The sequence below is a fragment of the Ochlerotatus camptorhynchus genome, unplaced genomic scaffold, assembly GCF_037179485.1.
Source record: "Ochlerotatus camptorhynchus isolate MF236.1 unplaced genomic scaffold, CSIRO-AGI_Acam_v1.1 ptg000395l, whole genome shotgun sequence".
NCBI lineage: Eukaryota > Metazoa > Arthropoda > Insecta > Diptera > Culicidae > Ochlerotatus > Ochlerotatus camptorhynchus.
The window spans coordinates 178,405-250,255 of NW_027040882.1; the positions used below are offsets into that span (position 1 = coordinate 178,405).

The following is a 71,851-nucleotide window of genomic DNA, read 5'->3' on the forward strand; positions in this document are numbered from 1 at the left end:
CAAAATTTCATCTCCTCCGAGGGGGCAGCACAGCCCAGTGGCAGGTGCGTAGGCAACATGTTATACTGTGACACCGGGCCCAAAACAGCAAAATAAACGATTTGAGCCCGGGACATGCTGCCTACTGTCAAACGCTGCTGATGGTATAGGCCTTGTCACTGGCCTGGGGCAGCACAACCACAAAATTACCTTGAATACGGTGGGTTCTCATGGGATGAAAGGGACCGTGAAAGAATTCACTAAAATAGAAAGTTTTTCTTCCGACACTTTCATCTTAGTATTCATCTTTGGTATAAGGCTGATGTTTTGGCAAAAATGTATAAGTGAAACACATGAATAAGATAATTCACGATTCGCGTGTAAAGGCCCTTTGTTTACAAAAGCTTTTGTGCCGTTATCAAATCTTATGCCTGATATGATATATTTGACCTCGTATTTGACTTTAGATAGCCGTGCAACCAGATTTACTTTTATTCTTTCTGCGCGTCTCTTCTAAAACATTGTCTCTGGTATAAGCTAGTCTACAGCTGAAAATAAATACGAGGGGTGCGACACATCCAAATCTCAATTTTAGATTGTAGAAAAATCTCACGCTAGCAAATCAATCTACGAAAAATCTTTTTTTCATCTCTTGCATCTAAATCCATCTCCTCACATCGCTCTCCACTTTTTTGCAGGAAATCTTCAAAATCGTCATCAATCTTCGCTTTATCTATTAGGCAAGCGCGCATTTTACAGCAAAGCAAAAAAATTCCAGCATCTTATACCCCGTACAGACTATTGCCTTGTTCAGACTACAGAGTTATAACATGTTGATGGTGGTTTCTGTGTTGCAATTAGTTGACAACCGTTATAACATGTTATAACTCTCCAGTCTGGACAGCGTTTATGGCTTATAATATTATATTGTTATTATGACAGCGGGCCCAGCACAGCAAAACAAACGATTTGAGCCCGGGAAATGCTGCCTACTGTCAAACGCTGCTTATTGGTATAGGCCTTGTCACTGGCTTGTGTAATATAGACTGTCTTGCAATGAGCACTCATACATCTAGTTTTCACTGGAAATCCTATGTATGAGTGCTCATTGCAAGACAGCCTATATCAAGAACAATATGTGAAAAGGGCATACAAGCTTTTTGTAAACAAACATTCTTATGCCGTTTTCTCGCCACCCATATGACACCAACGCAAACCATCAACATCGCCGGATAGGGGAAGGTTTCCCCTTCCCGATGATGTTGATAGTTTGTGTGGGCGACCCTTGGTTGGCGAGAAGAGGGCCTACAAAGGTTTGTTTACAAAAAGCTTGTATGCCCTTTTCACATGTGGCTCTTGATATTACCCTTTGTTTACAAAAGCTTTTGTGCCGTTATCAAATCTTATGCCTGATATGATATATTTGACCTCGTATTTGACTTTAGATAGCCGTGCAACCAGATTTACTTTTATTCTTTCTGCGCGTCTCTTCTAAAACATTGTCTCTGGTATAAGCTAGTCTACAGCTGAAAATAAATACGAGGGGTGCGACACATCCAAATCTCAATTTTAGATTGTAGAAAAATCTCACGCTAGCAAATCAATCTACGAAAAATCTTTTTTTCATCTCTTGCATCTAAATCCATCTCCTCACATCGCTCTCCACTTTTTTGCAGGAAATCTTCAAAATCGTCATCAATCTTCGCTTTATCTATTAGGCAAGCGCGCATTTTACAGCAAAGCAAAAAAATTCCAGCATCTTATACCCCGTACAGACTATTGCCTTGTTCAGACTACAGAGTTATAACATGTTGATGGTGGTTTCTGTGTTGCAATTAGTTGACAACCGTTATAACATGTTATAACTCTCCAGTCTGGACAGCGTTTATGGCTTATAATATTATATTGTTATTATGACAGCGGGCCCAGCACAGCAAAACAAACGATTTGAGCCCGGGAAATGCTGCCTACTGTCAAACGCTGCTTATTGGTATAGGCCTTGTCACTGGCTTGTGTAATATAGACTGTCTTGCAATGAGCACTCATACATCTAGTTTTCACTGGAAATCCTATGTATGAGTGCTCATTGCAAGACAGCCTATATCAAGAACAATATGTGAAAAGGGCATACAAGCTTTTTGTAAACAAACATTCTTATGCCGTTTTCTCGCCACCCATATGACACCAACGCAAACCATCAACATCGCCGGATAGGGGAAGGTTTCCCCTTCCCGATGATGTTGATAGTTTGTGTGGGCGACCCTTGGTTGGCGAGAAGAGGGCCTACAAAGGTTTGTTTACAAAAAGCTTGTATGCCCTTTTCACATGTGGCTCTTGATATTACATGATATAAGCCATAGTCTGTCCGGGTCGCCCCCCTCGAATTAGGTTTTGCACCGTCGGGGTTAACCTCAATCTGATGGCAGTTCAGTGGTACTGTTTACGTGGACTTAGTCGATTTTTTCTTGGGTGGATTTTCTGAATAATTTTTCAGATTGCAGTGAGATGTAAACCACCTTTTTGTAATGTCCACGAGCAACATCCTTTCATCACGCATTTCCTCGGCAATTTTCAAGTTAAAATTCGGAAATTTTAAAATATATTTTTTTCGAAAAAACGGCTAAGTGCTTGTAAACAGTACCACTGAACTGTCAAAAAGGTTCAGCCGTTTAACACTGAGTTCATTTGTGACGTCACGCTGCAGAACCTAATAAATAAGGTAATCCAAGAGACGTTTCTCAGTGGAACTGACAGCTAGAAATCAAGAGTGTGTGAGTGATCTGGTGTTAATGGTGCTGAATGTAAACATAAACAAAGCAGAAATTCATATGAGAGTGAACTGTCAGTTCTACTGTGAGCTGTCAAAAGTTCGTGGTAAACAAAAAAGTCAGCTGATCGCAACTGTCTCGTTTACAGCCTTATTGTTATAGCGAATTCGTTTATTATTCAGTTCCAACCTGGATCGGGTATCAAGATTTGGTCTGCTTGTTTTCTGACAAACGTCAGTTTGATCGTTTGTTTTTAAAACCCAGCTCAGGTTGAGGTTCGCACTGACAAAAAGTTCGGTTTCGCACTGGGTTGGAACTGGTTCCAACCCCGATAATAAACGAATTCGCTGTTAGTTGGGATGTCTTATACCCTGCTGAACCTTTTTATTATGTTAAGTCAATTGGCAAATCAAAGTTGGCACTCGTGGAGAATAGAAGAACTATGAGAGTGTTGATGGTTTCAAAATTTTCCACGGGGAGGTATACGAGTGCAACCTCAAAATGCATTTATTTTGCAAATAGAGCATTTTATTTAAATCTGGTTGCTGCTACAGTTGTAGAAAAGCTGAAATCTATATCTACACATAAAAATCTGAAAAGAAACTATTTTTTCTATATTATATGTCTATTAAGAAGTCCTTAAGTTTTCTACTAGCGTAGCACTAACCAGATTTAAATAAAATGCTCCATTTGCAAAATAAAAGCATTTAAAGATTACACTCGTATTGGCAAATCAAAGTTGGCACTCGTGGAGAATAGAAGAACTATGAAAGTGATGATGGTTTCAAAATTTTGCACGGGGAAGTATACGAGTGCAATCTTAAAATGCTTTTATTTTGAAAATGGAGCATTTTATTTAAATCTGGTTACTGCTACAGTGGTAGAAAAGCGGAAGTCTATGTTTACACCTAAAAATCTGAAAAGAAATTAAGTTTTCTGTATTATATGTCTATTGAGTAGTCCTGAAGTTTTCTACTAACGTAGCACTTACCAGATTTAAATAAAATGCTCCATTCACAAAATAAAAGCATTTTAAGATTGCACTCCGAGGGGGGCGACTCTATCTTCGATGCAGAAACGATTTTGTTTTGCTGTGCTTAGCTGCACGTACGATGAGTAGATTTTAAGAAGATTGATGAAGATTTTGAAGATTTCCTGCAAAAAGATGGAAGTCGATGCGAGTAGATGGATTTAGATGCTTAAAATGGCAAGAAGATTTTTCGTAGATTTATTCGCTGGCGTGAGATTTTTCGAGCATCTATGATTGAGATTTAGATGTGTCGCCCCCCTCGTTGCACTCGTATACTTCCCCGTGGAAAATTTTGAAACCATCATCACTTTCATAGTTCTTCTATTCTCCACGCGTGCCACCTTTGATTTGCCAATACCTCACCTTGTAAAATTTTGAAACCATCATCACTCTCATAGTTATTCTATTCTCCACGAGTGCCAACTTTGATTTGCCAATAAGAGTTAAATTGTTCAGTAACCTCTATGCTGTTACCGCCAGTATCTGAATCCGAGACATGCTATTTAGGGCAGTAACCAATTAATCATTAGTCTCGGTGTCAAGTCACTCGGCTAGCAGAATTATTTCACTTTAAGGTGATTCCTTGAAGAGTCCAAAGATGGCTGATGTGCCCTATCACTAAGTTTTCAAGAACACAAATCTTGGGCACTGTTGCAATATCACGTATGTCCTGTATGCTGCACTGTAGCAAATGTTAAGTTTCAGTTTCCTTGTTGTATGTATCATGAGAGCTGCTATTTGTGGTCTTGAAATTGCAATCTGTAAATGAGATTAATCTATAACTTTAATTTATAAACTAAAATAGACTCAACTTTGGGTGCTCATATTTCCCCAGTTGCTAGCACAGAGCTTAAAATAGCTATGAAATTTCCAAAAAGGGGGATTTTCACAAAAGGTACTAACAAGCACGGTCTGTTGCATTTATAAAATATAATTTTATGTCTTCCGATTCAATTGTCTATATGCTATGAAAAATATTTGCACGATGTCTCTAGTGTTGAACATGAATTGTATCCCTAAAACCCGATACACACATGAAGTTTCCACTGATATAACCCGTTTCTGCTAGTTTTCCGACACTTTTAGTTTATGATAAATTTGACTCCGGTCATGTAGGGTAGCACATCATTTGAGCTATGTTACTTTTCCGATTCGTTTATTGATAGTTGATTCTTCCGAGAAAAATCCCAGGCACGATACAATTGAGCCAACTGAGTCAAGGCAACAAAGACATTCACGGAGAAGAGTCCATAATTTTTCGGGATGATTACCAGCGAATAGCGAGACCAAATCAAACCAGTGGCAGCCAGCGAAGCGGATTGTGATACGGACAGTTGATCCGGCGAACGACGCAAGTCACTTAATCCAGCAACAACCAGACCCTACAAGAAGAAAAAAAAAAAAATCAATTAAGGCTTTAATATTTTCAAACAAGATGCTTTTTGATTCCTTACCCATTTGAATACTGGAGCCCAGAAAAACACCGTTTTAGGACCTAAGGAACGGATTAGAAACATCAACTCTGATTAATTATCTACACACAATCAATATCGTAGATAATTTTTTGATGGAAGCGTTGTTACATAACATTCTTTCTTATCAATCGCTAGCAATATGGTAGCAATTGAGTTGGGTTGACCTTGAGATGCTATTAACTTACCTGCTGCATGATTCCATAGTGGTCTTAGGGCATTCGGCACAAAGCGGTCAGCAGTATTTACCAAACCATGGTATATTTTCGACATCCTTTCTGGTGAAGCCAATTTATTTTAATAATAAAAAATCACCGCTGTGCACACTGCAATAGATTTTTGTTAATGATGTGTAAATACTTGGCTAATGAATTACCTACGCCTAAATGCAGATGCGGAAACAGTTAAATCAATGAACTTGACTTTTGTCGAATCGGAAGCACTAAATTTGCGACTCAGACAGCTGTTTATGATCTTGGCTTATGACTTATCTATACTACCGTTAGTATTAGTGAGCGGTTTTACAGGTTGAAAATAAAAAACAAACTGCTGTCAAGTCGAACATTTTGACAGCTGATTTCGTGGATTTTCATTCAATTAAGAGCAACCGTACCAGTCGTTGCCATTTGCGGCACTATTTTACTTACGCACAGTGTTTCCATTTTGGCTTGATCACTCCTCGGATCACTCCTCTCCACACCGGTCGTTGCTATCAGAGTCATAATTTAAGTTACCGTTTTCCACACCGGCAAAACAAACTTTTGACGTTTATTCAAAATAGCAACCGTCTGATGCGTTGCTACCGGGTTGCTAAATTTATGAACTCACTACTTCCAGCAATCAATACGAAACTAACGATTTTAAATTGGCTCCCCGCATAAACGCGAACCATAAATTAACCTTACCTAAAATGGTTAAAAATTGTTTATAATCCCTGCTAAACTTTAACTGAAATGGTTATGGAACTTTACATGAACGTTTAATGATAAAGTTTCAACCTTATGTATTATGGTTTTTTGGAACTGGACCTTACAAATAATGGGTTGTTAAGAACCATTACCATTCCAAATTCTTGTTTTCTCCATACATTTTCAGAAAGAGAACTATATAAGAACGTTTTTACTTATGATTTGAGAACATTAATGGTAATGGTTATGGTAGTCAGTAAGGTCCATTAATGGTTTTGTATTATCGCTCAACTTTACGTGGAATATATCGTGAATTGGTAATCATTAAATTACAGGCAACCAATTCGCGATATATTCCACATAAAGTTGATCGATGTTACAAAACCATTCGTGGACCTTACTGACTACCATAACCATTACCATTAAAGTTCTCAAACCATAAGTTAAAAGGTTCTAATATAGTTCTCTTTCCGAAAATGTATGGAGAAAACAAGAATTTGGAACGGTAATGGTTCTTAACAACCCATTATTTGTAAGGTCCAGTTCCAAAAAACCATAATACATAAGGTTGAAACTTTATCATTAAACGTTCATGTAAAGTTCCATAACCATTTCAGTTAAAGTTTAGCAGGGATTATAAACAATTTTTAACCATTTTAGGTAAGGTCAATTTATGGTTCGCGTTTATGCGGGTCACCACTTTAGTAGCCTATTGGTCCCAAGCAAACGATTAACGTACCCTATTCTAGTTGAAATTCTATTACTACACTATGTTTGTTTTGATTCGCTATGAAAGTTTGACAGATAACATCAGGGGTGTGTGGATTCATGCAGAACATGCAGGGGTGAGTGAAATAGCTTGGGACTGCTTGGGACCGTTGTTCTGGTACTGAGTGAGCCAAAAATAATAATGATTTTCTTCGGGACCCAGTGGTCTTAGAGTTACCTCTATGCTACTTCCCTAGGTGCGGATTGCTATTTCCCCCACCTGAATAGCAACCTCCGGTACGCAAGTAGCGTTTTTATTATTCACCTCTATTCCCGTTTTCGTACGAACCGGATTCGTTCGAAACGAAAGCAATTTCCCATTCCCGTTTTCGTTCGAAGCAATTCTAACTTTCGAACATCGTCCGTTCGAACGATTTTGGGCTATTCCCATTTTCGTACGAATGCGTTTTTTTGTCTGCTTGTCAAACGTCACTCCAAACTCGCGAATCGCGTGTTCGAAAGGAGTCTCACGTAACATTTTTGAAGTATTGATTGTTTTATTCGCGGTTTTATCGCTTTCAATGTGGTTTTGTGCCCGTAATTTTGAAATCAAAGTGTTCTGCATATTTATCGTCAGGTGAGTTGCAATTCAATAAGCAACCAGTTGCGTAGTGATTGTTTTTTTTTTCTTCGTCTTTTCAGATGTACCCTAATGAGTGACTGTGTCCCGTTGACAATTAAAATTACCTGGATTCGGATGTCGATTGTTTGCTTCGGTGTTTGGAACGGTGCCTGGTCTTGTCGGTTCTGTGTTCATCCGGTTGTCGATCGGAACTTTGTATCCCAAATCTTCCGTTCCGGGAAAATTTTATCGCCAAGTAAGTTGCTTGCAATGCAATGAAGCAAGCAGATGTGTATTACTTTTTGTTTGTATTTCTTTTCAGAACTACACGCACTGCGCGGCCTTTTCTCGGTGTCAATAACACAATAACCGACCATTTCGGTTATCCGGCATTCGATTATTAACCGGTTCTGTGTGTCCATCCAGTGTGCCCTCCATTGATCTGCTCCCGTTGGTGTTGTAGTGAAGAAATACCTAGAGAAACCCATCCCGTCTCCGTAGTCTGGTAAAGCCCGTCGCAAAATTCGGCGAGTGAAGATGTAAGTAATCAAGTAATGGGGGTTATTGCGACAGTCGTATCGGCATAAGGTGACTCTCAATTGGTATTTCGAGAGTCGCTGTCGACCGTGGTCGACAACCACTATCGGAATACCAATTGAGTGTCACCTAATAAAAATACGACTCTCGGAATAACCACCAATGAATCAATTAATTATATGATTTGAGTAGTAGCTATACTGAAGATCCGAGAGATGTCGCTCCTTCATTGGTAGGAAAATCGCAGTATGGAGAATATCAAAAATATCCACGATTTGTGACTAAACATGCATTCACAGAAGGAAACAAATGAACGAGTATTTACCTTATCACCATAGTAATGTACTCGTGCAATTTTATTGCATCTAGAACTGCTTATAAAGACGATAATGAATAAAAACTGAAAATTTTCATGCATTTCCAAATGGTTTCCTACCATTCCCATACATTTGAAAGCGACTGGCCCTCTGGATGTGGATGATGTCAAAAACAACCAAACATGATTAATTCTAACTTTCAAAATCTTGAGGTCCGAACTGTGAAGATCGATTATCATCGTCGATTTTATTTTTGTATTTCTACAGTTTTGTAATCATTTTTTTTTTTGGAAATTATCAGCACAGTGCTGTAACAGACTGTATTAGAAACAGGCTTCCAGTGCGCGCGCTACCGTATGCGAGACGCAATACGAATAGTCTCATAGTCATAGCAGTCTCATGCGCAAGAGATTTGTAGCACTCTGTTTCTCTCTCTTCAGTTTTGTCGCATCTCACATTCTCATAATGTCAGTGTGTCGCACTGTTTTGTAAGGACAGCACATTTCCGGATGTATGCGTTTCATGAGAACGAGTATCATGCGACGTCGCGTGAGCCGAAGCTCAAGCGCTTTTCGCAATGAGACGTCGCTAAGCGACGTTTCAATGCGACATCGAAATAACAAACTCAACTGGAAGACCAACTCGTGTTCTTGATGTGGGAAAAGTGTTGTTTTGTTATGAAAACGATGGAAAGCGACCTAGCTACTACACTCTTATCGAACATGGAGAAGAGGTGTCGGATGGTTATGACCAACAAAGTTTTCCTAGCGGCAATTTTCGTTGATTAAAGGATTAACTTGAAAAATAGCCCATTCATAACGAACGAAGGAAGAGATGTGGCTTTGGTAAGCGAAATGTACAATCAAGTTGTGGTTTATTTGCTCGTTAATACATATGCTTTTTTAATTTCACCGAGGGTCCACGGTACTAGCACTAGGATTATTTAGAAATCTGTCGTCGCAAATTGATTGTTTCAATTCAGCATCATGGTGGCTGATATGAACTATCCTGTGAGCACTAACACATCTGAAGAATTCAGTTGCTGCCGTAGTAAGTTTGTTGATTGACAGGTATTCAATACAATTCCTGAAGCAAGAAGCTTAGCAACAATCCGTAATACAGATATGACACAACTTTTTCCTAAATTTATTACATTAACCTTAATCCAGCATTTCGTACTTACGTACACTGAGGTGCTAAGTTGATCGGACAAAGGTCGTTTTCATACAAACTAGCCAAGTTTTACATGTTGTAAATGTGTTCTGTTATGATCAATTGAGCTGAAATTTTGATGCAAAACTACAAATATTTTGAGCTTCACGTGTAAAAAATACCTAATTTTTTGAAGCACCTGCTGGAAGGTGACAATAAAATTAAAATTTGTGCATAGCTGATCGGACAAAGGTCAATGGAAAAGCAAGTTTTGAGTCAAAATTTCAACTCAATCGATCTTAACAGAACAAATTTACAACATGTTAAACTTGGTTAATTTTTAAGTGTAGACTTGTGTGTATGTAATAAGAAGTCACCACCAACATTTTTGCAGCAAAGTACACTTCTGCGTTGAAAATAATCCCTTAAAATAGTGTTCACTCAAGCAAGACAAAATACAAATATTAATCTTCAGAGTTCTATCATTACTAGCGTGTTGATATGATCGGTCAAGTCAGACCGAACTGTGAATTTTTTTTTTTTGATTTCGGGAAAAACGAATTTAAAGTTGGCTGTTCAATATTGTGTCTTATGTTATGGGACAAATCATTTGACTGTTTTCTCTTGCTACTCTAATTTTTCAAATCTGGCTGAAAAAGTGAAATATAGCTGAGGGAATTCTTGATCTTATGATATCATTAACCAATTTTTTGTTTTTATTTTGCTACTTAGTCGCTTCTGACTTAACGCCGACTATATGATCTTGTATAGTAAAATGTAGTGCTATTTTACATTCAAAATCGTCCATTTATATTTTTACTGGTCTGAGTAAAAGTATTCTAAGGAATTCTGAGTCTAATTTGGTGCAAATGCGCAATAACTTGTTTATTTTTCCACCAAATGGGCTGAAAGCTTCAGAGGCTTCCAACAAATGTATTTTAGAAGATTTCCGCATAAGGACTTGTTGAAGGACACATAGTTCCACAGATATTCCGGTATTATTTGGGGTGCTAGCATGCTAACGGTATCCCAACTAGGGATGGGAAATCATTTTCATTCATTTCGTGCATTCATTTACATTCATTTGCCTCTAACTTTTTTCATTAACAGAATTCCGTAAAATAGTGTTGGAAACTTTTGAAGGTTTTGATATTAGCTACATCTTTTGTAAATGACTCAAATCGATATCTCTTATGCATGATGAATCAGAGCGATAAGAACCCTAATAAAATTGTTAAGGTTATTTTGCATAACGACGTGTTTGGGGTATCATCCAAACCATTTGTGGAATAGTTCTATTATTTGGGTAATTGTTTGTTTATTGTAATTTTTTATTAGGGAACCCACCATTGTTTTTCAGTGAATGTAAATTGCATTCACTGAAAAACAATAACATGTTCTGCCAGCTCTAGTTCGTCATGCATAAGAGATTCAGATTTTATTTATTTATTGATGGGACCGCGCGAGTCAAGGCATGCGAAACAGCGCACGGCGATGGCGCCCTGAGAGAGCGGAGATGTTGCAATGAAACAGTCGCATGTGATTGAATACATGCGTCGCATTGAGAGAGCAATGCGATGAGACAAAAAAAGTTGAAACGCTTGAATTTGTTGAGAGTGTGTAGCTTGTCGCGCGCATCGTTCTGGTCTCTCTTTTGTACAATTAATGTAGCACACCAAAGAGAATCGGTCATTGCAGTTAGGCCCTTATAATTCTAAAAGCTATAATTATTAAGTACCTTAAACTTTCACTTATTTCAATCCTACACTTATTTCGTTATCGTTTAGGGAAAAACAGTCGAAAACAAAAAGTACCACCAAAGAGCAATTTAACCGAATGGTCGAGCTAATGGAGGAGCAACCAGAAATTGCGAGGGGGTTTGCCAGGTTTAACACAGGGCCACACTGGGAAGCCCTAGCAGTTGAGCTCAACAGTATTGGGCAACCCACTAAGGAAGCGGCGGCTTGGAAGAAGGTGTTTATAATAATGTTTTATTAAATATATGTATGCTTACTGACGTTGTTTTTTTATAGGTTTGGTTCGACTGGAAGTCAAACACCAAGCGCAAGCTAGCCCACAACCGCCGTGAACAAGCAGCTACAGGCGGTGGCCCTAGTAAGCTTATTGAACTTACTCCTCTGGAAGAACGGGTGGTAGTTATCGGAGGGCTTGCTCCAACCGTTGAGGGAATAGAGGAGTCGCTTAGCTTTGGATATGGACAGGATTCTGGATCAGGACAGTCGACTCGTGACAATGACGCAACCGACGAGAACAGCGAAAACCAAATTCCGGAAGCTGAATACGAGGACAACGAAGCGCCTGCACCAAAAAAGAGGAAGACATCGATGCACACTTTACTGGAGACGCAAGTAAATAATCAAACCAAGTTTCAAGATGCCATGAATAATGCATTCGGATCGTTCGACAAGAAATCTGCCGATTTAGCTTACTACAGCCGGCAGATATCCAAACGATTGACCGAAATGCATCAGACGATGAAGCAAACGCTTCAAGAAAATATGCGCCATAATCTTGAAATGGAAAGGATCACTTTGGAAAAATTGCAAGTAAAGAAAAGGTTTTTGGAAATTGAACTTAACCGTTTATAAGTGTTTGAGAACAACCAATTTTATTAATTAAGATTTAAAGAAAAAATAAACATGCTGTTTCATCAAGGGATCAACTGTTCTTGTTCCATGAAGATATAGGAAAGAAATTCAATAACTTAAAAATTTCGACAGTGTGTTGTGTGTATGTGTATGTGGGGGGGGGGGGGGGTTAGGTAAGGTAACAAAATTCGAGAGATGAATTGATTTGCACAAATCAAACGTCAAATGAAAGGTATTTTGGTTTCATATAATGCTATTGAATAAGTTCCGAATCGGTAATTTTGTTTCCGGAGATATGACCGGAACATGTTGCGGAATACTGTGCCTTCCCGTTTTTTTTCCAACTCATGATGTCCTTGCTGCCTTCTGACATTGAAGACAATATGGGTCATTCCAGCTCAAGTGGGTACAGAATTTAAAAAAAGTTGTGGACGAAGTCACCGATTTGAGCCAAACTTGGCCAAAACGCTTATTTTGGAATTCTGAACAAAGGTTTTTTTTTATTTTGGTCTACTGTGCCTAGATCTTTCTGGGCTACAACCCTGGATTTTCGAGATTTTTAAAAATTTCAACTTTCAGAAGAGATTACTCCACAACCAAATAAGCTATTCGTGATCTTAGAACGTCAACTTGAAGAACGTCAACAACTTTTTAATGTAGATTCTTATATGTGTAAAAACATTTTATTTTTGTTATAGTAACTACAGTAAATAGACTGATTATCGGCAGATATCCAAATTGTCAAAAAACGGCCTATTTTCACCATGCGCGGGATTTTTTGTTTCTTAATATTTTGGGCTCAAATTTTCACCACACTTTGGAAAACTCTTCTACTTTATGTGTTTCCAAGGGCAAACGATTTGAACAAACAGTTTTTGAGATATGGCCAGATGAGTGAGAGGTAGTTTTGAGCTTTTCTGGTGAAAAATCAATGCTATTTAATATATTTTTATTTTTTCTTGAATTCCTTCACGCTGATGGCACAATAATATTTTTTTTGTTATTTTTCACATGTTCTTGGCTGGATTCTCATTCTTTGAAATCATAACTACCTCATTTATTTACTTCTGTCCATAATTTAATTGTGGTTCTAAAAGTGAAAAATACGTTCCTATGGGATGCAGCCAAAACGTTAAGTACGATGAAATCCGATACTACTTGGATAATACCCTTATTTGAGTAATTAATTATTTTTTTTTTGTTTATTTTTCATTTTTTGAAAACACACTTTCCATTCATGAACGTAACTGTCATGTTCTTTTAAGTGTTTTGGCCAAGTTTGGCTCAAATCGGTGACATCGACCACAGGTGGTGTACCCATTTGAGCTGGAATGACCCGTATCCAATTTATGAGTTAAATAGAATGCGCTTTAGGGAGTAAATCTGGTTGGTAATACACAATACATGATCCAAGAAGCATTGGTAAAAGCTGGAGAAAAAATGAATGGGTGGGATCGTGTTACCAAAAATGGAAAGACACTGTATATGGGCCATGTAACTAATTTTACCTGAATGGAACAATTCCCATCATGCGATCATATCAGAATTTGAAAACAAGACCAATGGTGACTATATTGAGCGCCCAGGACCATTTGGATCACTTCCGGGCATTTTCCGAGTGTCACATGGAAGTGGTCAGAGCCAGAATTGAATCAAAGTCAAAACAATGTCAATGGTGACAATTGTGAGTACCTTGAAGTACATTGGCTACTCCAGAACATGTCCTGCATACCCCAGGGGCAGTGCCCAGAACCGGACTCAAACCAGAACCCATCATGCGATACATTATACATCATAACAAGATTAATGATGGCAATATTGAGTGCAATGGACCACATTGTCCACTTCTGGGCATGTTCCGGTGCCCTGGGGAATAGGTCAGATGTTTAGGAATTAAAATGACAATATGTAAGAAATAATAGAAGTTAAAGGCCAGATAACACTATAAGCGGATTAATTAAAGGTATGGAATGTCCTTCAATGCAGAATTCTTAAATTAATTTAAAAACTAAGAGTACTTATTCCAAGGCAGTGGTAATTGCATCCCGAAAACAAATCTAAAATAAAAGTACAATAAATTTCATTTTTTCTGTGAACATATTATACCACAGACAAACAGACATAACACTCACAAGTTGTTCATGGAACACGCATGTAACGGTAAATTTAAATGTTTCTTAGTTGCATTTGACGTTTACATACCACCGTCATCTGTTGAGCGTACTACCCATCACAATGTACTCAACATATGGCGGTAGTGTTATAGCGACGATGTTTTACATTGAGGAATATTCAATGTGTTATGTCTGTTTGTCTGTGTTTAACTATTGACATTGTTGTCCATTGCTACATAATAGCTACAAAAGTCTTGGTTATTAACAATAAAAATCATGAGTTCGACAAGTCTACAACAACAAGGAGGGTTGTTAAATATCTTAACAATAAAAAACCTATTGTTTCGGAACAAATATGTTACAATAGCAGTAAAATGTATGGTTCAAGCTAGAGTCGGTGTATAATGAGTCACGCCAAGAGTGAAGCCAAGTCTACCTATTGAACTGTCAAACTGGCTACCTATCGTGCAAAGTAAATAAGCATTACGATGCTATGAAAGGTCCACGAAAGGTATTGCAATTAAATATTAAATATAACCGAAGAAATGATCATAAACACGCAGTGAGCATTACATTTGTCATGCGATACGTTTTGTAATGATCAGTAATGACAATTTCTACTATTTTTCCTTAAGATAATTCCACAAAATCACTGATATAATGATATACTACAGCCGTTATTTTTTTTCCTCGTTAGAAGTCATTTGAAGTTGATGCAGAAGTCCTCTGTTGCCAAGTTAAAAGAAAGGGAATCTTTCGAAAACCGTGATGCGAGTTCAACTGTTTTTCTCTTGGCGTGACTCATTATACACCGACTCTAGTTCAAGCATGGTTGTAGTTAAAAAATTATTGTTATTTAGGTACTATAATTTAACAATTAGACCATTACAAAAAAATAAAAATTTTGTCCCACCCCCTTCAAAATTGGCTCAAAAAATCAAGGGAAAAAATAATTTAACTTATTTTTTCTTCGTACTCATGCGTAATTTAATCAAAAACTACGTAGATCAACCATAGTATACATTCCCTAATAAAAATTGTATGGTTAATTTGCTTAACGACGTGTTCTGGGTATCATCCAAACCATTTGTGGAATAGTTCAATGATTTGGGTTGTCGTTCGTTTATGGTTATTTTTTATTAGGGTTGCTTACCATGAAGTGCAAGAAGGAATACAAAAATGTCCATAAGAAGATTTTTTTTTCAAAAGAAAGTTGCAAATAGCGTGATTGTGCAATATTGTTGGACTGCAATCAGGTATAAGTCATTTTTTCTTAGAATATGCTTAATAATCTTAAACAACGCATTTGTAACTGCAATCATAAATTATGTTTTTTGTTTTTTATTTGGGATGTTCTGAAGCATAACATCTTTGATCACGCGGGAAGTAAAGCCGTTGGTCCCCGGTTCATGAGTTGATGGGTCGATGGGTAGGATCCAGGTGTGGGCGCGCCTCCCTGGCGTCGGTAGCATTGGTGAACATCGGAAAACAAATCAAGAAAAAAAATGCTAAATGGTGGCGACCCATAGATTAAGAAACGCTGTATTAAGGTGGGTCACGTTTATATGATACTGTGATACGGATCACAACCCTCCCCCCTTCTTTTTGCTTTTTCGGTGTGTATTGAGGTCCCCAGTAACTGTGCGAAATTTATTATGATTGGTGATGATCTAAATTTGCGGGAAAATTAAAAAAAAATATGGGTCGTTCACCTGTTAAAAATCCTAAAATTGATTAATTTTAACCAAACTAAAACGAGAAGTTTGTAAAAACTATGTAGAACAATTTTGTCGAAGGCCGCAAATCGATTTGACTTTATTGATGTACAGTAGGCGTTCGCTAACTGAAAGACTTTTAGCTGAAAGTCCGCTAACTGAAACAAATGTTCAGTTATCGAACACCGAAGATGAACAAAATGAACACAATGATGAGCACGGATGCATTTTAAACAATGAGTTGTATTACCGCGGTGAAGCAATCGGACACACACAACTGCACTGTACGTACACGCAATTATCTACGTCACAGATTGCGTTTAAGTTATTACTTAAACTTACCGTTTAAGTTATTACTTATACAGCTTCATTTGGTGATCTGCTCCATCTCCCATGTACCTCATTGCATTTTAAATGCATTTGACAGCTACCCTGACACATGAAATGCATTTCACTTAGCCTTGTTTGTCTGCTTGCAGCACTTGCCGATTTGTCTGTTACTACACCACTGACTAAACTGACGAGACACTCGTTTCCTGACCATTGCCGAAAATATGCAACGATAAATTTAAACGTGGAGTAAATGGTAAATTCTGTATGATAACATCACACACTCGATGAGAACTACTCACATTAATAGAATAATACGAATAACCCATAGAAAGTGTCATCACGATAGAAGATGGAGCTAGTGTTTTCTTGGTCACAGTTTTGAATGATGTTTGTCCTAGCTACCACGTCAGTCTATCGGTGACTACATTATTTGTAATATTTTACTAATTTTTTGAACATTTGCAATTAGATTTCATGAACCAAAGAACCTTTATTAATAAAAGTTAACTCCTCCGTTTTGAGAACAGAATAATTATTCTAACAACATTGCTCTAAGCATCAACACATTTATAGCTTATGATAATTATACACTATTCATTATTTTGTTCGACACCGTGAGCTAGGCAAATATTGTGTAATGCACAACATACATTCACAATTTTTGCCACCTTGTGAGGCAAATAATGAAGCTGTCGAGCACCTAATATACATCTAAATCGGTTCTTTAACACTCCTATCGTTCTTTCAACTATTCCACGTGCTCTGCTATGCTTTTGGTTGAATTCACTTTCTGGACTTCCTTCATTGGCAGCTCTGTATGGTGTCAACAACCATGGTTCAGATGGATACCCTGCATCACCTGAAAAATCGATTATTCGTCAAAGTACTAGGAAAAGTTATTCCAATCGTGCAGAAGACCTATCCCATGAATAAAATATCACCACTTTACCCAATTCAGGCTGTGTTACATTTGGTGGATTTTCACTTAAATTTGACTGATGGACAATTTTCAATTAAACCTGCTATTGTACCAGACTTATTTCTGGCAGACCAGGAATAAATTTTGACAAACACCTTCTCAAAAATCAGACGGTAAACAACAGAGGGATTTTCGAACATTATAATTTATTTTCGATGTGTCACATTTAAGTGAACATTCACCAAATAGAAGACAGCCTTGGTGTTAATTAGTTGGGTTTAACAAATTATACGGAAGAATAAAGCTCTACCAAGAATCCTTGTGTTCACATCACCGTTTCTATGAAGTTGCTGCATGTATAACCGTGCATCGCTTAACTTCCAAATATGTGAATCGTGATTCGATCCTTGGAATCTCGCATCAACACACCTAATTCGTTGCTGATGGTCGCACATCTAAGAAAAAAAATTTAATTATGATCCATTTATGCACAGAACACCGAGAAGATTATTTTTGATTTAGACAAAAATTGGTGTGAAATTTCAATCTCCCTATAACATTGCTGTATTGCGATTAACATCCTGATTCTGTATTCCCATTTCAACCGACTCGAAAAAAAACCCATTCCGTATTTCGTTCGAATGAAATGATTTTTTTCTGACTCGATCGAAATTCGATCGAATACACAATCGGGGCGTAAAATAGTTTCAGTATATGTAATGATGTACAATACTTACAATCAAAACATTCAAACTGTAAAATCCTTTTCTATTGTAAAACAGATTACGATTTTTCTTTGGAGGAATTATTTTAACATGCGTACCATCCACGCACATGATGATACCTGGAATAGTTGACTTTCGATAGAAGTAAAGTTTCGCTTCTCGCATCTCTTCATCCGACATGACCAATGTAATCCATTTTGGACAGATTTTTCTCTCTAAAATGACAAGCATTTGACCGAGGACCTTAGAGAATGTAGGTTGTGCTATCGCGATGTCATAATCTTTGCCAGCACCGTGTTGATAACTGCCCTCCGCAAAAAACCGGAGACAGGCAATTAGTTTATCCCTCGCTGAAAGTCCACCGTGTTTACTCGGTGGTAACTCTTCTTCGATTTCGTGAAGAACGTATTCGAATGCTTCTTTATTCAAGCGGAAGTTCTTCATAAACCTGAAAAATAAACACAATTTAATAATCTTCAACTATCCGCACAGCCCAGATCGACCATCTCTAAATGTTGGTAGCCTTTTATGGACGATAACCTTTTTTTTTTGTAAATTAGTATACCGTGGTATCTCAATTTAGGCATACCCGAGGGGCTGTAAACTTGAATATTTTCGATTCATCTCCTCGAATTGAAAAGGTGAATTTTGTATTTTCCGTATTTATGTATTTATAAGTTTTGTGTATGTTTGTATTAAAGTGTATTAAATTCATTATGAAATGTATTTTTCGTGTACAAAGTATTTTTGTGTATTTCATTTAAAGTATTTTAGTTTTGACGTGTAAACATCAACGTATTTTTTTGTATTTCTTCAAGCGTGTATTACAATTCAGCTGATTTATGTATGAAGTTGATCGCCCCTCGGGCATACCTCAGTTTTGTTATGTCTTGAGTAATATAAACACAATGACTTTTTGTATCTTGATTCTTGTTAATATCAAGAACGGTAAGCCTTGAAAAAAAAACTGCTCATAGTTAAAAGAAGTTAAATTTCCTATTTTTTTAAAAGTTGATGAAATAAACATCAAAAGAAGATTGATCAGCTGTGATAAATATCTCATCAAACTTTTGATTCCTAATTAAGAATAAGAAATCGAAAATAAGCTCATGTTGAAAGGATGATTGACATCCATATAATGGCGTTATTTTATAATTTTTAGCGATTTTGTATTCCTTTCCCTAATAAACAAATACCATAAATGAACGATAACAAAATGGTACAACTATTCCACAAATTGTTTGAAGGATACCCTGAACACGTCGTTAAGCAAAATAACCATACAAATTTTATTAGGGTTGTGGAATTTGTGTATTTTCTCAAAAAATCTTTGGAATATTCAGGCATGCAGCAGAGAACAAAAAAACGTTACGCTGATAAAATTTAAAAGATTGTTTTTATGTGTCCCACACATGATTTTTTGCAATGTGATCTACAAATGATATCTATGTGTCGGACACATTCTTAATATGTGTACAAACAAAAGTCATGTGTAACCACACATGCTATTCATTTGACCCATGTGTGCTTCTCGGTGGATTCTGTTTCATGTGTGGTCACATGAAAATCATTAGGAATTTCACATGGAAATTCGTCAAAAAAAATATGTGGAATTGTATTAGTGTAGGGGTTGTGTACGAAGCACGACCGCATTATTGACGTAGGACTACGCCATTATTTTTGTTGGTCCATTTAATAGTAATTACTAGATTAATCAATCAATTAATTTCCTAAACCAACAATGTTTCATCAAAGTTTTAAAATGATGCGATATTCTTCAACTTTGCAATCTCCTGCTGCTTCGATGTGTATTGAGGTCCTTAACAACTGTGCCAAATTTAAACGAATTCGGTTGCGATCTGGATTTGCGACAGTACTTTAAAGTTTGCATGGAAAACAACACACTCAAAGCTCTTCATAAATGGAAAAATGTATGGGCTACAGAATGAAACTAGTCATTTGCCTGTCATAAGATTAACCATTTCTCAATATTGCCCACACCTGGGATTCAGATTAAGTAAACTATGCAGAACAACTTTGTCGAAGACTGCAATTCGATTCAACTTCTGTGCAGAACCATTTACTTATATAGGTATATGCGCGCCACATATACCTATAGACGTATAATAGTTTTATGGAACTAACCAACTGATCAGAAACAGGTCAACTTTTATGGAACTAGTGAGTGAGTTCTGAACTGAGATGCCATCATTCAATAGGTTTTGTCCAGCTGAACAACTTTACTGAAGGCATCAACATTCCATCTAATCGTGCTACTAACACTAAGGACGATGACAGTGACTCACAGACTGAGTAAAATTATATTGCAATCTATTTAACGCACACAATTTTTACTCAGTTTCATAAAAAGTGGATAGCTATGAGTAAATCTCTTTTTTACAAAACTGAGTAAATTTGCATGCGAAAAAAAATAGCAACACAAATTTACTCAGTCTCAGTCAGTTACGTTCATCACAGACAAACAGACATAACCCATTGAATATTTCTCACTGTAAAACATCGTTGCTAAAACACTACCGCCATCTGTGGAATACACTGTGATGGGTAGTGTTCTCAACAAATGGCAATAATGTATAAACGTCAAACGCAAGACAGTGGACTATTTACGCCACAGGTGGCGTTACTACCAACTAAGAAATATTTAAATTTATCATGTGTTTGATAAACAATTTACGAGAGTTATGTCTGTTTGTCTGTGCTTTCATCATTAATTATCTAAAAATGGGTACAAGTTTACCCAAAACTGAGAAAAAAGTTCCCTTAAACTGGTGTAAAGCTGGATAACCATTACCCAAAGCAAAGTATGTTTTTGACTTAGTTTGGGTAAACTTTTTACCAATTTGTAAGTAAAACTTTTATCCCTTTTTGGATAATCACAGTTTACTAGGTCATCCGCACGTTTTTAGGTAATTTAGAACCAGCGCTCTACCACTGCTTTGTGATGGATTCCATCGATTATGATGATCGATCTATTTATGAATAAATTTATATATCACTTACTCTGCATCAGGCAGCTCCATCACATTTGTCTTCTTCCTAAGGTTGTTTCGAAGTTTTCTCAAAGCATTTGTTTCCTCTTCCGCAACAACACAAGCTAGTGCAATGCTATCCATTGCCTGATTATGAATCCCAATTTATTTTGGTTAACGTTAACGATCCTTGAAGCACTACAAAACAATAATAATAATAATAATAATAATTACTAGTTGAAATCAGTAATAAATTTTACACTTACTGCACTGCATAGTTCAATAACTCTATGGATCACGAAGAGATGGTGTCACGTCCGTAGCTCTAAAAGATTGATGAAAAGTTAAATGAATAACTGTAATTCAATGCTTAGCTCTCACCATAAAACAAACGAAAGTGGCCAAGCTTATGTCGAAAGCTGAAGTGACGGACTGGAAAGGCGACTGGACATGCTATGGGAAATCGTGACGGCGCAAACGGATATCGAACGAAGTCCGGTACTAAGCGAATCGGCTAATTTCCTATGCTCTCTGGAATGGCCAACGATAAAAATGTTCCAGAAACCGAACCAAACAATAGAAACTGGTTCTGGATAACCGAATTGGTTGGCTATTGACACCAGCCACGGCCACGCAGCACGGGTAGACCTGGAAGGAAAAAACGGAAAACAACATACTCAACTGCTTGCTTCATTGCATTGCAAGCAACTTACCTGACCAATGATTGTCCAGCTTTGAAAACAGATCTTGTTCCGGCCGTTTTTTCTTCCTGCATATACGGATGCGTCCTCTGATGATCGTCGCTGGAGGTCACTTAGCACTTTTTATCGATATTTCATAAGTTTTTTTTTGTTTGTTTCAAGAATAAATATCGATTTTCTTACACAAAACAACAATTTAAAACAAACCGATCCTAACTCCAAATTTTAACAACATTAGTGTTTTGTTGACATCGTTTGATAGTCCACTTGACCGAAAAATGTCAATTTCGTGCGCGGTCTATGCTTAGAATTGTTAAGAAATGTCAAAGTGCATCTGGTACCACTAACACTGTTTATTTTCGAAAAAGCTTTCGTTCGAACGGGTTCGTACGAAAACCAGAATGCCGTTTTCGAACTCGTTCGAATCGTTCGTTCGTACGAACGACTCGATTCGAACGAGTTCGAAAACGGCATTCTGGTTTTCGTACGAACCCGTTCGAACGAAAGCTTTTTCGAAAATAAACAGTGTTAGTGGTACCAGATGCACTTTGACATTTCCTAACAATTCTAAGCATAGACCGCGCACGAAATTGACATTATTCGGTCAAGTGGACTGTCAAACGATGTCAACAAAACAATAACATTGTTGAAATTTTTTAGTTGAAAATTTGAAAATCTTACTGATTTGAAAAGATAACTTCCTGATGTCTTCTGAGAAGTTGTTAAGCAGAAAGTTGACCACCTTTTGGGACGATTCAGTTTCCGGTAGGGTACAAGTCTGATCCTGTGGATGATCCGGAATATCCGTAAAAGTGGTCAATTCATGAAACTGATCCTAGAACTCCGCGTTTTTTAGAAACCACTCATAAACGTCTTATCAGAATGAATTCGGAGTTGTGACCGAAATATGGACACTGGGGACTACAGGATGGTCCACTAAAAGAACCGGAACATCCGTAAAAGTGGTCAATTCATTAAACTGATCCTAGAGCTCTACGGATTTTTCGGAACCACTCATAAACGTCTTGTCAGAATGTATTCGGAGTTGTGTTCAGAAATAAGAATATGGAGACTACAGAATGGTCCACCGAAAGATCCGGAACATCCCTAAAAGTGCTCAATTCATGAAATTGATCCTTGAGCTCCACGATTTTTTAGAAAGCACTCATAGACATCTTATCACAATAAAAACGGAGTTTTGACCAGACAGTTTATACTGGGGACCACGAGATGGTCCATTAAAAGATCCGGAAGATCATTGCAAGTGTTTAATTCATGAAACTGATCCTAGAGCTCCACGGTTGTTTTTTTTTTCAAAGCCACTCATAAATTAATATTAATAATAACTCAATAAGCCGATGTTTTCAAATGGCTTATTGAATAAATTTTGATGTGATGAATTAAAAATATAAACTTTGAAGCTAGCCCTCGTTAACTTGTAACTCCAATGAAACATCTCCAAGAAGTCAAAGGAAATAAATCCATGAAATCCAAGGAATAATATTAAAAAATTCCGATAAAAGTGACTAAAAGTTATTAATTATTTAAATACCACTTAGAAATCATCCATGATAATAAATAAAAAAAATGTGTCTATGAGCAGTTCTAAAAAACCATAGAGTGCTTAGATCAGTTTTCTTGACCTATCCACTTTAATGGATGTTCCGGATATTCCGAAGGACCATCCAATGGACCCTGGGGTCCCTTTTCCAGTCACAACTCTGAGTTCATTCTGATGAGTTGTCTTTTATTTTCCAGAGGAGCGTTCATGGTCTCCAGGGTCTGTTTTCCGATCATAACTCCGAATTCATAATTATAAGACGTCTACACACTTAAATATTTTCGCCGAGATTCCAACAGCCGAGTAATTCTGCAATTTATTTTACTGAGATTCAGTAAAACAATTGCCGAGACTCAGCTAACAAATAACATTTTGCTGAGCTGTCAGCTAACAAACAGATATTTTGCAGAGATATCAGCAAAAGAGAATACCGAGGTAATCGGCTTTTGGAGATTTTACCGAGCTAGATTAATAGCGAATTTGTTTATTATTCAGTTCCAACCTGGATCGGGTATCAAGATCGGCTCTGCTTGTTTTCTGACAAACGTCAGTTTGATCGTTTGTTTTTAAAACCTACCTCAGGTTCAGGTTCGCACTGACAAAACAGTTCGGTTTCACACTGGGTTAGAACTGGTTCCAACCCCGATAATAAACAAATTAGCTATAAGTGTGTATGAGAGTATACGAAAAAAAACGGAGTTCTTGGATCAGTTCCATGGATTGAGCCTTTTTACGAATGTTTCGGATCTTTCGGAGGACCATCCACTGCACAATGGTCCCAAAAGCCGTATTTAGGAAGACAAAAATGTTTGCGCCCATACCGTCAGTTTTAGGTATATAGTGTCTTCGGGAAAGATTCTTCATATTGTTTGGCCGATCTTTTTATGTTAGTGAAATTAGGGTGGTCCACAAAATTGGAGATTTTAAAATACATACTTTTTTTTTAATTATTTGCGATGTTTGCGATAGACCAATGCAATTTTCTAAAAGTTGTACAACAATCAATTCGAAGCAATTTTGCTCAAGACACCTCATTTTTATCTCTTAAGGTTCATGAGTTATGATTTTTTAAACAAGCAGGTTAGAATGGCCCATAAAAACAGATTTCTTCGAATATCTTTTCATAAGTTCATTTCTCGTAAAAACCTTGTTTCGGTTACATTTAGAACTTATGATGACGCATATTTTTGCTGAAGCGCCTGGTTGCTATCTTTTTTTATTATTAGAAAATTAATGGAGATTTTCTTCGAAAAAATGATTCTATTAAAATGACAATGTCTCTAAATGGAGCAAACCGATTTTCAAACTTACGATTTCATTTAAAAGATCGTGTTTTTTCAGTATTTGTGGGAAAACTGTGAGAGCGTTTTTTGTTTAAAGTATTAAATTTAATTTAAAAAAAAATCTTTTTTTTATCAAAAACTAGCCATAAATTAACCATAAGGAGATTCAAATTAGTGACTTCTGCAAAAATATGCGTCATAAAAAGTTCTAAAATTATTTGGAATAATGTTTTTACGAGAGGTTAGGGTGGCCCCTAGAAAATCGGCTTTCTTTAAATATTGTTTATACGTTGATCACCAATAAAAATATTTAAAGAAAGATTTTCTAGGGGCCACTCCAACCTACTTGTTTAAAATAACCATAAGTCATGAACCATAAGAGATAAAAATGTGATGCCATGAGCAAAGTTGGTTCAAATTGATTGTTCTACAACTTTAAAAAAAAAACTGCATTAGTCTATCTCAAGTAATAAAAAAGGTTGAATTTTCAATTCACCAATTTTAAGCACCACCCTAATTTCAAATCGGCTAAAAAATACGAATAAGCTTTCCCGAAGACACCATATACCTAAAAGTTATGGTTTTGGTGCTAATATTTTTGTCTTCATAAATACGGCTTTTATGGATGTTCAGGATCTTCCTGGTGAACCATCAGGTGGTCCCAAAGGTCAATTTTCCGTCTAAGCGTTCATATTCCGGTCACAACTTCAAATTCATTCTGATAAAACTTTTATGAGTGGTTTCGCAAACTCATGGAGCTCTAGAATCAGTCTCATGAATTGACAACTTTTGCGGATGTTCCGGATCTTTCGGTGGACCATCCTGTAGTCCCCAGGGTCCAAATTCTAGTCAAAACTCCGAATTAATTGTAGTAAGACGTTTATGAAAGGTTTAAACAAAAACATGGAGCTCTAAGATCAGTTGCATGAATTGACCACTTTTACGGATGTTCCGGATCTTCTTTTGAACCATCCTGTGGTCCCCACAATCAATATTCAGGTCACAACTCTGAATTCTTTCTGATAAGACGTGTATGAGTATTTTCGGAAAGTTTACGGAGCTCTAGGATCAGTTTCATAACTTTACAACTTTTACGGATGTTCCGGATCTTCCCGTGGACCATCTTGTAGTCCCCAGAGTCCATATTCCAGTCAAAACTCCGAATTAATTGTGATAAGACGTCTATGAGCGGTTTCGAAAAAAAAAACACGGAGCACTAGGATCAGTTTTATGAATTAACCACTTCTCAGGATGTTCCGGATCTACCGGTGAACCATTCCGTAGTCCCCAGAGTACATTTTCCGAACACAACTCCGAATTTATTGTGATAAGACGTCTATGAGTGGTTTCAAAAAATCCGTGGAGCTCTAGGATCAGTTTCATGAATTGACCACTTTTACGGATGTTCCGGATATTATAATGGATCATTCCGTAGTCCCCAGGGTCAATTTTTCGGTCATAACTCCGAACTCATTCTGATAAGACGTGTATGAGTGGTTTCAAAAAATCCGCGGAGCTCTAGGATCATTTTCATGAATTGACCACTTTTACGGATGTTCCGGATCTTCCGATAAACCATCCCGTGGTCCCCAGGGCCTATATTCTAGTCACAAATCCGAATTAATTCTGATAAGACGTTTGTGAGTGGTTTAAAAAAAACCGCGGAGCTCTAGGATCAGTTTCATGAATTGACCACTTTTATGGATATTCCGGATCTTCTGGTGAACAATCCCGTAGTCTCCAGAGTCCATATTCCAGTCTCAACTCAGAATTCATTCTGATAAGACGTCTATGAGTGGTTTCAAAAAATCCGCGGAGCTCTAGGATCAGTTTCGTGAATTGACCACATTTATGGATGTTCCGGATCTTCCGGTGAACTATCCCGTGGTCACCAGGGTCAATATTCTGGTCACAACTCCAAATTCATTCTAATAAGACGTTTATGAGTGGTTTCGAAAAATCCACGGAGCTCTAGGATCAGTTTCATGAATTGGCCACTTTTACGGATATTCCGGATTTTCCACAGGATCAGACTTGTGTCCTACCGGAAACTAAATCGTCCCAAAAGGTGGCCAACATTCTGCTTAACAACTTCTCAAAAGACATCAGGAAGTTATCTCTTCAAATTGCCGTACAATCAGTGTTTGGTCCCAATTAGCTCTAATCCCATATGCTACGTGTATTCGTTAATGCCGGATCGACCGTACTATAGGAATCCACTGGCATCAGTACTATAGGAATCCGGCAAGAACGAATCCGCACTATAGGAATCTTGACTTGGCTATGGCAATGTTTTGGAGTCCTAATTAAATACATAAATATTTGTCTGTTACAGAAATGCCTTTGTCCAAAATTTTCTAGTTGTTTCGATCCTTTTTTTAATCTAAATTATATTTTTATTGCATGATTTTTCAATCAATTTTCATATGAGATCTTTAACTTCACGTAATTTTAAGTAAAATTATTACAATCAAACACCAAAAATTTGGTTGTAGATTTTTTTGTACACTAAGGCCATCCCTTATAAAAAAATACCATACACGAACGATAACCCAAATGATTGAACTATTCCAAAAATAGTTTGGATGATACCCCGAACACGTTGGAGGCGAACCAGCCTCAGACTGAAAGCCTCCTTAATAAAGATAAATCAATCAATCAACCCCGAACACGTCGTTAAGCAAATTAACATTTTTATTAGGGATTACAAAAAATTTCAAAGTTTTTATCCCTTGGCTGTCTCGCGATTCGCGAGTTTGGAGTGACGTTTGGAAAGCGGACAAAAAAACGCATTCGTACGAAAATGGGAATAGCAACATCGTTCGAACGAACGATGTTCGAAAGTTAGAATTGCTTCGAACGAAAACGGGAATGGGAAATTGCTTTCGTTTCGAACGAATCCGGTTCGTACGAAAACGGGAATAGAGGTGATTAATTTATTTGTACAGGCTCAACGCAAGTAGCGTTATGGTAGAGGTTGGTAAATGTGCCTTATTTACTCATTGGTACGGTTGCTCTAATAAAGAAATAAAACAAAAATCGATTATTCTTTTTGACGTTTAATCGGCGCACACTACTGCACCATTTAAGCTGGGGGGGGGGGACGTGCTGTCAAATCAGCCTACTGATCATCTTGTATGAAACTGGTTCCAAACGTAAACAAACGCTGTAGGTTTCTTATGGCTTGTTTACGTTTGGAACCAGTTATGCGAGGTAGGCGAAGATTGTTCGTATTTGACAGCCACCTCCCCCCCTTGCATTTAAGTCGAACGAGTGCGAGCAAGAAGGAAACAGATTAGTGGGAAAACAAACCGTTCATTCATCCATGTGTGCTAGATAGAGAAAGACGATTAAACTCCAAATGGCGAGATGGACTAAACTATCAAGAGCAAATTTTCATTATGTCGTAAGTAACATTCACACCGATCCGAGAAAAATAAAGTTTTATTTTGATGACCGAAAAGTTATTCCTATTTCCAATTAAACACATATAATCTCATAGTGATAGCAATGTTTAACATATTTAGCAGGGTTTTAATCATACAAATGCAAATCGCTAGCTTTCATGCTAAAACATACTGGTTTTTTTTTTCATTGTGAATGCAACATTGGTTTGATACTCCACGCGCGCGCGAATTGTAGAGAGTTTTTATCTTCTCGCACGCGAATTTCGGAACTATTTCAAAATTTTATACTAGTTACCCTAATAAAAAATAACCCAAATCATTGAACTATTTATTCCACAAATTGTTTGGATGATACCCCCCTAATAAAAATTGTATGGTTAATTTGCTTAACGACGTGTTCTGGGTATCATCCAAGCCATTTGTGGAATAGTTCAATGATTTGGGTTATCGTTCGTTTATGGTTATTTTTTATTAGGGCCAGAACACGTCGTTAAGCAAATTAACCATACATTTTTTATTAGGGTACCGTACCGTAACCTGTTGTTCTAATCGAATGTGATTAAATCCTGTGTTTATCTACACCGCAGTTGACATATTCCATAATTTTGTTGGTTAAAAAACTTGGTTTCTCTGGTGCACTAACAATGGCCATGGCCATTCGACACTATCATTACTGTTGATAGTTGTAGCACAAACGAAGTGACAGACGGAGCGGCTCGAAAACTTTGGTGACTAACCTTCTATTGCTATTTTTCAGTGTACCACATGGCAACACCACTACTACTGGATTGTACCACATGGCAACACTACTATTGGATTGAACTAGCATTTTCATCAAATGTACTAGAATATTTTGGTTCTATCTCTTTCACTCTACTCAAAACTGAAATGCATAAAAAAATGACAAAAAATACGCGATAGTCTCAAAACACGGTTAGCTCACTTCTTTGCACGAACGAAGAGATTGCCGGAAAATACCAAGAAAGATGAAGATCTCGCGGATATCGACACACTCATTTCGTGTATTCGCGGAGCATTTAATTCCCATTTTTCATTGTTTTCTGGACAACGCGATGTATTAGAACAATTGAACCAATCGTTTTCGAAGCTCTTAGTAGCCAATCAGAACGCGTCAGAGAAAAGGAAGAAAAGTAATTTGGCCTCTAATGAGGAAGTGGAGGATGAGGAAGAAGTTGAGGACGATTCGCTCGAAGGATCTAGGAATTCGCGAAAACGGAGCTTAAAATCAGTTGAGAATCAGGCGGGCAATCAAAACGTTCCGTCAAATTTTCTACCGTTCACGTTGCCTCCATGGATGTTCGGGAACCCCCAGATGCAAATGTGGGCGTTTCAACAGATGATGAGACCAGAATCATTAGAAAACTTTCCCAACCCTCTGAATGTTCAAAAGGTTTCGGGACAGGTAGAAGAACCGCAGAAAAAATCGAAGAAATCGTCACGTCTTGCTAGTCCGAGAGTTCGAAATTCAAGTCCGGAATCGAAGAAATCGTCGCGTCGTGCTAGACCGAGAGTTCGGAGTTCCAGTTCGGAATCGAAGAGGTCATCTAGTTCGGAAACTGGATGGTCAGCAGACGAACCTCGGAGGTCGTCACGGGAAAAGAAGCACGGTCACAGATCGGAAAAACGTAGACCAGTTTCGGACTGGAGATTGAAATACGACGGGTCAGATAACGGGCAGTCGTTGATGAAGTTCTTGAAAGAGGTCGAATTTTTCGCGAAATCCGAGAAAATGTCACCGAAAGATCTGTTTCGGTCGGCTATTCACTTGTTTAACGGTGCGGCAAAAACATGGTTCATGACAGGATTCGATAATGAGGACTTCACCTCGTGGGAAGAGTTAAAAGAAGAACTGAAACGCGAATTTTTAAGCCCGGATCACGACCATACAAGCGAGATACGCGCGATCGCGAGAAAGCAAGGACCGCGCGAGACTTTTCAGGATTATTTTCTGGAGTTGCAGAAACTCTTTAATTCGTTAACAAAACCGATGACCGAGCGCAGAAAGTTCGAAATCGTGTTTCGGAATATGCGAGCAGACTACAAGGGTCACGCTATGTCCTCGGAGATTGACAATCTGGTCGATCTCAAGAAATTCGGTAGACGTTTAGACGCGACCTACTGGTACAAATACCAAACTTCGACAACCGATTCTAACACGCGCGGAAAATCATCTCAAGTAAATGAATTGAACGCCGGCGCGAAACCGAAATCGAAACTTAAAACTGACGAGAAACAAAAATCGCGGACTTTTCATAATTCGTCATTAGAGCGACGCGCATCGGATGATGAAAACCGAACGTGGCAGAGGAAATCGAGTAATGCTTCCCAAACAAATGAGCATAAGGACGGAGGTTTACAGATTTTGTTGCAAAATTATCAGCCACCTAAGGATGGTTATTGCTACAATTGTCGCTTAAAAGGTCACCACGCTCGCGATTGCGAAAGACCGAAACATAAATATTGCCTGAAGTGTGGGTTCCACAATGTGGACACCTTTGCATGTCCTTGGTGTGCAAAAAACGCGTCGAAGACTGTCCCAGAGGGCCGACAGTTCGACCGGCATTAAAGTCCCTTGAAAATACTGAGCAAATTAAAGATACTTTACGAAACCTAGGGTTTAACCAAGTATCGTCAACCGATTATGTACATTCGCACAATTTTCAAGTAAACGAATTGATTGTAAATATAGCCAACGATGATAGGCCATTCGTTAAATTATCCGTTTTTGAAATTCCTCTTATAGCTTTACTGGATAGCGGGGCTCATCTGAGTATCCTTGGAATTGGAGCTTTAAAACTCATTAGGAAAAGTGGTTTAGAATTGTTTCCCTCCGATGTGAGTCTGCGGACTGCGAATGGAGAAGAACTGGAGGTTTCCGGTTTAGTATACCTACCTGTTACTTTTAATGGTGCTACTAAAATGATAGATACCTTAGTAGTACCCTCACTGAAGAGAAGAATCCTCTTAGGAATGAACTTTTGGCGAGCCTTCGATATCCGTCCTACGGTAGGACAAGCTCAAGTCGAAGCGATTGAATTGGACGAAGACACAGAGCTCATTCTCGAAGAGGAGTATTCTCAAACCAGCGATTCCAAAGTTGAATTGGATGAAGAACAAGTAGCAAGGTTAAACGACATCAAAAGTCAATTTAAAATAGCCACTGAAGGTTTACTGGACACTACTGACTGGATTAGTCACCGAATCGAACTTACAGATGAAGCTAAGAAACTTCCTCCAGCTAGAATTAACCCGTTTCCTACTTCCCCTAAGAAGCAGGACCAAATTAATTTAGAACTAGATAAAATGCTGGAGTGTAAAATCATCGAAAAATCGTACAGTGACTGGGCTTTACGCCTAGTTCCTGTAGACAAAACAGATGGAACGGTGCGCCTGTGCCTGGATGCGCGCAAACTGAATGAACGTACGGTTAGAGACTCCTATCCCCTCCCACACGCAGATAGAATTTTAAGTAGACTAGGAAGAGCAAATTTCATAACTACTCTGGACCTGTCGAAGGCATTCTTGCAAGTCCCTCTGCATCCTAGATCTCGAAAATTTACCGCATTCTCTGTACTGGGACGGGGATTGTTCCAGTTTACCCGAATGCCCTTCGGTCTGGTGAACAGTCCTGCCACCCTCTCTCGACTGATGGACCGAGTTCTGGGTGGGGGTGAACTGGAACCAAACGTATTCGTCTACTTGGACGACATCATAATCGTCAGCGATACGTTTGAGGAGCACCTAGCCATACTTCAAGAAGTTGCATCCAGACTTAGAGCTGCCAACTTGTCCATCAACTTGGAGAAATCACACTTTTGTGTGTCGGAGGTGACATATCTAGGCTATATTCTAGGCCAGACTGGTTTGAGGCCAAATCCAGATAGAGTGTCAGCAATAGTAAATTACGAACGACCTACTTCGTTGAGGGCCCTTAGAAGATTCTTGGGCATGTGCAATTATTATAGAAGGTTTTTGGCTAACTATAGTGCCATTACACAACCCCTTACGGATCTCCTGAGAGACAAACCTAAAACTATTTGTTGGAACGATAAAGCCGAAGTGGCATTTAACAAAATAAAGGAACACTTAATTAGTGCCCCCATATTAACTAATCCCAACTTTTCACTTCCTTTTGCAATCCACTGTGACGCAAGTGATGCTGCCATAGCAGGTGTGCTTACACAAACGCATGAAGGGATCGAAAAGCCCATAGCGTACTATTCTCAAAAACTGACTACAACACAACAACGGTACTTCGCTACCGAAAAAGAGGGCCTTGCGGTACTTAAATCGATTGAGAGATTTCGCTGCTATGTGGAAGGTAGCAAGTTCACAGTTTATACAGATGCATCTGCCTTAACTTACATCATGCGCAGCAGCTGGCGTACGTCATCACGCTTATGTCGCTGGAGCATAGAACTCCAAAAGCACGACATGACTATCCTTCACCGAAAAGGAGCTGACAATATAGTCCCCCCTATTCTGCGAGTCACGTGACTCTCTCTCACCGGTGAGATGACAATAGTCACCTCGTGTGAGGTGACTCTCCATTTGATTTGCATGGAGAGTCACCTCACACGAGGTGACAATTGTCACCTCACCGGTGAGAGAGAGTCACGTGACTCGCAGAATAAGGGGGAGTAGCCGATGCGTTGTCCAGGTCTGTAGAAGAACTGTCTACGGAGGACACCGGCTGGTATGCATCCTTGAAAAGGAAAGTTCAATCCTTGAAAAGGAAAGTTCAAGATTCTCGTTGAGGAACACGACGATAAACTGCATCTAGGGAGCGAGAAGACGGTGGCCTTGGTGAAGAAGAAATTCTTTTGGCCCAAGATGTTAGAGGATGTCCGTAGCTATATTAGAAAATGTTCCCTTTGTAGACAAAATAAGCCAGCAAATAGGTCTCAAATTCCAGAACCAGGTAAGCAAAGATTGACCCAAAAACCGTTTCAAATTATTGCATTGGATTTCATCCAATCGCTTCCCCGCAGTAAGAACGGCAATGCGCACTTACTGGTTACCATGGATCTTTTTTCGAAGTGGTGTTTACTCACTCCAGTTAAAAAAATAGCAGCTCCGCTAGTCACGAAAATCCTGGAAGAATTCTGGTTCAGGAGGTATTCAGTTCCGGAATTTATCATAACCGACAATGCTTCGACATTTATGTCAATAGAGTTCAAAACTCTACTATCGAAATATAAAATACAACATTGGAGGAATTCACGGCATCATAGCCAATCGAATCCCGTAGAACGTTTAAATCGGACCGTAAACGCTTGTATCAGGACGTACGTTAGGGAAAACCAGAAACTCTGGGACACTCGGGTGTCTGAAATCGAATTTTGTTTAAATAGTACGCCCCACACCGTGACCGGATTCTCCCCGTACAGAATTCTTTTCGGACATGAAATAATAGGTACAGGAGAGGAACATAGGATGGACAGGGAGACGGACGAGGTGTCCGATGAGAAAAGGTTGGAAAGGAAGGGGGAAATCGATGAACGTGTTTACTCAATCGTGCGTAACAACTTAAAAAAAGCACACGATAAAAACATAAAAACCTACAATCTTCGTGCGAAACATTTTGCTCCGGTCTACGTGGTTGGCCAGAGAGTTTTTCGGCGAAACTTCCGTCAATCTTCCGCAGCGGATTCTTACAACGCCAAACTAGATGCCTTGTATGTGCCCTGCACCGTCATTGCTCGTGTTGGAACCAGCTCGTATGAATTAGCTGACGAGTCTGGGAAGCCCATGGGAGTATTTTCGGTTTGCGATTTGAAACCGGAATCCTAAAACAAAGTACAATTCATTGAGTCTTCATATCGGTCGCAGTGATTGATTAGGCTCATCATTTAGAGATACGTCCGGACGCGAATAAATTTACACCTGAAATCCTGTAGGAAACCTGGAAATAAGATGTCAAGATTGAAGTCAATACTTTTGTTTATGGACATTGTTAACTTACCTGGCAAACACCATTATTGCCTTCCGCAAAAGAACCATCTCCAATCAGCTGATTACCCGAACATCCAATGGCAAGCAGACCGGTAAATAATGACCTAATCACTGATTAACGCGCGCTACGAGATTTTTCTTTTTCGAAACACAATTTTGCTTTAAAACCGCTGGAAAACTCGCGAAATTTTCGTAAGAAAATAAAATAATGCTGGAGATCGATGACTCGCATGCACCGTCGTACTCGCGCCGATCAATAAACAACAGTTTGACAGTTCTCAACATATGTGGATGTGTTGGTAAAATGAACACTTTTCTTCTTCATGAGAGTGAAGAAGGTAAACGGAATAACTTTTCAAAAGGGCTTAAGGAAGCAATTATTTAACTTGAATCTCAAATGATTACCGCTTAAATTAATTAATTACAATAAAAATTCAAAACGAAATTCCTTTCTTTTTGAAAGGAGACGACGGGGCAATGTAACCGTTGGTTTCATATACCCATTTGCATTGACTTTGTCAAGTGCACCAACATAGAGCTACTCCTTTCAACGCACCTTGCATTTGGTAGTCAAGTGCTGCCATCTGTGTGTCACAAATCTGTGTTCATTTTCTAAGCAAATGAATTGGGTCTACTCCAGTATGTCTTACACTGTAAATCCAAGCTAGGGAAGAAACATAATTATCGGGTTGAACAATGGGGGGCTTGTCAAAAAAAATGAACAGGAAGATTGTAGGCTCCCTGCAATTCTAGAACTTTCTAGTTACTTCGGTCGGACTGATTCGTTCTTTCTGGCTCAAGACTTCAAGGAAGTTAGAAGTGCGCGGCGCGTTAATATAATCGAGGTTGTCCGTTGTGTGAAAAGTGTGTGGTTCCTTTTGTAAATTTCTATTTCTTTTCTATTTTAGATTAATTATTAATTAGTGGTAGAAAAAGTGGCGTTGTGTCCGGACCTGCAAGGACCATTGCAAGATACCTTAGACAATTTGTCTACTTGGGCTATGAAGCTGGGTATCGAATTCTCTCCGGAGAAAACTGAGTTGGTTGTTTTTTCTAGGAAGCATCATCCTGCACAGTTACAGCTTCAACTAAAGGGTAGAACAATCACTCAAAGTATATCTTTCAAGTATTTAGGTGTCTGGTTCGATTCCAAAAGCACGTGGGGAAAACATATTGCGTATGTGAAACAAAAATGCCAACAAAGAATCAATTTTCTTCGTACAATTACTGGAACTTGGTGGGGAGCACACCCGGAAGATCTGATCAGGCTGTATCGAACAACCATCTTGTCGGTTCTAGAGTACGGTAGCTTATGTTTTCAATCCGCGGCGAAAACACATATCCTGAAGCTGCAACGGGTTCAATACCGTTGCCTCCGAATCGCGCTTGGCTGTATGCACTCGACGCATACGATGAGCCTCGAAGTACTTGCGGGTGTTCTCCCACTGACAGATCGTTTCGCGGAACTGTCCTTCCGGTTTCTTATCCGTTGTGAAGTAATGAACCCATTGGTAATAGAAAATTTTGAGAAGCTGCTCGACAGAAATCCTCAAACAAGATTCATGAGTCTCTATTACGAGTACATGACGCTGGAGATTGGCCCTTCTTCATTCAATTCCTCTCGTGTTTGCCTCCAAGACTTTTATAGTTCCTCTGTAAATTTTGATCTGACCATGTTGCAAGAAATCCGTGGAATACCAGATCACCATCGGTCGATGGTTGTTCCCTTAATTTTTGCAAACAAGTTCCACCACGTTAGTAACAATAAGAGTTTTTTCACAGATGGGTCAACTATAAACGCTTCCACTGGATTTGGAGTATTTAACGAATTTCATAGCGCCTCATATCAACTGCAAAAACCCTGTTCCGTATACGTTGCGGAACTAGCAGCCATATTTTACGCAGTAGAGCAAATTGCCTCACTACCATCTGATAACTATTTTATTTTTACTGATAGCCTTAGCTCGTTGGAGGCTATTCGATCAATGAGGCCGATGAAGCACTCCTCGTATTTCCTGACCGAAATCCGAGCTAAATTGAGTACTTTATCTAACTGCTCCTATACTATCACCTTAGTTTGGGTCCCATCTCATTGCTCAATTCCGGGCAATGAGAAAGCGGACTCGCTAGCTAAGGTGGGCGCTATGAAAGGCGATATTTTTGACCGACAAATCGCCTTTGCGAAATTTTTCTCAATTACCCGTCAGCACGTCCTCACCAACTGGCAACAAAAATGGAATGAGAGTGATCTGGGAAGATGGTTACATTCTATTCTCCCACAGGTATCGAACAAGCCATGGTTCAAAGGATTGGACATGAGCCGTGACTTTATACGTGTCATATCAAGGCTCATGTCCAATCACTACTCGTTAGAGTCGCATTTCTTCCGAATCGGGCGCGCAGGCAGCAATTTGTGCGCTTGTGGAAGTGGCTATCGACCACGTACTTTGGTCATGTACCCTCCATTGTGTTGCTAGATCCGAGTTATCCGCATCCCTCAGGGCCCGAGGAAAACAACCCATGCGGCCCGTTAGAGACATCTTGGCGAGCCGAGATCTCGACTATTGCAATTTAATATATGTGTTTTTAAAACGGATAGATCTGAGGATTTAGTAGTTAGTGTCATCTTGTGTTCCCCCAAGTTGTTAGCTGCCCATCGGTGTACCCCCATGTTTGTCTTTTTCATCAGTTGGTCGCTTAGTTCGAGATCAAGAGCACATTGCTCTCCAAACCTTGTGTTCTCAATCCCTACCCTGCCATCCATTTGTTACAATTTGTTACCCCTAACCTCGAGATAGCCGCGAGTAATCGGCCCCCGCTTTACTAACGTTAGTCTTAAGAAATTTTGTAACCTAAACAATGAATATCGGCTCCGCAAAGCTACGGCAAATGAGCCTGGAAAAATAAACACAGTAAAAAAAAAAAAAACATGAAACGGGGTTGGGATATCCCCCCTGATGGGGATCCTGGCGGAGGAACTTCTATAGCTGGCAACATGTTCGATGGCTCATTCAGAGGACGAACAATTCCAAAATGGATGGACCCTTCAGGCGAAGGTGGAGAATTGACCGTTCTTCAACTGCAACCGGTAGAGCCCGCCAAACTTCCCGAGAACCCAGGTATCGTTTGCGTTTCTGTTACCAGCTGCTGTGGAAAAATTGAAGGGGCTTTTCCCGAGAACCGGGGAACTCGCTACGTCCTGAAGGTTCGCAAGATGGATCAGGTGCTGAAATTAAAAAAACATGAAGACACTGACCGATGGAACCCCTATCAATATCAAGGAGCATCCGATACATAATTTCGTCAAATTTGTGGTACATTGCCCAGATGTAGTTAAGCTGTCCGACCAGGCTATCATGGAACTCCTAGATGGTCAAGAGGTTGTAGAAATACGACGGATCACCAAGAAGGGTAACGGAGAGGAAAGGATCAACACCCCCATGATGATTCTGAGCGTCACTGGAACCTACACTCCACATTACATATACCTCGGATTCCTCAGAGTTAAGACACGACCCTACTATCCAGCTCCCATGTAATGCTACAAGTGCTGGAATTTTAGGCACACAAAACTACGCTGCTCAAAGAAAGATACGTGTGGAACATGCTCCGGGGAACATGTGATTGTTCGAGGAGTTTTCTGCCATTTACCTGCCAAGTGCAACAAGTGTAATACTAACGACCATCCAATTTCTAGCCGGAGATGCCCGTTTTACGTGGCGGAAAATGACATCGCCAAGCTCAGAGTAGATCGCGGAATGTCATACGATGCAGCAAAAAGGCATTACGAACTCCTGAAATCTAACGCCACTCAGAAAAACCAACAACATGTCGAAAGCGAGAAAAAGTTTCAAGAGTTCGCCCAAAAGATGGAAGATCGGCTAAATAAACAAAGTGATGAAATGATTGCGCAGAGGAAAGACTGGGAGAGATGCTTCGAGGAGCAGCAAGCTGAACTGGAAAGGCAGAGGAAAGAAAGTGATATGTACCGGAACCTTTACGAGACCACCAAGACTCAGCTTGACCAAATGAAAGGTCAATACATCGCTTTGCTGCAAAAGACCAGTGTGGAAACCAGGAGTGACGAACCTCCTGCCCTTCCAATAAGCGAATCAACCAACACAACCACCAAAATCATCAGCAAAGATCTCACAAACCAACCAAATGTGCAGCCGTCCAAGCAACGTAGAAGCCGAAGCCGTAGTCGTGAACGCGAACTTAGACCAAGGCAAGACCGATTCAGAGGCTGTTCTACAAAGCGGTCACAGACGCGAGGCCAATCTGCCAAACGATCGCGTTCAAATGATAGACGATCTCATCAATCGCTTAAACAATCGTGCTCGTCTATTGCGGACAACACCAACATTCCCCCGAAAACAAAAGTCCAAAAACAACATTCCAAATCGGACAATTCCAGTGCTTTTGTTATGCCGACAGACCTTTTTGGATCGTCAGAAGACGATTCTGCAATGCAAAATTGATACCACCCACCGTACTTCACTTCTCGTCGTCACACTATAAAAAACAATCCGTTCTCTTTTCGCTTTTAACAATGACTGATACCACATCAATCGCTGAAGTCAAAACGATCAACGATGAGAAGTCACACCAAGACAACCATGGAGCAGAAACCAAAAACCAGCAATTAAATAATATCCACACATCAACAAATTCAAACACCACAGGGACGCAAATGGGTAAACATACCCTTTCCCCTATATGGATGCAACAGACGACGGACGCCTCGGGTAGTTGGGACCCCGTTGGTGCGGAAGCCATACCCCCACAGGAACTAGCGGACAACCCTCAGTACTCAGGAGTCTCGGACGTCTACACTCCAAATAGTTCCGGATCATATCTGCCAATGGTGCAAACTTCAAATTCGCCTCCCACTGGTGAAACTTATTCACCCGCTGACATGGTTTACCTAGCCTTACCGCTTGAAGCAATTACCAGCGCAGAAGAATACGATCACCTACAGTTTACCAACGCTAATAAACCCGGCCCCTCTGGTTACAGGAACAAGAATGAGTTTCCTCTAACTGCAACAAAAGCTACATCTGTTTATAAGAATAACTCGAACGGAAACAAACGTTTTCTTGACGTTTGTAGTGAAAAAGACAGATTGACCAGTAGACCACACCTCAACACCGAAGACGAAAACTGCAGTTTAAAACACCAACAGAGATGGAGTGGCAACCTCAGCGATTCAATGGGTTTGTATAACCCTAGGCCTTTCCCTGCACCGACCCTGACCAAGGATGTCCCAAAATGTACTGAAGAGCCTTTGGCAGCAGTCGGCGCGGGGGCCTGCTTTCCCAGCTCACGCTCATCACCAGTCAAGTCGTGGACATAACGGCGTCTTCAGTGCAAACCATCCTAAAGTGACACGCGGCCAATCACCATCTACACCCCACCCATCCAATCGTCCACAAGAACGTTGTGTTGCTATTCAATGGAACGTAAACGGTATCCAGGAACGTTATGCAGAACTACAACTATTGGTAGCACAGTACCAACCTACCGTAATAGCTGTACAAGAAACACGACTTTCCCGAATTGAATTGATGAATCGGTTCCATCGAACCGAATACGAATGGGTTATCCTGCCAGGCATCCCAAAACGGAGTGGGCTTTGCAGTTAACAAATCAGTACCCTACCGTTTCATACGCTTGAACACACCATTGCAAGTCGTCGTCGCTCGCGTTGACCACCCGGTTCTTGCTACATACGCTTCTGTGTACATTCCATGTCACTTTCCAATAAGGCAACTAGAAGACGAACTAGACAAATTGATCACCAAACTTCCCACTCCTATTGTTCTTTTTGTGGGAATCCCAGCGCAAGCAGATGTACACAGGTTTATCCAAACCGAACTACCGGACAATAAACACCCGTCTCGGGAGTCGCGTGATACCAAAGAAAAATAACCGCGGACTACGTTCTACGTGCGTCTTTATTTACAAGTTACAATGGACTAGTCAACAAACATAAATTGTACACACATCAGCAATTTATGCTTCGTCAGTCTCTCACTCTCACGCACTCATACACACTCATACGGCAGCTGTCATTCTCGATCTTGGGAGCCACTATAGAGACTCACATGATAGATGCGCGTATCCAGGGGCTTTTACCCCGTTCACATTACAGCCTATATCACGTAATATAGGCTGTCTTGCAATGAGCACTCATACATAGGATTTCCAGTGAAAACTAGATGTATGAGTGCTCATTGCAAGACAGCGTATATCACGTGATATACGCTGTAATGTGAACGGGGTATTTCACTACTTACTTCCAACACTCCTCCTTAGTGAAGCCCACTACTGCATCTACTTACAACACTCCTCCTGTTCCGTAGCACTCCTCCTGCTTTACGTCACTACCGGCTGCCTTAGGTAGTACAGCCCTCCGATCCGGTCACCTATAGCAACAACCTTTTTGCCTTTCTGGATTCTGCAATCCTTCACACCAAACAGCACATCATAGCCATTGCTTGTGATTTGGCTCACTGACAGCACACTTCCGGACAATCCAGGCACATACAGCAATCCCTTCAGTTGCATGTCAACGGACTCGCCTTCCAAGCCGACTCCAACGATCCTTCCATGTCCGGTTCCTCTGGAAGTTACATTTCTCCCGTCCGCCAACGACACCTTCTCTTCGCAAAACGTCATGCTGTCGAAGCTCGCCGTCGAACCAGCCATGTGCTTCGTACAGCCAGTGTCGATGATCCAACGACCGTCAATCGACACATCACTTGCAGTCGTCGTCGTGAAGCACACTCCTCGACTACTGCCAATGCTACCGGCATCCGATTGCTTAACCACCATCGACTTCGCTTGGTTCTGCTGCCTCTCCGCCATCAACACAGGACAATTTCGCCGCAAGTGCCCTTCTTGCTTGCAATGGTAACAAACCCGTACAAAACTTCTCCGTTCTTCCGATCGCATTGTGGTTTTCATCGCCATTTCACTGGCCTTTTCATGCACTTTGTTCTCGCATCTTCTCCGCCACTCATCTAGAAGCTTACCTTTCACGTACTCCAGCTTCAGGTCTTCTTCTGGACGGCCTTCAAGAGCAGTAACGAGCGGGTTGTACGTCTCCGGCAAACTTGACAACAAAATCGCCACAACAAGATGTTTCTTCAACGGCTCTCCCATGCTGGCTAGTCGGTGAACCAACTCTGACGCTTGGACTAGATGCTCCGACATACTGCCATCTTCTTTCAGCCGCATCGAGCACAATCTCCGCAGTATATGGATCTTGTTCGACAGAGACCCTCGCTCGTGGTAGCCTTTGAGCTTGTCCCACATCTCATTTGCACTAGCAGCTCCCATAACATGGCACAGCTGACCATCTTCTAGCGCCAAACCGATCGTCGCTCGAGCCTTTTCGTTGTTCCTCGTCCAAGCTGCTGTAACCACCTCCGGCTTCGCGTCAATCACCGTTGTCCACAGATTTTCTTTGAGCAGCAACAACTCCATCCGGAACTTCCAAGTTGCCCAATTAAAATCGTTCAACCGGTCTAATGTTATCTTCGTCTCGGCCATTTTCCACGAAACAAAAACACTACGCGCACGGTCGGGCAAAGAAAACAGCTTCACAATCGAGCGAACAATGTTCACAATTCGATACTTTCCACAAAGTGTTCTTTCTTATTCCACTATAAGCTTTTTCCGAACGAAGCGTACTTCTTCAGTTCAAACAATCGCACTTTTAGAGACCGGACCAGCAAACAATAAGTTTGCACTTCAGCCCGTACAGGAGAGAAAAAAACAAAATTTCTCCTCCTCGAACAAAACTTTTTCCGTTTCGTATTCCGTTCCGTGCTACACACTTGGCCGATACTCCACTGCCAACAGCACAATTTCACCCGACAAAAACGTTCAGCTGCGGACAACAGCACATACACCCGCCGGGGGAAATCTTCTCGTAAACAAAGCACAAACGCAACGCAATCCACACAAAATGTCTCCTCCACCGGAGAACTCTTTTCCACTATTACTTTCTTCACGGATCTGGGCCCATAACCTGTGGGAATCCCAGCGCAAGCAGATGTACACAGGTTTATCCAAACCGAACTACCGGACAATAAACACCCGTCTCGGGAGTCGCGTGATACCAAAGAAAAATAACCGCGGACTACGTTCTACGTGCGTCTTTATTTACAAGTTACAATGGACTAGTCAACAAACATAAATTGTACACACATCAGCAATTTATGCTTCGTCAGTCTCTCACTCTCACGCACTCATACACACTCATACGGCAGCTGTCATTCTCGATCTTGGGAGCCACTATAGAGACTCACATGATAGATGCGCGTATCCAGGGGCTTTCACTACTTACTTCCAACACTTTTGAGGGATTTCAACTCCCACAGTACACTCTGGGGAGGGGCAAAAACCGATCCAAAAGGAACAATCATCGAGAACTTTGCTGCAAAACACAATATGACCATTCTCAATAACGGTGAACACACGCGACAAGATCCTCGTACAGGAAATACCTCCGCAATCGACCTGTCCGTTGTTTCAATGGACCTGGCATCGCGACTTCAATGGAAAGTGGACGAAGACAACCGAACCAGCGACCATTTTCCGGTTATTGTCGGAACTTCTTTTAATACATCAAGCCTCGATCGCCGCAGGAAGTGGTTGCATGATCAAGCAAACTGGGAAGAATTCGAAAGTATACTCCTCGAAAAGATGCCCCGAGATCACTCTTTCTCCGTCGAGGAAATAACCGATCATATTATCATATTATCCACGACGAACGCTTTCTGCGGCAAAAGGAATCTTCATCGACATGTCCTGGTTGTCAATGGAATCACTATTGAAGAGCCTACGGAAGTAGCAGAAAATTTGGCGGAGTTTTTCAAATCGGTTTCAAAACCGGCTGAACCATACCTCACAGTTAACTCCATGATAGACGAGGATCAACTCACGGACTTTGCAGTAGACTACAACAAAATTTTCAGCGTAGACGAACTCCTATGGGCTCTAGACAAAGGTGGTAATACATCAGTAGGAGCCGATAACATCAGTTATCCAATGCTGCGACATCTACCATTCCGTATAAAACTACAAGTCTTGAAGACAATCAATGACCTATGGTGCTCAGGAACATTTCCGGAATCATGGAAAGAAGGTCTCATCATTCCATTGCCAAAACCCGGCAAGGATCCGAAAAAGCTCGGAAATCAGCGACCAATCACCCTTCTTAGCTGTTTCAACAAGACTTTTGAACGGATGGTGAATAGGCGATTAGTAGACTTCATTAAAAAGCATCAACGCTTCCATCAACATCAGTTCGCCTTTCGTAAAGGAAGAGGAGTGGACACATACTTTGCATCGCTCGAAGGGGCAATTCGTCAGTCATTTGAGAAAGGAAAACATTGCGAGTTACTAACGATAGACTTGCAGAAGGCGTATGATAAAGCTGACAGGAACCAAATCATTTTGAAACTGAAGAGTTGGGGCATATCTGGAAGAATGATTCGTTTTGTAAAAAACTTCCTAACAGAAAGGAGCTTCCGTGTGATGATAGGAAATGTGCATTCCAGTTGCCGAACTCAAGAAACAGGAGTCCCACAAGGTTCGATACTCTCTGTCACGCTATTCCTCGTCTTAATGGAGACGGTATTTGAGAGAATCCCTAGGAAAATTTATATATTTGTCTACGCTGACGATATATTGCTACTAGCCATAGATTCTGAACCTAAGGAAGTGCGTCGAAAATTGCAGGAAGCCGCCACAATCCTGGGAGCATGGGCGCATCAGACTAAAATGACCATCTCCTCTGAAAAGTCTAGCTACATGCATGTCTGCAGGAAACGAAAACACCCGTACGTCCCGGCAATTTCGATCAACCAAACTACAGTCCCAGAAGTGGAGTACACCAGAATTCTTGGAGTTATTGTGGATAAACGACTCACTTTTAAAAGGCATTCGGCAACAGTACGAAGTAGCGTCCAAACCGTTCTAAATTTTCTAAAAATTGTTGGCAATAGAATGAATGGTGGTACACGGAAGACAATGTTGCAGATTACCAATGCAGTATTACTTCCGAAATTACTATTCGGGATGAGCATGGTGAATAGCGGCAGTGTTGTTAACATGAAGCAGTTAAAACCTCTCTACAACTCCGGAATCAGAGGATCATCCGGCGTTTTCCGTTCAAGTCCGGTGGACTCCATCATGGCCGAAGCAGGGCAACTACCCTTTGAGCATACCGTAATCGTTAATATGGTAACTAAAGCTATCCGGCTTCTTGAAAGGTGCGATCTTCTCTTTCCATGTACCAACACACAAGCCACGAGCTGTTTTCCCTCTATTGAAAGAGCAAAAACAGCGTACCAGAATCTTACCGAAAAGGATTTTCCACAAATTGCAGCGTTGTGTAGGGTCAGCGAAAGAGCATGGGACGACCCAGGAATAAAGATAGATTGGGCAATAAAAAGACATTTCAAAGTTGGTGACCCACCAGCCAAAGCGCAACAGCTGTTTCTTTCGCTGTGTTCAAACAACTACTTCACCTATCGGTACATATTCACGGACGGATCCGTGGATTGCAATAAAGTTGGTTTCGGTGTAGCGGTCGGTAACACAGGCTACAGTAAAAAGTTACCCAAAGAATGCTCTATCTTTTCCGCAGAAGCAAAGGCGATTTGGTTTGCAATCGTCAAAATCTGCACTGATACATCAGTGACCGTGATTTTTACAGACTCGGCTAGCGTCTTATCTGCGTTAGAAAAGGGTCAATCTTGACATACTTGGATACAAGAAATAGAAAAGGCTGCAAAAGGAAAATCGATAGCGCTATGCTGGATTCCCAGCCATGTGGGAATACACGGTAATGAAAGAGCGGACGCACTGGCAAAAGCAGACGGGGATGATGAATTCTTCCTCTGTGTCATCCCTAGCGAGGACGCTATACGAAGCTGCAGATTTGAAATTGCACAAAAATGGGAATATCAGTGGTGGAGCAGTACAACATTTTTGAGGACCTTGAAAGCAACAACTGTAAAATGGACAGACAGACACACTGCTTCTGAAAGAAGAGCCATTAGTCGTTTGCGCATCGGACACACGAGGTTAACACATCAACATCTCAGTGTCAACATTTCAAAGGGGCGTAATTGCTTTTGTAAACAATGACTTTAGCCGTCAATTTCTCGCGAATGATATTTTACCTCTCCAAAATTAACATGCTAGCTTCTAGAGGAAACATTCCTCTACCTGGTGGTGTTATTATTTTTCATGAGTGAGCTTTTATTTGCGAGAAATCTATGGCTAAAGCCATTGTTTACAAATGCAATTACGCCCCTTTGAAATGTTGGCACTGATCTGTTCAATCGTGACAACAACTCTTGTGTTACATGTGGAGAACCCCTTAGTGTACCACATATACTGTTGGACTGTAGAGCTTACGAAGTGCAGCGAAGAGAATGCGGCTTAGCATCAACGATTGGCATGATCTTGAATAACGAAGAAGAGAATGAGAAGAAACTAGTTAAATTTTTGAGAACAACTAATCTACTGAATCAACTTTAAATCGAATTGAATTTGTAATCACAGTAAATTGTACAATAAACATTTAAGCGATGGGGGATGAATGACCGGTTCTACGGTTAAAATCCTTACAACAAAAAAAAAAAAAAAAAACTGGTTTTTGAGTCAAAAGTTATTGAACGACTACCATTAATGTTCTCAAATCATAAGTAAAAACGTTCTTATATAGTCAATGACAATTCTGACAATTAGGTTCTGCAGCGTGACGTCACAAATGAACTCAGTGTTAATAGGCTGAACCTTTTTGACAGTTCAGTGGTACTGTTTACAAGCACTTAGCCGATTTTTCGAAAAAAAATTCTAAAATTTCCGAATTTTAACTTGAAAATTGTCGAGGAACAGCGCGTTGCAAGGATTTTGCTCGTGAACATTGCAGAAATGTGGTTTACATCTCAGTGCAGTCTGAAAAATTATCGAGAAAATCTACCCAAGAAAAAATCGACTAAGTCCACGTAAACAGTACCACTGAACTGTCATCAGATTGAGGTTAACCCCGACGGTGCAAAACCTAATGTATGGTTCTGCAGCGTGACGTCACGAATGAACTCAGTGTTAATCGGCTGAACCTTTTTGACAGTTCAGTGGTACTGTTTACAAGCACTTAGTCGTTTTTTCGAAAAAAAAAATTCTAAAATTTCCCAATTTTAACTTGAAAATTGTCGAGGAACAGCGCGTTGAAAGGATGTTGCTCGTGGACATTGCAGAAGTGTGGTTTACATCTCACTCTAGTCTGAAAAATTATCGAGAAAATCCACCCAAGAAAAAATCGACTAAGTCCACGTAAACAGTACCATTGAACTGCCATCAGATTGAGGTTAACCCCGACGGTGCAAAACCTAATACCCAACATTATCGGATTCATGTGTCAACTTGTCACTTCAAACACATTTGTTTACCCATTTTTGGGTAGGTTCAGTTTTGACCGATCTGGGTGGATTATACCCAAATTTAGGTAGTTTTAAAATAGCGTGTAGCACAGCCAGTTCCCAACAACGGACTGGCAGTAACAAACAAACATAACAGAGACATGGACCTAGAAGCAGCAAATGCAAACAATCACATTATGGATTTCACGGAGGATGCAGAAGAAGAGGAAAGGAAAAACTTTTACAAAATAATCGCTGCCTTCAAGTGCTACCGGTATAACGGCTAGGATATTGTTTTTATTTGATCATTAACTGGTTCCCTGATTTTCAGAGCAAATTCATTAAGTCACATAAATCGGAGAGAAGCTTATGTCAATTCTCTTCCCGGTAGTCATCAAGAAATGTTAATCGAATATCGTGACCACCTTCAAAAGGTGCGTTATTGTATTGACTCAAATTACAAAGTAATCAAACACATCATCCAGGACGCAGATTGCCTGTTCTATAATGAAACGGATAACGTTCAGCACAGGCAACCGATCAGTGCGCCGAAAGTTCGTAGTCAAGACGTTCAGAAGGTATTGAAAATTGGTTTGGTGTGTCAAATGTTTGCAATTTACATGCTTTCATAAGATGAGTTGTGCTTTGTTTGTTTCACTGTTTCAAGGTACAAATAACTCTTAAGCAAATATTTCGGGACTGGACAGCGGAAGGGCATTTAGAACGAGAACAGTGCTACCGACCCATAATAGAAGAAATAACTTCTTTCTATAATCCTCAAAAATGGTAATGGCAAATTAAATGTATATCCAGAAAATATATTTTCACTGACATTTTAGTGATGTGGAAAATATTAAAGTGCTGGTCCCTGGAGCTGGCCTAGGTCGACTTATTTACGAAATCGCCTACAGAGGATACTACTGTGAAGGAAACGAGTTTTCACTGTTCATGCTGGTTGCATCAAACTTTGTATTGAACAGGTAAATGCTGCATTTAGCATGTGTTGAGGATATATTCGTTTTAATTATATGCGCTTTTTATTTTTTACTAGATGCGTCATCGAGAATCAATGCACGTTTTACCCTTGGGTTCACCAATACGTGAACAATATTTCTCGGAACAATCAAATCGAAGCTATCACGTTCCCCGATGTCAGCCCGACAAAGTTTCCCCCTAAGGGTACTATGAATATGGTGGCGGGAGATTTCCTGCAGGTATACAACTATCAAGCTACTTAAAGCCCAAACGCAATGTGGGCGAATGCGGAACGGAAAGTTTGACAGTTGTCACTAATGACATGATGCCTAACCGAAGTCAATTTGGTTCTAACTAGTTTTCAATCCGACAAATAGCCTTGCTCACATCGGGCTATTCCGCTGACATTGCGATTGGGCCAATCCTACGCGGCGTGTGAAGTGATAATTGTCACTTCGGGTGAGGTGATTATCCATTTGATTTACACGGACACTCCCTTGCCTCACACGCCGCGCAGAATAGGCCTAAATGTATATTCTTCCTGTACCGCCGTTTTCAAACGAACTGGTTATTTATTTTTAGGTATATCGCGACGAAGACTATTGGGACTGTGTCGCCACTTGCTTTTTTATAGACTGTGCCAATAATATTATCGAGTTTGTGGACGTTATCTATAGCATACTCAAACCCGGTGGTATTTGGATAAATTTAGGGCCACTTTTGTACCACTTTAGTGACGTCCCCAATGAGAATAGTATAGAACCAACGTATGAAGATCTCATAGTTATTATTCGCTCTGTCGGATTTATTATTTTGGTAGGTATTATTGCTGCACCGTAATTTTCTCATTATTTATAGTTAAACTTACAGAAAAACAAAACCGACGTCAATACAAAGTACGCCCAGAACCCTAACTCGATGCATCAAAGTGAATACAAGAGCATATATTTCGTTTGTCAGAAACCCGACGACACCGATTAGGACAGGCGCACTTCATAGCATTTATTTACAATTTGAGTTCAAAAACTGTACAAACATAGCGGGAATCTTGTCGATTGTAACGGTTGCCGTCGTGTGCAACTTCATGTAATTGAGAAATTGTCGTCGAAAACGGTTCAACTGCGAAGCATTCATGTCGGATGGGACATCCGCCAGTAGGTCGGCTGTTTCGCTTATTTTTACTGGACCTATCATACCCAGTTTTCGCGCCGATAGAATTTGATCGATAACTTCTTGAGTTGTTTTATCCATTTCGAAGAGAAAATTCGTTGAACTGAGCGGAGGCTACACAATGGAAGACATGACAAAGAACCACAGGTAAAAAGCTATCCAACACAAATATAAAAAAAGCAATCAACAGTAAGTCGGATAATTACTAGCAAACGTATTATGATAAAGAATTACATACAGATAACATATTCTATACAACTAAATTGCGTTTGGACTGCGAGAAAACTCCCAAGTAGGTACTTACATTTTGTGTTGATAAGTTCGGCACCAAAGCTTTCGCTTCGAAGAGCGCATTATAGATGTTGGCTTCATCTAACTCCTCTTCAGGAAAAATTGAAAATAGTGGACTATCCCATCGATTGTTATGTTGTGGCTCCTCGTATCGCAGGCAAAGCGCATCGAAAACATCCTCACGATATTTTTCCCTTTCCTCGTCCCTTGTTTCATTAAAATGCCAGGCCTGATCTTTCGTGATTGCACAATAAACTGTACATTGGGTTGTTCGTGATGATTTACTGGCGCAGAAAATCTCATAGCGATATCCTTTGATATAGTTTCCTCCATCGACAATTATAACATCGTCTTTGTTGAGCATTCTCAGTGTTTCCGACTTTACATTGGATCTTAACAATTTCTCCTTCTGCGAATCACTGAAGTACTCATTTTTGTCGAATCCGGCTAACTGAATGCACTGCCATTCGGACACTAAGCGCACGGATTTGCCACGATCTTCAAAGAGTTTCAACAGTTGAGCGGCTCGCCTTGACTTCCCGCTGGCCGGAAGACCGGTGATTATTATTAAAGGCATGATATGTTGCTGTTAGCACGTCTACCACGAAAGTCACGGAATCTAGTTTTCAGTTCGGACCTAAGAGGGTCGGACGGTCACCGTCACAGAGTTCTTTTGCTCCCAGTGTAAAAAGTACGCACACGGCGGAGCCGTCAAGCAACGATGCCATATATACAGACTTCTGTACACGAAAAAAGTGGCCACCGCTTTTTAATTTTATCGAAAAAATATCAAATGAAGTATTTTGTGAAGCTACAGTTAATGCAATAACTAGTTAAAATATGTAACTATTTTTATATCTAATGAGATTAGAAAAATTGTTATTATAATTAAAGTTACACGGGTTCAAAAAAGATAGTGTCCACCTTTATCGTGTACAAAAGTCTGTATATCTGGCATCGTTGCCGTCAAGTAACATGATTTTCGGTGTCAAATGACAATTTCGTCAAAAAATTTCCTTCAACAACAAGAGGCTCTGCTCACTTGCTTGACACTCGTTCAGTTTGTGGCATGTATTTTTGTTGTACGGTCACAACCAGAGAGACGGTTCTGCTGAATTCAATTTTCTTAGATTTTTTGCATTATTTGCCTATAAAGTTAATACCGGTGCTTGAAGGTGTTTTCTTTACGTCAGCTGCTATCCAGGTTGGAGATTTTGTAAGCAACTGAAGCTGAATTCATAAGGTTAGTCAACAGGAGTACAAAATAGCGAGTCGCTCTTCCCACGTGTTTTATGGGATGCTCCGGATCCCATGATAGTTTCAATAATGTGCAGCTGTTAAATTAACACAATTTAATTTCAGAGCAAACAAATATATTCTTTTGGACATTTCAATGGCAAACGGAGTCAACCTTCAAGATGGTTTGTCCTGTGAGGACCTTTTCCGTAATAGCGATGGGCTGACGTATAAGTATGTGGCATAGATGCATAGATATCAATATTATACTAATGTTTTTAGTTTATTACTGATTGGAAACTTGACAGTTACAGAACTATCTATTGAGTTAAGGAAAACAAAACAAAATCATTAAATGTTGTATGAAAAGCTAATAAGCTACTATATGTTGCTTTTTTTGAGCCGCGGATAGTTCTATATTGTCGGGCATGGCTTCCAAAGAAGAGCCTAAAGTGAGTAAAATGACGTTTACTGTTCTATGTATCTCTAGCGATTTTATCATTCTACCCGGCTACATCGACTTTACAGCCGACGATGTAGACTTGTCGTCTCCTTTAACCAAGAAGATTATGTTGAAGGCTCCGCTGGTGTCTTCACCTATGGATACGGTCACCGAAGCGGATATGGCAATTTCGATGGCGGTAAGTAGTTTTTTAGTCAAACAATACCCATTTAACTACTTTTTGGTCAAGTTACGGTTATCTTTTGCTCGTTTGATTGGTTTTTAGTAGGGTGTTCGCTAATTGAGCGACGGTCTAACTAACAGATAGATTTGTCATGGGGAAAGAGAGCGAGGGGGATTCTGAATTCTCTAAAATTGAGCACGACTAAAAAAGTTAGAGGCAAATGAATGTATGAAATGAACGCAAATGATTTTCCATGCCCGGAGGGCATCGTAAAAATTAAATAGCAAGAGGGGCGCATAAAAGTGTCCGATCTGCCCATATGTAAATAGGATTTCCACAGGTCGTGCGACTGTCATACGAATGGATCTTAAGCTGGGTTTAGACTAGGCAAGTCAAATGATCAATTCAGTTGAATTCAACTGACTTGAACGCGAATTGAACGTGTAAACCATGTCATTCAACTGACTTGATCAACTCACTTGAATTGAAACAAGTTAAACCAGGCCCAACTTTTCAAGCCAACTGAATTCAACTGAGTTGATCATTTAACTTGCCTAATCTAAACCCAGCTTAAGATCCATTCGTATGACAGTCGCACGGCCTGTGGAATTCCTATTTACATATGGGCAGAGCGGACATTTTTATGCGCCCCTCTTGCTATTTAATTTTTACGATGCCCTCCAGGCATGGAAAATCATTTGCATTCATTTCATACATTCATTTACATTCATTTGCCTCTAACTTTTTTCAGTATTCCGCAAAATTATGTATAGAGCTTTTGTAGGTTTGTTATTAGCTACAACTTTTGCTCTCAACTCAAATCTGTATCTCTTATGCATCACGAACTAGAGCGGGCAGAACTTGTTACTGTTTTTCAGTGAATGTAAAACACATTCACTGGAAACAGTAGTGGCTTCTGTTCACTCTGGTTTGTCATGCATAAGAGATACGGATTTGACTTGTTAACAAAAGTTGTAGCTAATAACAAAACCTACAAAAGCTTCATACATCATTTTGTTTTGCGGAATGCTGTTGAAGAAAAAAGTTAGATGCAAATGAATGCACGAAATGAATGCAAATGATTTTCCATGCCTGATGCCCTCATCACATTCCATAAGGATAGTGTAACAGAGAAAGATAGCAACAAATTCTTACTATCATATATATATATTCTCTTACATGGAACGGGAGTTGTTCAGCCCCTAGGCTGCACACTAAGATTTTGTTTTCGTGTTCGGTAAATTTTACCGAAATCAAAACAGCTGAACGTTCGTTAAAACTTTAACCTTCATTTTCAAACAAATTTTTGTATAGAATATGGATCTATAAAATCCATAGAGTAATCCAATAAAAATATAGAATGAAATAATGCTAACAGCTTTATTGAATTAAAAATCGATTTTTATTGATTCAAAAAAAAATGTTTACTTGAATCAACCTGAAACATTTTTTAAAGCAAGGAATAATTTTAGTTGTAGCTAATCATATCTTTTTATTGTATCAAAATCATATATATTTAAACCAATAAATATCTTTTAACTTATTTATTTTATTGGAGGCGAACCAACCCCAGGCTGAAAGCCTCCCAAATAAAGATAAATCAATCAATCATTTTTTTTTATTGATCAGGTTTTTAGAAAATTGCCTACAATAAGCTGTCTCGCATAAAAAGCATTCGTTCGACTCGGAACCAAATTCATTTTTATCTTACGAATATGGAAACCTTAACGAACAAATGCAATCCATGAAATAACCTAAATCGTTGACTATATAATACAATGTTCCCTAACATTAAATCAGAGTATCAAACATTAATATTGAATAATAATACTCACGATGCTCAGTTTCTGATTGCTATGCCTGTCAATTTTAAATATTTTATTTACATTAGATTAAAACAATCTTTCAATCTGAATCTTCTACAATTAATCATCCATAACAAGTATACTTCTAGGTAATGGGTCGTACATATTTAAAAAAATGCAGTGTCTCCAATATACAGTTGTGTTCGATAAAATAGCAGCGCATGCCGATTTTCATACAAATTTTGATCATGACCAAATGTTTGACATGGTGTAACTTTGTTAACTTGTGATCAATTGAGCTGAAACGTTTGCCGAAGAACTACACTGCCGTTATACGCATAATTGTCCCATGTTCTATGCAATCCTTATGCGTATAACGACAGTACAAATATGTTCAATTTTACGATTACAAAATATTAAATTTTTGGAAGCACCTGCCGGAAAGTGAGACATCAGGTAAAATTGTTCAAATGTCAAATTGTTCAAGGTCTCACTTTCCGGCAGGTGCTTCCAAAAATTTAATATTTTGTAATCGTAAAATTGAACATAATATGTTACATATATTATTTGTAGTTCTTTGGCGAACGTTTCAGCTCAATTGATCATAAGTTAACAAAGTTACATCATGTCAAAGTTGATTATTTTGTATAAAAATCGGCATGCGCTGCTATTTTATCAAACACAGCTGTATGTGTGAATCTACAATATGTAGGTTAATTTTGTTTGAATTTAGAGATTCAAAATTTTGAAATGCAAATATCTTATCCGCTAATTTTAATTCAAAGGATTGGAGATGATCATCAAAAGCAATTATTTCAATTGTTTAGCAAAAATTACAATACTTCTGTCTTGCATTAGTATTCCATCTGAATGGTAAAAAACGTTGATTATTTCTTGCTTTTGAACATGAAAGTAGCATCCTCTTAGTAAATTTTGATACATATGACATGGTTTTCATGATTTCAACACTTTGATTAGAGATTGCTATGCATTTTAATAACAAGTTTTTATAAGTTGAAGAAATAAGGGTTTCAAAGATTTGATCGTCATTTATATTAAATCTATAAAATGATCTGTTAAAAATATTCAAGGCAAACTTAAAATTAGATTTAATTGCCAATGAGTAGCATATATTTCTGTTGTTGTTGTTAGTCCTACTATAAAGTAGCAGACACGAAAGTCCATCACCTTACCGTAACCCCCTTCGAGATTCAAAGGGACTCAACGCACATCACTCGATCCATCGTCGATTTGACCAATCGCGTCAGTTTATCCGGAAATCCGTACTCGTGCATAATTTGCCATAGCTGATCTCGATCGATTGTGTTGTATGCGGATTAGAAATTGATGAACAAATGATGTGTGGGCACGTTGTATTCGCGGCATTTCTTCAGAACCTACCGAATCGCGAAAATTTGGTCCGTGGTAGCGCGGGCACCCATGAATCCCGCCTGGTATTGCCCCACGAACACTCTTGCAAATGGTGACAGGTGGCCGATAGCCTGTCATCTTCTGCGCGTGCTCCAAGGTCTGTTGCCGTGCCACCTTCGTTTTATGCTGCTTCACCGTTGAGGTGCTCGTCATAGTACTGCTTTCACCTCTCAATCACCTCACACTCGTTCGTAAGAAGGTTACCGTCCAAGTCCTTGCACATATCGGCTTGCGGCACGTAGCCTTTGCGCTAACTATTTAGCTTCTCATAGAACTTTCGTGTGTCGTTTACGCGGTACAGATTTTCCATCGCCACGCGATCTCGGTCTTCCTGTTGACGCTTCTTCCTTCGGAAAACCGAGTTTTGTCTGTTCCGCGCTTGTCTGTATTGCTCCACATTCAATCTCGTGCGGTGTTGCAGTATTCTCGCCCGTGCTGCATTCTTCTCCTCTACTAACAGTTTGCATTCGCCGTCAAACCAGTCATTTCTTCGGTCCGGGATTGCAGTACCTATTGCCGCTGCAGCAGTACTACGTATGACGGAACGGATATCTCTCCAGCCATCTTCAAGAGAAGCTGCGCCAAGCTGCTCTTCCGTGGGTAGGGCAACTTCCAGCTGCTGCGCGTAGTTCTGGGCAACTGGGCTGCTTCACAGCGATATAAATGTGAAGCTTAGGCGTCCACCTCTTAGTTCGCATTTTTGTCCACCTAAAATATTCATAAGTATTACAAGCAATCAAGAGTCAATGAACAATCAACAAAGCATCCTATTACACTAGCAACCCCGCAATCTGATGCTATCATAATTTTCAGCAATGTCAGGAATGCTCACGAACCCCCGACATTTGTCAGAAAACTTACTACTGACTCAAGGTATCCTCCAAATAAGCTTCAAAATTGCATTTTTTTTTTATCAAATGATAAATTCAGTCCTCTATATCCGTAATACGCGCGCGAGACTCAAACCTTTGTAGACCGCCTAAAAAAATTTTTTTTTAACTACTACTATCAAATCAAATAACAAAAATCCATCATCACCATCGTGGCGAACAAAATAGTTTTTGCAGTGCTACAATAATTATTAAAAAGTTATAACAACTATCCATACAAAATAATCCTATAAAAATAACTTCGTCAAGATACAAAAATCACTAGATAACCGTTCAAAAGATAGTTTTAACGTGTGAAATGAAATGTCTCTTAAATTCAGCTAATGTTGTTGCACGTTTAATGTGTCTAGGCATCGAATTGAAAACATTTATTCCTTTGAAAAATAATGAATTCTGTGAAGCACAAGTCAAGAAATGTGGTGTTCTTATTTCATCCGCGTTTCTAGTATTATATCTTTGATAATCACTTCCTCTTTTAATTCGATCACACAAATATCGAGGCAGCAAACCGTTAATTTCTCTAAAAATGAACACCATCGTCAAATATACTATTCTTTGCTTCCCGCTTTGTAAAGCGTCCAGCATCAAAGTTGAGGAAGTGAATCTATTACATCTTAAAATCAAACGCATTACTTTATTCTGCAAACGCTGTAATCTCGATATTTGTGTTTCATTGGCCAAAAATAAAATGGAAGGGCAAAAGTCTAGATGAGGGGAGATGATTGATTTGTATAGCTGTATATTACTGGCAATAGTTAAATCGTTTTTTAATCGACATAGAATTTCATACTTCTTGGCAATTTTCTTGATGACATTGTCAATGTGAGAGTTGAACTTAAATTTGTCATCAATAATCACGTCATGATATTTAATCTCCCGAACGCGATCAATAGTCTCATCATCAATTACAACAGAGGCGAAATTACCATAAATTTAGTTTTACTTGTATTCAATTTTAACTGCTTCCACTTCAACCATCTACTTAGATACTGCAAATCTTCATTCAAGTGTGAGACGGCAACTTCTAAATTCTTAGCTGCAATGAATAACACAGTATCATCTGCAAAAAGATTAATGTCGCAAAACCGTAAAACACGTCGCAAGTCATTAATATACATAATAAATAAAAGGGGCACTTCCCTGGGGCACTCCAAGGTTATTCCCCACGGGACTGGAAACAGAATCATTAAAAACAGTCCGTTGAGTTCTGTCAGATAAATAGCTTTCAAACCATTTATATGCAACACTCATAATTCCAAAGCGCTTGATTGTTCTTAACAGTAAAGGCCTAGAAATTGTTTCAAAAGCGCGTTTCAGATCCAAAAAACAGTAACAATCGTATTTTTACGCTCCAAGTTGTCTTTCCACTTTGCTAACACCAAATCCAACGCAGTTTCACAAGAATGACCTTCCATGATATCCTGATTGTTCTGGTATCAACAAAGAGTTGCTATTCAAATACTCCAAAGATAGCCTTTCACAACAAGTTCTAAAATTTTCTCTAATGTGTGCAACATGTTGATAGGACGAAACTCTTCGGCTTTAATCGTTCCAGCAACTTTTTGAATAGGAACCACTCCTTCCAATTTTTTTTTTTTTTTAGACTTTATTTAAGAGATTTTTAGCGTTAGGCTAGTTCATCTCTATTCCAAATTTGTCTGGCATTTTGGTCCGATTCTGACATAATCGTCCTAAATGAACTGCGCTGATCATTCATTACAGCTAATTGGTTTTCCGCATCAATTTAAAAAAATTAACTTTTCATATTATCCAATTTCTCACAAATTAAATTTTCAAGTCCATTTGACGAATTTCACGCAAACTCGACAAATGGTTGGCAGCACCCTCTCAGATGTCAATGAAACTTTGTAAGTGTATAGATTTCGTCTACTTAAGCAACTTTGCATACTTATTTTCTTTAAAAAAATCTAGACCAACATTTGGATAGGGCAGATTTTTTTGTCATGATTTTCTTCAAAATATTGTAACTCAATAATGTCAAGTCCTACAAAAATGTTGCCAAAGGATAATTTGTAGAAAAAATAGATGAGCTTTTGTAAGAAAATATAAAAAAAATTAAAGTCTTTTTTCTACACTGAAAAAAAAATAAAACATAAAAATTAGATTTCTCAAAAAAACATTTTTTTTTAATCTGAAACTTTTTCTAAAAATAGACATACCATTTATCTACAACTCGTTGATACATCACAAGATGGGCAATTTTAAAGGAAAAAAGTCGAAAACTTTTTCGTGTGCGCACTGAATAAAATGATGATTTTTTTTTCAGGGTGCGAACGACAAATTCAAAAATTTTGAAAGACGTGTTTCACGTCTACCACTAAAAAGATCGAGGGGGGCGACACATCTAAATCTCAATTCTAGATGCTCAAAAAATCTCACACTAGCGAATCAATCTTCGAAAAATCATCTTTCAATTCTCGCATCTACTTGCATCGTGCTTCATCTTTTTGTAGGAAATCTTCAAAATCGACATAAATCTTCCTTTTATCTACTCAGCGTGCGTGCAGCTAGCCACAGCAAAACACAATCTTTTCTGCATCGTAGATAGAGTCGTCCCCCTCGAAAAAGATTGAGTTAAACTCCAAATGAAAAATAAAATGATCTTTTATAAAGCTTTTGAATATTAAGGAAGGGTCAACTAGTTTCGGAGATATGGACGGAACATGTTATCAAATATATTATATTAACAATATGATCCACTCTTTCGCTTAGCTGGCGAACCGAATTTTTAGCGATGAAAGCACCTCTGTGGCCAATAAGGCTACCAATGTATTTGTTTATCGTCACGAGAAACGAAATGAAAATTTGTTTAATATGTCAAATGAATGTATTTCAGCATTTTATTTTATTTAATGGCAACAGTGACATGTCATACAAATTTACTGAGCAATACGAAAAAATGTCAGAAGAACTAGAAGATTTGTTTCACCAGGCAAAGACGATATCTGGTACACAAAAATTTCACAGTTTCAGCCTATTGCCGATAATCAAATTGCAGCTAATAAATATTCTAATTCAACGGAGCATCCAAAAAAATTTACTTTATTTGACAATGTTAAGAAATAATATATATAAGTTATTCTCTAAATAAGATTAAATAAAAATTTATGAAATAAGAACACCATTTTTTCATACTCTCCCAACTAAACATAACATTAAAATTAAATTTTCTATATCATTCACGTTAGGATTGAATACGTCTTCAATCTCTTTTTTGGGGTACTTTTCATTTGGAGCTTGTTGAGTGAAATCCGGTTGAGTGGTAGGTTTCACATGAGTCTCAACATTTCAATATTTTTCATGTCTACACTAAAAAACGTTAATTAAAATTAAAAACAATTATCTGAAAAAATCTCGTCGTGATCCTAACAACACTCGTTGTGCGGAACTATTAAAACATGTTTCGAAAAAAGCTGGATTTAGCTAAGAAACAAGCAAAAAAAAACTTACTTTGAAAGGCTTTTGAACAATACGTCACACTCAAAATTATGGAAAAATATCAACACAATAATAGGCAAATCGCAGAACAATAAAAAACTGTCCTTGGTATTTTTTTTTTTTTAATAATTCGTTTATTTTTCCAGGCTCATTTGCTGTAGCTTTGCGGAGCCGATATTCATTGTTTAGATAACAAAATTACTTAAAACTAACGTTAGTAAAGCGGGGGCCGATTACTCGCGGCTATCTCGAGGTTAGGGGTAACAAATTGTAACAAATGGATGGCAGGGTAGGGATTGTGAACACAAGGTTTGGAGAGCAATGTGCTCTTGATCTCGAACTAGGCGACACTCTGATGAAAAAGACAAACATGGGGGTACACCGATGGGTAGCTAACAACTTGGGAGAACACAAGATGACACTAACTTCTAAATCCTCAAATCTATCCGTTTTAAAAACACATAAATTAAATTCAAATAGTCAAGGTCTCGGCTCGCCAAGACATCTCTAACGGGTATCGCGGGTTGTTTTCCTCGGGCCCTGAGGGATGTGGATAACTCAGATCTGGCAACACGGTGTAAGGTACACGACCAAACAACATGCTCGATATCGTGATAACCACTGCCACACGCACATAAATTGCTGCCTGAGAGCCCAATTCGATAGAAGTGCGAGTCTAACGAGCAGTGATTGGACATAAGCCTTGAAATAACGCGTATAAAGTCGCGGCTCATGTCCAACCCTTTGAACCATGGTTTGTTCGACACCTGTGGGAGAATAGAATGTAACCATCTTCCCAATTCACCATCATTCCATTTTTGTTGCCAACTGATGAGGACTTGCTGGCGAGCAGAGCTGCCAGGTGGTTTTATAAAAAATCTGTATCCACTCTATTAAAAAATCTGTATTTTCTGTATTGACGATTTTTTTCTTAATTAATCATGTTTTGTTGTTTAACAAATACAGTGCATACAAAATAACCATAAAAAGTGCTTAACCATCTATTCGGGCTATTGTACTAACCATACGGGATATAATTGCGCCATTTGTGATATCGTCCGTACTTATTTATAAGAGTGATATAAAGCCGTTTGAAAATGTATGGAGATTTAAGTTTCTATTCATTATCTTCCTGATAAGCAGTTTTAAATGCAAAAAAGTGCACGAGTTCATTACTATTTGATATTTTTAATATAGATGAATACAATTAATTACATCATTTGTGTGGTAGTTACACCGAAAAGTCGAGAGATGTCGCCCCGCCAGTGCTGGTAAAATCATTTTTGCAGTATGGAGAATATCAGAAAATCCGCAATTTCTTACGAAATACATTTTCAATGCAAGTAAAATGTTTACGAGTACTTGTATTTGTACCATTTTAATGTGCTCGGGCACTTTTCTTGTATTTAATATACATGCTTATATTGGAAATATTCAATTAATACTGTAAATCCCCATACAATCAAAAAAGTTATTTTGTTTTTATAAATTTTGAATTTTTTTTTCTCAAGCATTTTATAAAAATCTGTATAAATCTGTATTGTAATTTAAAAATCTGTGATAAATCTGTATTCTGTATCGGGTCTGTATTAAGATTAAAAAATCTGTATAATACAGATAAATCTGTATTAATGGCAGCGCTGCTGGCGAGCAATGGAGAAAAATTCGTTGAAGGCGATTTGTCGCTCAAAAATATCGCCTTCCATAGCGCCCACCTTAGCCAATGAGTCCGCTTTCTCATTACCCGGAATTGAGCAATGAGATGGGACCCAAGCTAAGGTGATAGTATAGGAGCAGTTAGATAAAGCACTCAGTTTAGATCGTATTTCAGGCAGGAAATACGAGGAGTGCTTCATCGGCCTCATTGAACGAATAGCCTCCAATGAGCTAAGACTATCCGTAAAAATGAAATAATGGTCAGAAGGTAGTGAGGCAATTCGCTCTACTGCGTAAAATATAGCTGCGAGTTCCGCAACGTATACGGAGCATGGTTTCTGCAGTTTATAGGAGGCGCTATGAAATTGATTAAATACACCGAATCCAGTGGAAGCATTTATGGTTGACCCATCTGTGAAAAATCTTTTATCGTTACTTACATGGTGGTACTTGATTGCAAAAATTGAGGGAACAACCATCGACCGATGGTGATCTGGTATTCCATGGATTTCTTGCATCATGGTCAGATCAAAATTTACAGAGGAACTATAGAAGGCTTGGAAGCAATCACGATTGGAGATTAATGAAGAAGGACCAACCTCCAGCGTCATGTACTCATAGTACAAACTCATGAATCTTGTTTGAGGATTTTGGTCGAGCAGCTTCTCAAACTGTTCTATTACCAAAGGATTCAATACTTCACAACGGATGAGGAACCGGAAAGACAGCTCAGCGAAACGATCTGTCAGTGGGAGAACACCCGCGAGTACTTCGAGGCTCATCGTATGCGTCGAGTGCATACAGCCAAGCGCGATTCGGAGGCAACGGTATTGAACTCGTTGCAGCTTCAAGATATGTGTTTTCGCCGCGGATTGAAAGCAGAAGCTACCGTACTCTAGAACCGACAAGATGGTTGTTCGATACAACCTGATAAGATCTTCCGGGTGTGCTCCCCACCAAGTTCCGGTAATTGTACGAAGAAAATTGATTCTTTGTTGGCATTTTTGTTTTAGATACGCAATATGTTTTCCCCATGTGCATTTGGAATCGAACCAGACACCTAAATACTTGAAAGATATACTTTGAGTGATTGTTCTACCCTTTAGTTGAAGCTGTAACTGTGCAGGATGATGCTTCCTAGAAAAAACAACCAACTCAGTTTTCTCCGGAGAGAATTCGATACCCAGCTTCATAGCCCAAGTAGACAAATTGTCTAAGGTATCTTGCAATGGTCCTTGCAGGTCCGGTGCACTTGGCCCTATAACGGACACAACGCCGTCATCTGCAAGCTGCCTTAGCGAGCAATTTTCATCAAGACAACCATCAATGTCTTTAACGTAAAAATTATAAAGAAGGGGGCTTAAACATGAGCCCTGGGGGAGACCCATGTAACTAATTCGTGAAGTTGTCGAGTTTCCATGAGAAAAGCTCATATATTTCTCAGACAACAAGTTGCTCAAATAGTTGTTCATAATTGGTGAAAGCCCACTATCGTGGAGTTTATCCGAAAGGACATCGATACAAACAGAATCAAAAGCCCCCTTAATATCCAAGAAAACTGAACCCATTTGCTGTTTTTGCGCATAGGCCAGTTGAATTTCAGTTGAAAGCAACGCAAGACAGTCGCTCGTTCCTTTGCCTCTCCGAAATCCAAATTGCGTATCTGAAAGTAAACCATTCGACTCGACCCATTTGTCTAGACGAAAAAGAATCATTTTCTCCAACAATTTCCGTATACAGGACAGCATCGCGATGGGACGGTACGAGTTATAATCCGACGCGGGTTTACCGGGTTTTCGAATGGCGATAACTCTTACTTGCCTCCAATCATCCGGAACAATGTTGTGCTCCAGAAATTGATTGAATAAGTTCAACAAGCGTCTCTTCGCGACGTCTGGGAGATTTTTGAGCAAGTTGAACTTGATTCTATCCATTCCTGGAGCTGAGTTGTTACATGAGAGGAGAGCAAGTGAGAATTCCACCATCGAAAACGGAGAATCTATTTCGTTACTACCCGACGGACTATCACGAACGTTGGTTTGAACCGACACCGAATCCGGGCAAACTTTCTGCGCGAAGCTGAATATCCAACTGTCTGAGTACTCCTTGTCTTCGTTGACCGGTGATGACGCGTTGCGCATTCTCCTGCCGACATTCCAGAGTGTTCTCATCGAAGTCTCTCTCGACAAACCATCGACGAACCGACGCCAGTAACCGCGTTTTTTGGCTTTAATCAAGCTCTTAAAAGTTTTCTCGAGGTCGGTGTACCGCTCGAAATCCTCGACCTTACCGTGTTTGCGGAAGCGTTTAAACGCGGCGGACTTCTCGCTGTTCGCGTCGGTGCAATCCTTATCCCACCACGGAGTGAGAGGTCGTTTGCGAACGAAAACACCCGGAACGCGTTTCGTCTGTGCTTGAAGAGCGCAGTCAACGATAAGTCGCGATAAAAAGGAGTACTCATCCAGCGGAGGGAGTATCTCAACCGAATCAGTACCACCGAGAACCGCGGACGCAAATTTTTGCCAGTCGATGTTTTTCGTGAGGTCGTACGCGATGTCAACCGAGCGAGTGGAAGATGAACCATTGGTAATAGAAATTTTGATTGGCAAGTGGTCACTACCGTAGGGATCTTGAATTACTTTCCACGAGCAATCCAACGATAGTGAGCTCGAACTGAGGGAGAGGTCTAATCTACTTTCTCTTGCTGGAGGTTTGGCCACTCGTGTTACTTCCCCAGTGTTTAGAATTGTCATATTGAAGTTATCGCAAAGGTCGTATATCAGGGTTGAGCGGTTGTCATCGTACAGTTCCCCCCAGCCTGTACCGTGGGAGTTAAAATCTCCTAATATCAACCGAGGCTCAGATAAAGCTGAGCAGATATCTGAGAGACCTTGGCGAGAAATCGCAGTTCTTGGAGGAAGATATACTGAGGCAATACTGAGGCTTTTACCTCGAATATTTACCTGACATGCGACAACTTCAATGCCTGTCACGGAAGGCAGATCGATTCTATGAAAGGAATGGAGCTTATGAATCCCGAGAAGCACCCCTCCATACGAATCTGCTCGATCAAGGCGAATAATGTTAAAATCGTGGAAAGGGAGATCGGTGTCTGAAGAAAGCCATGTTTCACAAAGAGCAAATGCATCACAAAGTGAGTTGTGAACTAAAAATTTGAATGTGTCAAGTTTCGGTATAAGACTTCTACAGTTCCACTGAAGAACAGAGATCATATCCCCGACCTCATTCGGGAAATTATCCATCAAAGGATATGATCGATGCAAGGAAGGACCACCTAGAAGCTAGTTGCTTCAAAAGAGTTTTCACGAATGGAAGCACTAAATTAATAATGTTCCGAGTTGAGTCAGAGACGTTGAATATATTGAAGATGCTCTCCACAATTTCAGAAAACGTGAACATGGCATCATGTTCTTGCTGATTATTCAGCTGTTTTTCTGGCTGAAAAACTGGGATATCTGGGGTTTTAGATGATCCCGGAAGTGGCGGAAAGTCCTTGTTAAAATTACAAGATTTAAATCCCGGTGGTGGGGGTTTCGGTACATTTCCGCTACCTCTTAAATTTGTCAAGGTAGGTTGGTAGTCCATACGAGAGGCCTTACGAGGTTTTTGGGTGACGTTTATTTTGGACCGCTTCCTCGTGTTGCCATTAAAGACAAAAGGATTACTCTCACCCACCTCTGAGTCAGAGCCCTGATCATCATCTGGCAGGAGGTGGAATGTGTTGTTGCTTTTTGGGGTGGTTTGGGAAGATGAAGCGGTCGTTTTTAAAATTTCTGCTAACGAGCGCTTAGAGCGAGCTTGCAAAGACCGCTTTAGTTTTTCTCCCTGCTGTTTGTACTTCGGGCAATCACTCAGAGCATGCGGAGCATCCTTACAGTAAACGCATTTTGGGGTAGCATGACAAGGACCCTCCGTATGCTCCTCCCCACATTGATCGCACCGCGGTTTGTTGGAACAAAAGTCCGCGGTGTGACCTAGTTGTTTGCATTTCAAGCAATTCATTACCCTCGGTACAAACAAGCGTACAGGTAGTCGAACCTTCCCAATTGTGACGTAGTCAGGTAATGCCGATCCTGAAAAGGTCACACGAAACGAATCTGAGAGGGTATACTTTTTTTTTGTGCCTATGTGCGACACTGACTGCAGTTGAATGCAGTCCAGTATCTTGACTTTCGGGAGGGCACGGTTTTTGAAAATGCCGAAAGATTCGACTTGCAGGAAATCCTCACAAGTCAGACTCGATTCGGTGACCACTCCTTCAATTTCTACGTCACAACTGGGGACGTAGACTCGATATTCGATCGAAAAAAGCTCACAGGCAACAATCCGGTTTGCCTGTTTCAGGTCATCAACGGTAACGCGCAGTTTGTTTGACGTTACCTTAAAGATATCGGTTACGGCCGAAAAATGTTTTGTCAGATCCTTCGAAATCCGAGAAATATTCAAAGGTTTTTGTTTGGGCCGGAAAAAAACAACCCACGGACCTTTTGAGTCGCTTGGGTAAGCTTTATGGCGGGGGGTCGCAGAAATTTTTAAGGGAACGGTTGGAGTAGGGGGAACAGGTGGACGAGGGGGCGATGGTGGAGAAGGGGGGGCAGGGGGTGAAGGAGGTTGTTGTTTAGACATCACCTTTGGGTAAGCTCCAGTGCTCGTTTTGGGGTCCGAAGTAGAATCCCCTGAGGTATCCATTTCCTCTTCAGTGAGAAGCAGATTTTCGAATGATGGAGATTTAACAGACTCATCATCGGAGATATCTGCTAGCGAAATACCCCCGCCATCATTGGTTTCATCCATTGCGGGGTCTTAAGTACCTCCGCAACAGATTTCGACATAAAAAAGGAAATATATATATATATTTATATATATATATATATATATATATATATATATATATATATGCGTTGAGAAAAAAAAAATAAATAAAAAAAAAATAAGAAAAAAATAAACTTATCCAAAAAATATAACGGTAAAAATAATACTTAATCCAACAAAGCAAAAAATAAAAAAAACTTTAAAATGGAAAAAAATAATGCCAGGAAAGTTAATCAACACTATAGGGAGATTAATCAACTTGCAAAAAAAAAACAGTAAATGAAAAAAAAGAGAAAAAAAAAAAAAAAATGAAAATTTTTTCAGGAAAAAACAGTGTCAGAAAAGTTAATCAACACTGTATGGAGATTAATCAGGTTGCGGAGAACGGAAGATAACCGTTTGTTACTTAACTCTCCACACAAGCGCACGGAGTGTGGCTGATGACGATGATCTATCCTGATGTGAGAATGATGGTGATGATCGTTCTATTGTTGCCCTCGAGTGTTTGCAACAAAGCACCGGCTGGCTCGCCGGCTGGTGAACTCGATGACCTTGAGTTTGCCGTTTCGTGATGCGATGAAACTTGTTGGTTAGAGATGTACAGCTCATCTGCCGGACTCGGCCGGAAATGACTGCTTCCTTTCTCGAACGATTGAGCGGCAATTACAATTCCGCGATGCTCACTGCACTGTTGTATACTACAACACCACTCAGTATGAAAGCGGATTGAAAAAAAACCTCAATAGGGGAAAAAAACTAGTACCGATTACGGAGTGCAAGCAATACTTGACCGAAACAGTCGAGCGTTCGATGTGGAATGACTGTCCTTGGTAATTAATGGCAATTGTATAACTGATAGTAAGTTAATCTGCGATGCATTTAACGAACACTTTTCGACAGTTGGTTCAAAATTAGCAGAAAACATCACTCTGACGGGTTCAAACCCATTGCGACATATAGAACCAATTGCAAACTCAATTTTTCTACAACCCGCATCCGCAAATGAGGTTGTCCTGCTAATTAATTACTTAAAAACTAATAAAAGTCCTGGTCCTGATCATATCCCAGCAAAGATAATTAAAAATAATGTTGTATCGCTTTCCCGTATTTTGCCTGATTCATTCAATTTAATGATTCAAAGAGGTATCTGTCTGTCTGACTGTCTTAAAACTGCCAAAGTTATCCCAATATTGAAGTCAGGTGATTCTACAAAACCCGATAATTATCGGCCTATATCGACCCTCTCAGTTTTCAATAAAATATTCGAAAAATTATTGATTAATCGCATAGTTCGTTTCTTAGACATTCATAGAGCATTTTATGGTATACAATATGTATTTCGCAACGGAAGCAGCACTACCGTCGCTATAACTGAACTTGTTGATCATACAGGGTGCGTGACGAATTTTTACAGTAAATGGCATATTTGAGAAAAAATACACCAGTTAGTTATTCTGGCAATGAATTTTGTGCAATTTATTTTCTTTCGCAACATATGGAAGTTGTAAGTAAATTAATTCAAAAAAATTGCCTTCCCTTTCGACGACTGTAGTTAGACGCTTCCGGAAACTGCAGTATGCACGTTTTAAAATGTTTCGATCCATAGATGTCATCACTGCCTTGATTTTAGCTTTTAGCGACTGCATGGTATCCCGTTGGACGACGCCCTATACAAAATAATCCAACGGATTGATATCGGGACTGCTTGGGAGCCAAATTTCTTCCTCCCAAATTTACGAAATATTTTCCGTAAGCCATTTCTGTGCTTTATTAGCAGTATGAGCAGGTGCTCCGGGTTCTATTGGTATCCCGTTGGACGACGCCCTATACAAAATAATCCAACGGATTGATATCGGGACTGCTTGGGAGCCAAATTTCTTCCTCCCAAATTTACGAAATATTTTCCGTAAGCCATTTCTGTGCTTTATTAGCAGTATGAGCAGGTGCTCCGTCTTATCACTTTTCCAAGCCTTTTTTAATATTATACACTATTCTTTCAGACACATTTACCGACCGAATTATTTCTTTCATGCATACTCCGGCGCGCAACAAAGCGACAACGGCTGACAAATTGCTCTCTTGTTTCGACATCTTTACGTTTACTCAACATTGTTTGTTTAAATCTTACACCTAACAGTATAAGCTATCCAGTGCTGCCAAATATATCTAAATCATGATGCACAAGCATGAGAAATTACTATTTGAAATATACTGCAAAAATTCGTCACGCACCCTGTATACTGGAGGAAACAGATTCCAAGAGATATGTAGGAGCTTTATTCTTAGATTTAAAAAAGGTGTTCGACACTCTGAATCATTATATTTTACTGCGTAAGTTAGATTGTTATGGGATCAGAGGAGTGGCAAATGACATAGTTCGAAGCTACTTAAAAGGTAGAACTCAATTTGTTTCGTATGACGGAGAAATAAGTTCCCTGAGACAAATAAGTACAGGAGTTCCCCAAGGGAGCAATATTGGGCCCTTACTATTTCTCATTTACATTAACGACATTAGTAAAACTTGCCTTGCTGGTACTCCGAGGTTGTTTGCAGATGACACAGACTTATTTTATCCGAATGTCGATCCAAAAGCGATAATTTCAAGCATGAATGAAGACTTACAAATTCTCCAGGAATATTTTTGCGATAATCTACTATCACTAAATTTACAAAAAACTAAATACATGATCTTCCGACCACCAAGAAAAATCCTTCCAATTATTCCTATTTTCGTAATGGGTGTTAACGTCATACAGAAAGTAGAGTCATTTAAATATCTAGGTATTCAGCTAGATTATACATTGTCTTGGGATCTGCATATCAAGGAAGTAGCGAGAAAAGATTCATCCATGTGTGGAGTTTTGAAAAGGGTTAGTTGTTTCATTCCTCGAAAAGTTCTGCTTATGTTCTACTACGCTCACATTTACTCACAGCTGAACTATTTGATAATTGTATGGGGCAGAGCCTATAAATCAAAGCTTAAAAGACTGCAAGTATTACAAAATCGATGTATTAAAATAATCTATAACCTACCTTTCCTGTTTCCATCTGTCCGGTTGTACACAGATTTTTCACAGATTTTCCACATAAAGTATTGCCTATACAGGGCATGTGTGAAGAACAAACATTGCTCTTGATTCATAATATGCAACATAATCCAGCAAGTATCCACAATTCAACTTTAAATGTGACGCCACGATTACACAACACCAGGCAAATTAATCATCTCTCTCGATCTCGTGCGTATACAAACTTTGATCAGAAACGGTTTACTTTTATAGGTCCAGCCAAATTTAACAACCTACCCAGAGATATACAGATGCTATTAGATCGTTCATCATTTAAATCTAACATTAAAAGTTATTTACGATCGCAAATACCACAACTATTAATTTAAGCTTAATTATATTTTCTTTCTTTTTGTTATTATATTTTAACCGTCATCAAACATTTAAGTATTAGTTATTTGTCCATCTTTCCTTAGTATGAATATTATTATTAATTTTGTAATGTTTTAAATACATGCGCTTCTTTAAAAGGATACTTTATCCACTATAGAAGCGCACAAATTGTTTTGTTCGTAATAGTATCTCCTTATTGTAGAATTGTAAATTAAAATATGCTCAGCCATTTTATATGTAGTGTTTTGTATTTATGATGTTGCCTATGGCTGAGTTTTTGAGTGTCCACTACCAGGGGGCTCAAAATGGAGCTTTTTGGTGTAGGGGAGAGTGGAGAGAACTCAAAAAAAAAAAATCATTGATTTTATTCAGTGCGAACACGAAAAAGTTTTTGTTAAATAACTTTTTTCTTTAAAAGTGCTCATCTTGAGATATATGAATGAGTCATAGATAAATGGTCTGCCTATCTGTAGAAAAAAATTACGATTTTTAAAAAATGGTATTTTTGAGAAATCTTAATTTTAAATTTTAAACATTTTTTTCTTCAGTGTAGAAATAATTTTTTTAATGTTTTGGTATTTTACTATGCAAGCTCATTTATTTATCTTCAAATCATCCTTTGGCAACATTTTTGTAGGACTTGATATTATTGAGCTATAATTTTTTGAAGAAAGTATTAATAAAAAGAGTTCCGCCCTTTTTAAATGTTGGCCTAGCGTTAAAAAAAAAAATAAGTATGCAAAGTTGCTTAGGTAGACGAAATCTACACGCCCACAAAGTTTCATTGAAATCTGAGAGGGTGCTGCCAATTCCTTTGTCGAGTTAGCGTGAAATTCGTCATTTACATTTAGTCTAATGTCTGCCATCACGCTTTTAACCGCGATGTCCACCTGAGCAGCAATGTGATATCGCATGCCAGTGATCGAGTCCGAGAGTTGAAAAACCTTCTTCATATCTTCCTCTATCCTTTTGACGCGCGAGATCAGATCATTCTACACGTCATAACTCTAAAGGCAAAGCAGCGGTCCCGAAAGCTGTATACGAATCTGCTCACAAAGTTCGACTGTGTCGTCATGGACGATGAAACTTATGTGAAGGCGGATTTCAAGCAGCTTCCGGGACTGGAGTTTTATACTACATCAGGAAAAGGGAAGGTGGCTGAAATTTTCAAAACCATCAAACTATCGAAGTTCCCGAAAAAATATCTCGTCTGGCAGGCCATATGCACGCGTTGTCTAAAACGCGACATTTTCATTACTACGGGAACCATCAATCAAGAGATCTACGTCCAGGAGTGCCTGGAAAAGCGGTCGCTACCATTCCTAAAGCAACATAATACACGAAACGAAAATCAATTATTTAATTCATGTGTTTCACTTATACATTTTTGCCAAAGCATCAGCCTTATACATTCCATAAGACAAACCACATAGGTCCTATTAGAATGCATAAAAGGTATGTGTGACCGCTTATACATTTAATTTGACACATGATCTTTATTAACTTTTTGCAAGGCGTCTGCTTATTAGTTGACTTATACATTTTATGAATAATCAGCAATGGAAATTTGCCAAAAGGTATAAGGAGATTTCTATCCGTGTAGACCTGTGCTGTTCTGGCCGGGCTTGGCGAGCTGCCACTATGGGAAAAAGGCAATCGAGTGGTACGATGCGAACAACGTGGTTGTGGTACCAAAAGACCACAACCCTCCCAACAGCCCAGAACTCCGCCCTATCGAACGGTATTGGGCCTTGGTCAAACGGAATCTAAAAAAAAAAAACTTATAAATCCATGGAAAACGAGCAGCAGTTTAAATCCAACTGGCGTTCAACGGCGATGAGACCACTGTGCATAATTTAATCGAAAGGGTTAAGCGGAAGACACGGCAGTTCGGATTTGGCAAACCAAAAGAATAAACTAACATTTTTTCATTTAAATATATGAATTGAACCATCAAAAGAAAAATAAGAAGATTTTTGTGATATGAATTTTGACTGAAAGAAACGATTTTGTCGACCAATTTTTGTGCGTTCCAGTCTTTATGATAGTGTGCGTGCACATTGAAGCCCGTATGGAACGTTACCATAACGCATCGCTTGTTGAGCAGACAGGGTGATTGCAACATGTGAATAATGCAGAACAAGTTTGAAATTGGTTTTGCTCAATGAATGAGCGTTTGTTTCGGGATCATTTTAGTGTTGTTATGTTAGTTTTGATTCGTAATCAGCCCTGCCGGCCCCTCCAACATTAGTTGCAGGCAGTGGTTGTTAGATCATATGAAACTGTAACTACCACTATGTTAGATGTATGATTCGTCAAGTTTATACAACTCTATGTTTCAATTGAGGTAAACTCTTTATCTCACAATTAAAGCAAACTTAAAATTACAATTATATCACAGAACAGAAGGGGAAATGCAAACAAATCGATGAATCAACAAGCAATGTGTTGTGGTAGCTTTCCACATAGGCTTTCTATGTGCACTCACACTATCATAGCATGCTGCCTATCTTAATTGCAGGCAGAAGATGCCTTCTACCGCTAGGTGCGCTAGTGTTCGCAAATGAAAAGTGGAGCCACTTTCTAATCCGAAGTTCCACTCGTTCCCATAATTATATGCAAATGCAAAATAAAACTTGATTTTGATCAGTGAACGGGCACCATATGGTACATTCTCTCACTATGAACCTGTCACTTCTAGCCCATTTGAACTATTTAATAAATGGAAACCATAACATGGGTTACGCTCCCCCTAAGCGGGCCCTCCACGTCCTATCTCTGTCTTATCTCGAATACCAAATGCCAATGATTTGAATGTATCAGTATATAAATTGGAAATGACGTCCAATCAAATAAAACCATAACCCACTCACTTGGCCAGGCGTCAGAACCGTCCAGTGGCAGTGCGCTCTACACTCCAAGTTCCCTTTCTTTCAAATTCATTTGAAATTTGATATTTTACCCATTGAGTGTTGATTATTTACAATGAAACATTGTGACAGAGCACGGACTCTAGTATTAAATTATCTAGGTCCTATTTAGGATTATATCTGAAAAATCCATATCTGGCCAACGCCCACCATTAGTAGAGCAAAAGTTTGTTTCTTTGAAAACTCAAACTACCAGCTGTCTTTGGATTTGGATCTTTTGCGTCTTAAATGGAAAAGGGACAAATGGTACAACAAGTGTTGTAGATCAAATAGTAACAATCATTGGAATGGGTGCACAATCGCGCGTAATAAATATTTACAATCGGTAAAAAACTCGTTGTGAATATGTTCAGAGGAAGATTGATCCATAACTTTTAATGGCACATTAGAATAGTCAAACAGGTAATTGCTTCTAAATGTAATGATTATTTTGTCGACAGTGTTTCATTAATTAATCAATCCAATCATTACGATGAACCTGATGAAATAAAATAGCCGGTTTAGATTTGAAGGTTACCCAATGAACTTAGAGTTATTTGCTTTTCATTGAGAAAAGCGGCTGGAATAGATAATGTTAATGCTAGAGTTATTGCATTGCATTACATTGCATTGCATGATTGCTTTCATGTCATTGGCCACATCTTGTTGGCCTTATTAATCAATCATTGCAGACTGGATATGTGCCTCAAATTTGGAAGGAATCCTTGGTGGTTCCGATTCAAAAAGTTGCTGGAACGAATAAAGCCGAAGAGTTTTGTCGCATCAACCGCGTTGAATTTGGTATTAGCAAAGTAGAAAGATAATTTGGAGCGTAAAGATGCGATTTTTACTGTTTTTGGATCTAAAACGCGCATTTGAGACAATTTCTTGGCCCTT

The 71,851-nt window shown here is 39.3% G+C and overlaps 6 protein-coding genes across 7 annotated transcripts in view; 3 read left to right on the top strand and 3 right to left on the bottom strand.

The window, feature by feature from the left end:
- Window positions 1-4,698: 4,698 nt before the first annotated feature.
- Window positions 4,699-5,716, bottom strand: LOC135710650 (mitochondrial pyruvate carrier 2-like). The gene is made up of 4 exons (XM_065233287.1): window positions 5,630-5,716; window positions 5,438-5,575; window positions 5,232-5,272; window positions 4,699-5,159 (listed from the first exon to the last, which is right to left on the bottom strand). Exons 2-4 carry the CDS (start codon window positions 5,520-5,522, stop codon window positions 4,917-4,919), a joined length of 369 nt encoding a protein of 122 aa, XP_065089359.1. The 5' UTR covers window positions 5,523-5,575; window positions 5,630-5,716; the 3' UTR covers window positions 4,699-4,916.
- Window positions 5,717-11,329: 5,613 nt separating this feature from the next.
- LOC135710644 (uncharacterized) lies at window positions 11,330-12,102 on the top strand. The gene is made up of 2 exons (XM_065233279.1): window positions 11,330-11,467; window positions 11,527-12,102. Exons 1-2 carry the CDS (start codon window positions 11,330-11,332, stop codon window positions 12,100-12,102), a joined length of 714 nt encoding a protein of 237 aa, XP_065089351.1.
- Window positions 12,103-16,966: 4,864 nt separating this feature from the next.
- On the bottom strand, window positions 16,967-21,213 carry LOC135710646 (putative nuclease HARBI1). Of its 2 annotated transcripts, XM_065233281.1 has the most exons (4): window positions 21,165-21,213; window positions 20,930-21,096; window positions 17,921-18,356; window positions 16,967-17,123 (listed from the first exon to the last, which is right to left on the bottom strand). In XM_065233281.1, the coding sequence occupies exons 2-4, from the start codon at window positions 21,040-21,042 to the stop codon at window positions 17,088-17,090; spliced, it is 585 nt and encodes a 194-aa protein (XP_065089353.1). In that variant the 5' UTR covers window positions 21,043-21,096; window positions 21,165-21,213; the 3' UTR covers window positions 16,967-17,087. The 2 variants fall into 2 exon arrangements, 1 of the variants encoding a protein (XP_065089353.1); XR_010518436.1 differs by lacking the exons at window positions 17,921-18,356; window positions 21,165-21,213 and having other exon boundaries at window positions 20,930-20,993.
- A 25,198-nt stretch (window positions 21,214-46,411) lies between these two features.
- On the top strand, window positions 46,412-48,228 carry LOC135710647 (carnosine N-methyltransferase). The gene is made up of 7 exons (XM_065233283.1): window positions 46,412-46,546; window positions 46,604-46,850; window positions 46,940-47,058; window positions 47,112-47,252; window positions 47,324-47,486; window positions 47,830-48,063; window positions 48,118-48,228. The coding sequence occupies exons 1-7, from the start codon at window positions 46,434-46,436 to the stop codon at window positions 48,226-48,228; spliced, it is 1,128 nt and encodes a 375-aa protein (XP_065089355.1). The 5' UTR covers window positions 46,412-46,433.
- Window positions 48,117-49,345, bottom strand: LOC135710648 (protein KTI12 homolog). The gene is made up of 2 exons (XM_065233284.1): window positions 48,722-49,345; window positions 48,117-48,531 (listed from the first exon to the last, which is right to left on the bottom strand). The coding sequence occupies exons 1-2, from the start codon at window positions 49,283-49,285 to the stop codon at window positions 48,250-48,252; spliced, it is 846 nt and encodes a 281-aa protein (XP_065089356.1). The 5' UTR covers window positions 49,286-49,345; the 3' UTR covers window positions 48,117-48,249.
- Window positions 49,346-49,764: 419 nt separating this feature from the next.
- ras (Inosine-5'-monophosphate dehydrogenase ras) overlaps window positions 49,765-71,851 on the top strand; it is a 24,594-nt gene continuing 2,507 nt past the window's right edge. The window contains exons 1-3 of the mRNA XM_065233288.1: window positions 49,765-49,951; window positions 50,071-50,178; window positions 50,435-50,585. Coding sequence (XP_065089360.1) covers window positions 50,102-50,178; window positions 50,435-50,585 — 228 coding nt within the window. The 5' untranslated portion in view covers window positions 49,765-49,951; window positions 50,071-50,101. The remainder of the gene's footprint in view (window positions 49,952-50,070; window positions 50,179-50,434; window positions 50,586-71,851) is intronic.

Bases quoted from the DNA above. Each gene is read 5' to 3' on its own strand.
- LOC135710650 (XM_065233287.1), bottom strand. From the start codon at position 5,522: ATGTCGAAAATATACCATGGTTTGGTAAATACTGCTGACCGCTTTGTG. The intron at 5,273-5,437 runs GTAAGTTAATAG...TCCGTTCCTTAG, and splicing joins ACTATGGAATCATGCAGCAG to GTCCTAAAACGGTGTTTTTC. The intron at 5,160-5,231 runs GTAAGGAATCAA...TTCTTCTTGTAG, and splicing joins GGGCTCCAGTATTCAAATGG to GGTCTGGTTGTTGCTGGATT.
- LOC135710644 (XM_065233279.1), top strand. From the start codon at position 11,330: ATGGTCGAGCTAATGGAGGAGCAACCAGAAATTGCGAGGGGGTTTGCC. The intron at 11,468-11,526 runs GTGTTTATAATA...GTTTTTTTATAG, and splicing joins AAGCGGCGGCTTGGAAGAAG to GTTTGGTTCGACTGGAAGTC.
- LOC135710646 (XM_065233281.1), bottom strand. From the start codon at position 21,042: ATGGATAGCATTGCACTAGCTTGTGTTGTTGCGGAAGAGGAAACAAAT. The intron at 18,357-20,929 runs GTAAGTGATATA...TTTATTTTTCAG, and splicing joins ATGGAGCTGCCTGATGCAGA to GTTTATGAAGAACTTCCGCT. The intron at 17,124-17,920 runs GTAAGTATTGTA...TCGATTTTTCAG, and splicing joins ACAGTTTGAATGTTTTGATT to GTGATGCAGGGTATCCATCT.
- LOC135710647 (XM_065233283.1), top strand. From the start codon at position 46,434: ATGGACCTAGAAGCAGCAAATGCAAACAATCACATTATGGATTTCACG. The intron at 46,547-46,603 runs GTATAACGGCTA...CCTGATTTTCAG, and splicing joins GCTGCCTTCAAGTGCTACCG to AGCAAATTCATTAAGTCACA. The intron at 47,253-47,323 runs GTAAATGCTGCA...ATTTTTTACTAG, and splicing joins TCAAACTTTGTATTGAACAG to ATGCGTCATCGAGAATCAAT.
- LOC135710648 (XM_065233284.1), bottom strand. From the start codon at position 49,285: ATGCCTTTAATAATAATCACCGGTCTTCCGGCCAGCGGGAAGTCAAGG. The intron at 48,532-48,721 runs GTAAGTACCTAC...TCCATTGTGTAG, and splicing joins CGAACTTATCAACACAAAAT to CCTCCGCTCAGTTCAACGAA.